This window comes from Dipodomys ordii, unplaced genomic scaffold (genome assembly GCF_000151885.1).
Source record: "Dipodomys ordii isolate 6190 unplaced genomic scaffold, Dord_2.0 Scaffold6, whole genome shotgun sequence".
NCBI lineage: Eukaryota > Metazoa > Chordata > Mammalia > Rodentia > Heteromyidae > Dipodomys > Dipodomys ordii.
This window is the reverse complement of record NW_012267222.1, coordinates 9,747,921-9,818,278: the sequence shown is the minus strand read 5'-3', so window position 1 is coordinate 9,818,278 and position 70,358 is coordinate 9,747,921. Positions and strand designations below refer to the sequence as shown.

Below are 70,358 nucleotides of genomic sequence, written 5' to 3'. Positions count from 1 at the left end.
GCTCAAGCCAGTGTAAGGGAGGGCTCTGGTCTGTCTCCAGTGGAACTTTCTATGGTGATTGAAAGGCTCTACCTGCACTTTTCAGGACAGCGTCTCCTCAGTCTCAGGGGTGGATTCCCACGAGATGATTATGTTTCAACTTGGGGTGGGAGAGAGGGAGGCCAAGGGGAGATGGAGTAGCTGAATGAAGGGGAAGGGGAAGAATGCAGTGAAGAATTCATTGTATATATCACAGACTTGAGAAAAATAAGGGGAGGGGTGGGTTGAAAGAGAGTGAAGATATTGAAGGGGACAGATCATGGAGCTTTCTATACATAAACTGCTTTGTTAAATGGCAAAAAAATTCAATCCATACCCTAAAAATGAAGAAAAGCGAGGGAAGGGGTGGGTGGGGAGGGGTGGCTGAGGTTGTTGAAAGGGGTGACATTGATCAAGACATGCCATATTCATCAACTGCTTTGTTGAATGGCAACTCCTTTGTATAACTACTTAAAGATAATAAAAATCATCAAAAAAAAAAAGAGAAGAAAGTGATCTCTCGGTTACACAGGCCAAGTGGTTGTGTGTGTGTGTGTATGTGTGTGTGTGTGTGCACGCGCACGCATACAGGCATAGGTTTAGTACCAGGACTGGGGCTTGAAGTCAGGGCCTCCTGCTGTTATTTGGCTTTTACCTCACAAGGCTGGTGCTCTACCAGTTGAGCCATACTCTAGGCTTTTTGCAGGTTAATTGGAAGTAAGAGTCACATAGATTTATTTTCTGCTCTCGGATCGCAGCCTCCTAAATATTTCAGGATTACAGGCCGGAGCCACTAGCACCCAGCTCACAAGGCAGGTTTGAAGTGCTCAGGAGTCACTTGTTGCTGGTGGCTGTCTGTGGTCATGCTGGTCAGTGCGGGCAGAGGCCATTCTCATGGCAAGTCCTAGGGACTGTGTTGTGTAGGGGGCTGGGGACCCCAGCAGCTGTAATATGGCCTGGGCTCCCCTGGGAGTGGAACTGATGGTGGAAGGCCATCACCCAGTGGCTCTTAGAGAAGGTTTCTGTATCTCCCCTTCTCCCCCCACACCTCCTTATTCCTTGCCTTGATTATTGCAGTAGCCCACCGTTCTGTTATCAGAATGCCCTGTCATTGAGTGACTCAGGGGGTCCTGAGCAAGTTGCCAGGGTGCAGACCCCAGCACCTAGCATGGGTGAAAACCAATGGGAAGAAAGGCTGCTTAGAGCCAGGAGATGGTGGCTCATGCCTTTAATCTCACCTACTCAGGAAGCTGAGATCTGAGGATCACTGTTCAAAGCCAACCTGGGTAGGGAAGTCCTTGAGATTCTTATCTCCAGTTACACACACACACACACACACACACTCACACACACACACACACACACAGGCTGCTTGGGAATTGGGGGTTGCTGAGGTTGGGAGCTTGAGGAAGAAACTGGGAGAAGGATGGAGTTGGGGTAGTGGGGTAGTACGTCATTGAGGGCATCTAGTAGGCAAGTTCTCAGCTGAGGTTGTGGTGACAGCTGTGGGCTGGGAGGTAGCTGTTGGTGGCAACTGTGAGGACTGGGACAGCTGGTGGTAAGGAGACAGCTGGTGGGGGAGCAGCAGGGTTGGGACAGCTGACAGGATAGGTGACCCTTGGCTGAGAGTTGAAAGTGTGTTGTCCAGAACATGCATATGTTTATGTGTATGCATGAGGGTCTGTGTGTATGTGTGTGTATGTATGTGTCTGTGCCTAGAGTGTGGTGTCTTATCAAATATGGGCTCCCAGTCTCACCCCCTCCTAGCTGTGTGACACTGTTCCCATTTGGGAAGGGTGGGTAGAGGTCAAGCATACTGCATGGGGCTGTTGTGAGGAAGGATTTATGTATATTTAGTCTTCAACAGGTCCTGGCACATTGTAAGCATGTAAATGATAACTGTTCTCAAATGAGTGTGTGTATGTGTGTGTGTGTGTGTGTGTGTGTGTGTGTGTGTGCATGTGTGTGTGTGCGGCCCCTTACCCCCCAATGCATGTGCAGGCCTGCCTCCTGGGTGCTAGGAAAGTTTGTTCACATTTTCTGATGAAATCCAGGCTTAGGAAGAGTTGTCACCAGAGGGAGGTGGGAAAGGGGTGACCAGCCAGCTTTGTTAGGCCTGGTTCTCTTCTCTCTCTCCTTTCCCCCCTACTCCTCCCATTATCTAGCCTCCTGTGCCAGGCTCTAGTCCAATAGGTCTCTCTCTATGTTTCCTCTCTCCTACCCTATAGTGCTCTGCTCTGCCCTGGGCCACGGGCCAGGAACATGCTTTAGTTGTCCAAATTCAGATTTCCAGCAGACTCTGAATTCATTGTTTGCCTGCCAGCATGCTGGGGGCCTGGGTCACATATAAATACCTGGACAGTACTTCAGTTCTGCCCCGCCTGCCCTGCCAGTGACTGTGGCTGTGACTGGATGGGTAGAAGCCCACTGTGGAGGAAGCTTGGTCTACATCCCACATTATCTGTGTATCATGGCCCTGGCCTACTTGGGATATGTGCCCTGTGGGGTTCCTGGGCCCCCCATCCCTGCCCCAGATGCCTGCGGGGATTCTGCTTGGATTTGGGTGTGTGTCTCTCCTGAGTTTCTGTGCATTCCTTCTCTGCATTGTTCCATTGCTCTGCTCCTCTGTCCTGAAATTGCCCTGCTACTTACCTCTTGGCAGCTCTGTGTGTGTGTGTGTGTGTGTGTGTGTGTGTGTGTGTGTGTGTGTGTGTGTGGTTGGCATGGGGCTTGAATTCAGGGCTTGGGCTCTGTCCCTGAGCTTTTGTGCTCAGGGCTAGTGCTCTACCCCTTGAGCCATCATAGCTCCACTTCCAGCTTTTTAAGGTAGTTAATTGGAGATAAGAGTCTCATGGACTTCCTTGCCTAGGCTAGCTTTGAACAGTGATCTTTGGATCTCAGCTTCCTGAGTAGCCAGGGATACACGTGTGAGCCACCAGCGCCCAGCTTGGGCAGCTCTCTTCTGTGGCTATGAGGGTGGATTTTCCTGAGTTTCTGGACAGAACCCCTCACACTGCACTGTGCCCAAGACCTGCACGTGGCTGTCTCCAGCCACCTTGCTTGGGTGCAGCGCAAAGCATTTCTGTGCACTTTGCACCATCTTGTTGGGTGGTAGGCATTGCATGCCTCTTGGCATCGCATGCCATCTTTGTATTGCACTGCTTTTTGCCAGTAGGCCTCTGCACTGCCACGGCATACATCCGCTTCTGTTTCTAGTTACAGCTCATCTGCATTTCCCTGCGGCATGTAATGGACATGGGCACCTTTGCCTGTGAAGCCACTCTGAGTACTGCACACACATCACACCTCATCTCACTGTGCGCCACCTGGCTCAGTTCATCGCTGCACCTCAACTGGCGTCCTCTAAGGCAGCTGAGGTAACACGTGGATCATTCCGCTTCCCTGGTGTTCTGTTGACAGCAGGGATGGGGGCCACAGTTTTGTACGGAATGCCTTCACCACAGAACCTCTCTGTTCCACATTGCACCCGGCTCAGGGAATCCCTACCTCCTCTGTAGCTTGGGGCCACCAGCTACGCTTTGGGAGAGGCACGGGTTTTTCTGGGCAGCACCACAGTATCCAGCATCGCATCTGTGTGCACTGCTCAGGGCCTCTGCCTTTGGGATGTGTGCGCTCTACTGGATTTCTAGACCCAGAGCTCCTGAACTAAATCTGCTGTTCCACAGCCCCTCTTCTCTGTGTGGTTACACTTCCTCCCACTTTCTACTTCCTTTCAGGACTGCATTGAGCGCTCAGGACTAGGTTGAGACACCTCAACAGTTGGGTTCTGTACCATGCCATTTGACTCTAGATCCTTTGGTGTGCCTGGACCGGGTACATTCTTTCTGAGGATTCATGCTGTTCCTGCTCTGTGTTGGTGCCAGTGTCTGGAGAGGGAGAAAGTCTAGGGGAGCTCACCACCTGCCTTCCCACCATGGGACGTGTGTTGTATTCCTGCTTTACTGGGTTGCAGCCACAGTGGCTGTGACTCTTCCACACTGCATCAGGCCCCTGTCAGCTCTATCCTCCACGCCGGGGGCTGTGTGCAGTGTGTGCTGTTCGCTCTATTCCCTCCTCCATCAAATACTGGACTTTGGGTCTGTACAGTGTGAAGCTGCTGCTCTGCTCCCTGAGCCCACCATATCCTGGCCCTCTCCAACAGTGCCTGTGCAGGCTTGTATACACCCCATGCCCCTCTGCTCTGCACTGTGGCCTTACGTGATACAACTTCGGCTCCACAGGGGATCTGCAAGCTCTCTGCCCACTGTAATTTCCTACTGCCAGACTCTAGTCATCCCTGAACCTCTGGATGACACCCAGTTTGGTCCTGTGCCTTCCGGGATACCGCCAGCTCTCCTGCTAAGTCTAGGCTTCCTGGTACATATTGGTCAAGGAGATGGTTGAGTGGCCTGCTACAGTTGGCTCCCTTTCATCCTCACTGGAGATGGAAGGACTTTGGCATGGCTCCTGCAGTGGTGCCAGCTTAGTTGTCTCTGCCTGTGGCCTTGTGCTGCCAGTCCTTCTGGGCTTAGTTGCCCATTGGCCACTCAGGGCTGTGGTGGACAGCTCAGGGAGCCCAGGCCTCCCTCTGGATGTGCCATTATGGGGTTGCGAATGGGTTCCCCTGGCCAGGGTTGGGCCTGGGCCTGGTGTTGTGGGAGATGCCAGTTCCTGAATTTGCAATCTGTTGGGAGAAGTTTTGTTTCTCCTGGGGCCACCCTTGGGAACTGGATGTTTTATTGACACACCAAAGGGAGTGAAAAAAACCTCATTGCAAACAGGCTCTGTTTACCCAGGCTTTTCAGAAAACACAGGTGGAGGCTGCAAGCACCCTGAGGTAGAGGGTCCTGCCTGTTTGGAGTGAAGAAGGTTTGGTGCATGATACTTGGTGGTGCACATACAACGTGGATGAGAGCGTGCATACACAGACAACCCCTCCCAGATCCCCACACGCACCCACCTCCCGCTTAGGCCCATGCTCCTCACAGAAGATGCGCATATACTCTATTCCCACGTGTAATCCACTCCCCTCCTGGGACACCCACACCACGTCCACCTCTCCCCCAGCACCTCTGCCACCTCCAGCTATTCTTATTTTATTGCTAAGGAGATAGCAGCTCTGAGAGGGCAAGTCACCTCTCCCAGGTCACATAGGGACTTAGGGAGCAGCGGGAATCAAAGCTGGGTCTCCTGCTTCAAGGACAGTGTCCTGTCACGCTTAGGCCACCTATGCCAGTATATACATGCTCCTCTCCCTTATGGAAACAGATCCCCTCTGGCGCTCCTCCAGAGATTGCTGTCCCCAACATCACCCCTCATCCTGTCCTGAGCTCAGCTGTACAGACAAACTATCCCCCTACCCTTTACCAAATTGTGGCTGACGGTTGTCCTGGCAACCGCCTGGGCCAGATTGGGCAGATTAGCTGAGGAATGTGGCTGGGCCAGTTTGAGCTGGGGCTGGGGGAGCACTGGGGTCCTGGGTTGATTCAGCCCATGCTCTCAGGGAGACCTCCACAGAGATGGGGATCCAAGGAGAGGCCCCGTCTCTCCCTTCTTTTCAGCCTCATTTAGACTGTGTTCCCAAGGCTTGGATTAGGCTGGGGACAGGGAGTATGTGTGTGTGTGTGTTGTACTTTTCTCTGAGTGTGAGAGGAATATATTTTTCCAGGATGGGGACTGGAGGTCCCTTTCCTTATTTCCTTGCAAGTCCTGACATTTGACTCCAGACTCCTTGGTGGCATGGTCCCCAGCTTCCTTCTGATTCTCTTGCACTTAGGCCCTAACCATGGCTTCTAGGATGTATCCCTCATCAGAGCCCAGGCACTCCCCTGCTCAGACACTTACTGTGGCCCCAAATTCAAAATGAGGCACTAAAACCCCTCCATGATTGGGCCTGAGCCTCTCCCCGCTCCATTTCCCCAGTGCTTCAGCCAGTCTGGCTCTTCACTGCCTTCTTTTGCTCTGGCTGCCCTCTGCCTCAGATGCCTCTACTGGTGGGAGCCCTGAAGGCTCAGTCCAGATGCAGCCTCCTGCAGGAACCCTCCTCATTCCACCCACCCTCCCCTACTTGTCTTTGCAGCCTCCCTCCCTTCTCCCTCCCTTTATATCCTCGCCTCTTTCTTCCCTACTATGTTTCATTTCCTCTCCTTCCCTCAGACTGGGAGGTCCCTGAGGGCAAGGGGGAGTCTTAATTATCTCTGTGCCTCTAACAATGCCAGTCTGGAAGGAAACTGCGAGCACGAAAATGGAATTAACACACAAGACCAACAGTATATCAAGGCTTTATTTTGTTAGTGCCTAGTCTCCTGGGATCAAGACAAGTGGCGTAAATCTGAGATTCAGCACACTGAAGCTGTGTGGCTTTGGGCAAGCAGCTGCATGTATCTGAGTCGGTTTCAGCTGCAAAATAGAAATAATAGTCACCAATTTGCTGAAGTTATCTGCCCACAAGACATCAGGGTGGTAGTTGGCGCCCCCTGGTGGTAGTGTTGGTGCATGCACGTCAGCGCCCATGTGGTTCACGGGGATTCCAGGATGCTACCCTGTCTCTGAACCCTAAATCAGATTTAGTTCTTCCCAAACTTGCAGCCTCCAGCAAGATTTGGACTGGAACTTGGCTTTGGGACTCCTAGCCCCTGAGCCACCTAGACTCTCTCCCCAGAGCAGACTATTCCCACCCCTGTGGGAGCTGGAGAGCAGGTAGGGGCTGAGCTCTCCTTAGGGGGTTGGATATAGCCTCAGACCCAGAGCTAGGAGGGTCATAGGTCAGGAAGAATGTTTTGGCTATTGGTCACTGTTGATGGGGTCAATCAGCCTGTGTGGTCTCCTGGGCTGTGGTCAGATATAGGGGTCATTTAGTGGACAAAGTGTCTCTCTGTTCAAGGTCATCTGGTGGCCATTTTGGGGGAAGTCATTTTAGGGTCCTCTGGGTGAGACTGAGGTCACTGTAGCCAGGAAAGTCAACTAGGAGTCACTTTGGCTGAGGTCAGTCTGTCTGGGGGTCAATCTGGGGGTTACTCTGAGAGAAGAGATGGTCTAGGGTTGTTCCAAGTGGAGCCATCAGTCTGGCTGTCAGTTGAGAAGGATTGGGAGTTGTGTCAGGCCGGATGCCTGGTTCAGGATGGACAAGAAGAAGCTAAGGAGCTGGCATCTCCAGGCCAACCAGAGTCCCGGCAAGGGTTCCTGGGATAGTGGCTTTGTTATTTTATTTCATTATGGTCCGAGGGCTTGAACTCAGGGTCTGGGTGCTGCCGTTGGGCTTTTGTGCTCATGGATAGCACTTTACCACTTGAGCCACAGTTACATTTCTGGCTTTTTTTGTTTAATTGGAGATGAGACTAACAGAATTTTCTGCTCAGGCTGGCTTCAAACCACAGTCCTCAGATCTCAGCCTCCTCATTAGCTAGGATTACACCTAAGAACCACAGGTGCTTGACTGTGGCTTTTGTTACTTTTGAAGGAAGAAGAAAGGCCTGAACCCCATCCAGGACTCTAGATCCTAGACTTTCCTTTCCAGTTGTCTCTCTGCCTTAATGATTGTCTGAGAAGCTAAAGTGAGCTCTTCCCCTCCTCCAGGAAACCCTCTCTGACCACCCTTTCTTTTGATGCCTTCTTGCTGAAGTGCATTGTGGGTCTTTTTTTCTATCATAAAACCCATCTCTCCCAGGCCATAAGGTCCAGTGCTGACTGGAACTTTTAGAATAAAGAGGCAAAGAAGGAGTGCATAGGGTCAGTGACTGTCCCCCACCCCCTTGTTGCAGCCTCATGCTCACATCTCAGCTTTTCACACTTGGGTGGGGTCCAGGGTAAGGAAAAGGAGACCCCAATAATGTTCAGCCCAGCCTCTTTGTGCCTGGCTACTGGCTGTGTTTCTAGGTATCCCTTCATGTGACCACAGGCCACAGACACAGAACTTCCTCAAAGGGAAGTCGCTCACTACCTGCCTGCAAGGGCCATTCACGTCCTGGTCCTGGTCCTGGTCCTGTTTCCTCCCTTCCCTCTCTTCTAGAGGCTGAGAAGCAGTTCCGTTTGCTCCTTTTCTTCTTTCTGGTAGGAGGTGTGGATTTTAAATAATGTGTCCTATCTATATTCAAATCTAGGCTCTGTCCCTTACCAGAGGTACAAGTGGCACCCCGTTAGAACTGCTGAGCCTGGCTGTGCTCAGCGCTGTGCTAGTGAGCCAGCACACCGAATCCTAACACCTGGACTCCTGGATGGGGAAGCTGAAGCTCAGAAAGAGGTGGCTTGTCAGGTGCTGGTGGCTCACATCTGTAATACCAGCTACTTAGGAGGTTTAAGATCTGAGGATCGTGGTTTGAAGCTAGCCTGGTCAGGAAAGCCTGAGAGGCTCTTTTCTCCAACTAACCAGCAAAAAGTCAGACTGGAGGTATAGCTCAAGCTGTGTGTAAACAAGTTGAACAAGCATGAAGCCCTGCGTTGAAACCTCTGTACAACAAATGAGAAGTGGGGGGAGAGGGGAGAGAGAAAGGAGGGGAGGTGAGAGAAAGGGAGGGAAAGAAAGAGAGCCAGCAAGAGAAAGAGACTTGTCCATGGTCATTGGAGGTAGCAAACAGCAGAGTCCAGATCTGATTTCAAGTCCACGCTTTGCCACAACCCGGCGCTTCCATCACGCTGAGTCTTGGTCATATCATCTGTCAAGTGGGAGAAGCACTAGGGGCTGGCGGGGACCCAGGACAGGACTTGGCATGATTGGGCCTGCTCCCTAGACACTTGCCCAGGCATTTGCTTGGGTCTCAGTGCCTTGTGGTGCTACTTTGTGGCTGTAGAGTGAGTGCAGGGCAGGCTTGAAGCTCCTTTCTGAACCTGTGGCTCTCAGATTTATTAGGAACAACTAATAACTCATCAATATTGGGCACCGATGAGCTAGTGAAAAATCAATAACCAATAGATGGGGAGAAAGATGGAAAGGGGTGGCACTGACCAAGATTTGTTAGACTGAAATCCCTTTGGATAACTACTTAGAGGTAATTAAAAACAACACTGCAGCTCAAAGTCAACCTTCCCCCACCAATAAAAAACCCAACAAACCTCAGCAGGAGACTCATCTATTCCAGGCCTTCCTCCTTTCTCTTCTCACTGAAGCGGTTCCTGTTGGTTCCAAATCATGTTGTATGTGTACACAGTCCGCACAACTGTACTTGGTAACGTGCAATCCTGTAAGCAGAGGGCCAACTTGGTTGGTTGTGGGTTCCCATGGACATCTGTCTGTCTGTCTGGTAGGAATTACAGGAGCACCTGACTCAGAGGATGAGCTGTACATGGATCTGCACTTACTGCCTAGCAACATGCAAGCATGAGATGGTTGCTGGCCCCTTGTTGTTTTGAAAGATATGTCAGGTTGAACAAGGGTGTTCCTATCCCTGCCAGGCCCGGTGCCCGCTCCTGCCTGGCACAGTAGAGAGGAGAAACACTGAGGAGCAGGGAGGAGATCTTGGTTCAAACCCCACTCCAACTATGTGACGCTGAGAAAGTGGTTCGGCCTCTTTGGGCCTCAGTTTGCTTATGTGTGAAATGAGGATAATTCTAAATCTGCTCCCATGTGTGGTTGTGAGGGTCTGATGATTGAGCAGTAATGCTAGCTATGTAGGTGTGTGTGTGTGTGTGTGTGTGTGTGTGCTAGCTATGTAGGTGTGTGTGTGTGTGTGTGTGTCCCCTAGAGTTATTCTGGGCCAGGGGGCAGTGTGGAGAGGTCTTGTGTGTTGGGAAGAGATAGTGAGAAGATTCCTCAGAAGAGGAGGAGGAAAAGGAGGAAGACATTTGTTCATGGAGGAAGCATTGAGGAGAAGAGAGGAGAGACGAAGCAGGAGAGTGTGAGTCTGGGTAGGAGGGACAATGGGGGAACCTGGAGGCCCCCAGAGGAATTTGCCTGGTCAGCGGCCCTGCCCCAGCCTGGGCTAACCAGGCCTTGTTCTTACAGCTGGCTGTACCTTCGAGGAGGTGAGTGACCCAGCGGTGCCCTGCGAATACAGCCAGGCCCAGTATGACGACTTCCAGTGGGAGCAAGTGAGGATCCACCCTGGCACCCGGGCCTCTGCGGACCTGCCCCACGGTGAGCACACTATCATCAGCATTCCCCTTCCCTGTCCTCTAGTGGTTCTGCTTGCTTGCTGTGTGACCTTGGACATAGTGCACAAACTCTCTGAGCCTCCTTGGTTTCTACCTCTGTCATGCCTTTCATGATCCTGCAAGTGAGTTTTCTAGGCTCTTCATTGCACTTGTCAGGTTAGTTTTACTTCCAAAGTGGTACAGATGGAGACTAGATGATCCACTTTATTTCTGACAAGGCCTGTGTCTCAGGACATAGTGTGAGAACCAAATGGGGCTTTCTGAGTGAACTCCAGGATGGACAGCCCAAAGGCCTCTCCTTTCTGCCCTATCACAGTGGTGGGTGGGGACCTTCCTGGCTCTGCTCACAGCCTGCTGAGATGGCATCTACTGGCAGGAGTGGGGGAGGGAGGCCGAGGTTTTCAGTCACAGGCAGGACTTAAAGCCAGTAGGAAACAGGTCCCTCAGGGCCTGCCTGGCTACGTGGCCTCTCCTAGCCTCCATCTGCCTCCTTCTGACCTCGCAGCTGGTGTCTGCCGTGCCTGAGAGTGATCTGTGAAGGTGCCCACTGTGCAGGGGCCCTGCAGGCTTCCAGGTCCAAGCTGTAGCTTCCTATATAGTTGACACTGACATTTCGACGTAAGAGAGCTGACTTGGGTTTAACTCCTGGAGTCCTGCCCCTGGTGGTCTCCCCTCTTCTTTCAGTCAGGCAGAGACCTACCTATCCAGTGAGAAAGGGAGAGAAGCGTAGAATTGAGTGTGAGTGTGGGGCTAGGGTGCTAGATCCAGGAGGCAGATGCGAGTATAAACAACCCCCCCTTCTCAACCTTCCCTCCCCCCACCCTTGCTCAGTCTAGAGAAGGAAGGAGGGAGATTGGTATTCATCACAGAGACAAAGGGAGTAAATGAAAGCTGAGGAGAGTTGAAGCCAGGGAGACTGGGAGAGGTAGAGGGACCAGGAGGAAGAGGCAGGAACACAGCATCACGCTGGAGTTGGAGCTGTTATGGGGAGAGGAGAGAGAGGCAGCAGCAGTGCTCCAAGCAAGAGTCCATGTTCCTCTGGAGATGGGGCCTGTCCTGGGTGGGGCTGGCTACCTGGAGTTCTCTTGTCCTCCCTGCCAGGATCTACTCATGAGACAATTCCACAGGGCTCCTGGCTCAGAGATGAATGAGCGTCTGCAGTTGGGTCCCTGGGGAGCCCTCCTGGAGCCGGGATCTGGATGTGCCTGGGTTGGCTGGCAGCCAAGTCTGGGAGGAGGTGCTGGGTAGCTGTGGGCACCCTCTTGGCTGCTGCTGGGGCCTTCTCCCCAGGCGAGGGAGGGGTTGCGGGGAGCCACAATCCCCAACCACATCCTGAGAAATCAGGCCCCATCTCTTTGCTCCTCCTTCCCCCTAGCACACAGCTCAGATCTCCAGGAAAGCGGCAGGGCTGCCTTTTGCAGGTTGGAAATCAGGCATCTTTGTGTCCCTGGAATCTATAGTCTGGGTTGGAGGCTGAAAGGGAAGCTAATCCTTTCATTCGGTGTGTCCTACATATTCATTGAGCTTGCATTCTGTGCCTGTGAGGGGGGACACAACAGAGCCCACACTACTCTGAATGATCCGGGCCGGGAGTGAAGCCCACAGGAGCAGTGGAGGGAGGGCCTGCCAGGTGTCAGGCTCTTCACTCCTGAGATGAATGACCTAGTTAGTCTCAGCCTCCAAGGACGGCACAGATATCTCAAAAACTGTCTTAGGCAGGATATAGGCTCCAGCTGAGGCCTGTGGATGGTTAAAGGACCATACCAGGGTTTGGCAAAATCGAGTTTGGGTGTTTTCTGCTGCTCCAGCAGACACTGGGAAGGGAAGAAGAGACAGCTCTGTGTCTTAGCTGGGACCAGAGAGTCCCATATTCCTGATTCTTAGTGGGTTCAAAAGCCTGGGATCGGTTATTTCTGCCTCTCTGTGCACCTGACCCTGGCCTCCCCTAAGGTCTCTGGGGTTCCTGCTTCTTCCTTCTCTCTTTCCAGGTGCCTATTTGATGGTTAATGCTTCCCAGCATGCCCCCGGGCAGCGGGCCCACGTGATCTTCCAGAGCCTGAGTGAGAATGACACCCACTGTGTACAGTTCAGCTACTTCCTGTACAGCCGGGATGGGCACAGCCCAGGCACCCTGGGTGTCTATGTGCGTGTTAATGGGGGCCCCCTGGGCAGTGCCGTCTGGAATATGACTGGATCCCATGGCCATCAGTGGCACCAGGCTGAGCTGGCTGTCAGTACCTTCTGGCCCAATGAATACCAGGTGGGCTGTGGTCAGCTTGTGGTTGGGGGTGAAGGCAGAGGGATGCCTCTTTGACATCAGACTACTATGGAATTAGCCTGTACTGGGCGTCAGGAGTCAATCTGTGGTCAAGATGTGAGTTGTACTGGGGTGAGTTCAGGTTCTGCACCAGAGGTCGTTGTTACTAGCTATGGCTGGATTCAGGGGTGAACTAGAAACCTATCTGACTGGGAGGGATGTAGCTGTTTTAAGGTCATTATCCAGGGATGGACATTGGCCTTGATCTTGTTGACACCTCACCTCTGAAGCAGCTGGTTGGGAGGGTCAGTGTGAGTTGGGCTGATTTCTGTTTTCTGGGACTCTGACCCAGCTGAAAGAGGGCTCTTGTGGGTGCCTGCCCAGTGAGATGGGTGTGACAAGGACCTTTCCCCGTCCCCCTCCTCCAGGTACTGTTTGAGGCCCTCATTTCTCCAGATCGCAGGGGCTACATGGGCCTAGATGACATCCTGCTTCTCAGCTACCCTTGCGGTGAGAGCCAATCCACTGGGGGGTGGCGGGGTGAGGGAAGAGCATGGAGGGCTCACTGCTCAGGCCCAGCTCATGCTCCAGGTCTCTTTCTGCAGCAAAGGCCCCCCACTTCTCCCGCCTGGGTGATGTGGAGGTCAACGCGGGACAGAATGCATCCTTTCAGTGCATGGCAGCAGGCCGGGCAGCTGAGGCCGAGCGCTTCTTCCTGCAGGTGAGCAGGATGCAGACCTTGGCCAAGGCTGGAGACGGGGTCGGTAGCGTCTCCGAGGCACTGGCTTCCTTTCAAGCCTCTGAGTCTTAGGAGTCCTGGTACTCCCTAGACTATGTTCTGACTTTGCGGGGTTCCCAGCAGGCCCCTTATACGGGGTTCCAGCCTTTCCCAGCCTGACCCTGCCACGTCTCTTCTCCCGCAGAGGCAGAGTGGGCTTCTGGTGCCTGCGGCCAGCGTGCGGCATATCAGCCACCGGCGCTTCCTGGCCACTTTCCCGCTGGCCGGCGTGGGCCGTGCGGAGCAGGACCTGTACCGCTGCGTGTCCCAGGCCCCGCGCGGGGCAGGTGTCTCCAACTTCGCAGAGCTCATCGTTAAGGGTCGGCGCTCTGGCACTGGCGGAGGGGCGTGGCCGGAGGCGGGGTCAGGCAGGGGCGGAGTCTGAGCCTTAAAGGGGCGTGGTCAAAGGAGGGGTGGGGCTAGCTGCATAAAACTCTAGGTAATTATCAGAATCGGTGGGTCTGGTCTAGCCGCTGAGATCTGCTCAGAGTCCTGGAGCAGGTTTAGTGGAGCGTGTGGGAACACCATGAGGGGCTTTGAAGGTGGAGATACGGTGGGATGCAGTTAGAGGCCTGGGATCTCATGGAGGCACTGGTGTCCATCGACGTCACTTCTCCCCCCATCTCCTGGCAGAGCCCCCGACTCCCATCGCACCCCCACAGCTGCTGCGAGCGGGCCCCACCTACCTCATCATCCAGCTCAACACCAATTCCATCATCGGCGATGGGCCCATCGTGCGCAAAGAGATCGAATACCGCATGACGCGCGGCCCGTGGGCCGAGGTGCATGCGGTCAACCTGCAGACCTACAAGCTGTGGCACCTGGACCCCGACACCGAGTATGAGATCAGTGTGCTGCTCACTCGCCCAGGGGACGGTGGCACCGGCCGCCCAGGACCACCACTCCTTAGCCGCACCAAGTGTGCAGGTGGGTGCAGCTGCTACCTGCTGGTGGAGGCCCACACCTGGTGTGGGTTCAGGACAGTGGAGGGGAGGAAGGGCATGTTCTGAGAGATACTGGGGTCTATGCTTATAACATTTTCCCTCCAACTCTATTATAGTAAAGCTTTCGGTTGTGGCAAACACTTAAACATGTATGAACATACACATTTATTGACTTTAAGCTTACCATAGTAAGGTACTATGTTATACCCATTCTACTGATGAGCTGATTGAGATGGAGAGATGTTGAGTGACTGGCCAGAGGACACGCAGCTAGTAAGTACAGGGATCAGATTAGAACTCCTAGCTGGAAGGCTCCAGAATTTGTGCTTTTAATACTTTATATCATCTTTAAAAATTTATTTATTTATTTATTTGTTGGTCATGGGGCTTAAACTCTGGGCCTTGGCACTGTCCCTGAGCTCTTCAGCTCAAGGCGAATGCTCTACCACTTGAGCCACAGTGCCATTCCAGTTTTCTGGTGGTTAATTGGAGATGAGTCTCATAGGCTTTCCTGCCCTGGTTGGCTTTGAACCATGATCCTCAGATCTCAGCCTCCTGAGTAGCTAGGATTACAGGCATGAGCCAACAGCACTGGGCTTATATCATCTTGATAAAGTAAACAACTAGACCCTTCTTGGCTTGGCATGGAACCTGAGGTCTGCTCTTCCTTAAGAAGGATGAAGTAATAATAGCCATTAGGATTTGTGGTTTATCTGTACCAGAGGAGACTGTTTAACAAGAAGAAAAATTGAGACTAGTGCATTGTTTTTTGTGGTTTCCGTAAGTTTTGTTTTTAATTGGCATGTTCCACTTGGAGTTGTAAGAAAAGTGCAGAGATTACTCTTCTCTTTTGGTGGACTGGGGAGCTTACACTCTCTAGGCAGGTGTTTTACTACTGAGCTACCCCTCCAGCCCTATTCTTTACACTCTTTACCCTGCTTTCTGAAATGGCATCATTTTGAAAAACTATATAGTATAGTATGCTGAATATATTGACATTGATAAAGCAGATTTCATTTAGACTGACCCAGTTTTGCTTGTGCATATTTTGTATCTCTGTGTGTTATGTTTACTTCTATACAGTTTATCATACTTGCTAGGCAGGCACTCTATTCTGGCCATTTGCCCTTCTGCTTTATTTTTTTGTCAGTTGTGGGGCAGGAACCCAGGGCCTGGGCACTGTCCCTGAGCTCTTTTGCTCAAAGCTAGCGCTCTACTACTTTGAGTTCTACTTCTGGCTTTTGAGAGGTGATAAGAGTCTCACAGAGACTCAACTGTGATCCTCAGATCTTAGTCTCCTGAGTAGCTAGGATTACAGGTGTGAGCCACTGGAGCCGGGCCTGCTTTAATTAATTATTTATTTTTGTCAGTTGTAGGTCTTGAACTCAGGGCCTGCATGTGTCCCAGAGCTCTTTTACTCAAGGCTAACACTCTACCACTTTGAACCACAGCTCCACTTCTGGTTTTCTGGTGGTTAATTTTTTTTTTTAATTTTTGGGTCGGTTGTGCAGCTTGAACTCTGGGCCTGAGTGCTGTCTCTCAGCTCTACAGCTCAAGGCTTGCGCTCTACCACTTTAGCTATAGCGCCACTTCCGGTTTTCTGGTGGTTTATTGGAGATAAGAGTTTCATGGACTTTCCTGCCTGGGCTGGCTTTGAATCACGATCCTCAGATCTCAGCCTCCTGAGTAGCTAGGATTATAGGCATGAGCCACCGGCGCTTGGCTCTGGTGGTTAATTGGAGATAAGAGTCTTGCGGACTTTCCTGCCCAGGTTGGCTTTGAACCACGATCCTCAGGTCTCAGCCTCCTGAGTAGGTAGGATTATAGGTGTGAGCCACCAGTGCCCAGCTCTTTAATTTTTTTTTTTTAGAGATGGTCTTGAGACTTTCTTTTTAAACCAGAGGATGACTGCAAACCAGTATCCTTTTAACTATACCTCCCCATAGTTGGGATCACAGACCTGCTTTACCACGTCTAAATTATTTGTTGAAATGAGGGTCTCACTAGCCTTTTGCCCAAGCTGGCCTTGAACCATGCCTCCTGAGTAGCTAGTATTACAGGTGTGAGCTACTGAGGCAGGCCTCATTGTGTTTTTGACTTGCAATTCTCTGAGAGCTATAGTATAGAACATTTTTTCATATCCTTACTGGTCATTTACATATCTTCTCATTCCTTTGTGATTGCTGAGTAGTATTCCAATGCAGGTACCACAGTTGGTTTCACTATTCATCTGTTGAAGGATATCTGGAAATTTCTGGGTTTTGGCCATATAAGTAAAGCCTAGGAGTATTATGTATAGGTTTTTGCATGAATGTTAATTTTTCATTTTTCTGAGAAAAATAACCAATTGTGCTATTGATGAATTGTATGATAATTTCATGTTTCACTTCTTTTTAAATCAGAAACTGTAGAGTGACTTTATGTATTATTTTACATGTTCACCTCAATGTATGGGCCATGTAGTTTTCTTTATCCCTGCCAGCATTGAATGTTGTCATTATTTTTAATTTGTTTAATTTATTTTTAATTCTGGGAGGTCTGGATTTTAGAACTATCTAAAATCCCTTTCTATGCCAGGCTTTGGGAGACCTTTGGGAGGTGGGTCACAGCATCCCTATGGGGATTGCCTTCTGACCGAAGGGTCTAGATCACATTACTGCACCTCTCTGAACTTTAGTTTATAAAATGGAAATAATAAGAATCTTATTATAACCCACAGTGTGTTAGTTTGAAGAATCCTGCAGCTCAGTGTACTGAGCACCTGTTCTGTGCTGGGTAAAGGGTGTTGTGAGTGACATGGGAACAAAAGCCACAAGCCAGTGAGGTCCTCACGAGATCGCTAGGAGTGCACATGCTGGCAGAGGAGACAGAGGATAGATAAATGAACAAGGGGCATGAAGTGCCCAGTACTCCAAGAAGGGTACAGGAGGGTCGAGAGGGGAATGGAGGGCTGTTCTTTGAAAAAGGCTGAAGGGACTGGCTTACTAAGAAGTTGACATTTAAACAGAGATGTGAAGGAGGTGAGGGACAGAGCCAGGTCGTGTGTGTGTGTGTGTGTGTGTGTGTGTGTGTGTGTGTGTGTGTGTATGTGTACACATATGTGTACACATGCACGTGTTCATTTGTGAGTATGCGGGAAGTGCTGAGGGAGGGAGTGCAAAGACTTGGAGGCTAGAGTATCAGGTTCTAACCAGAACTACAGATAATTGGCTTTCATAACTGAGGGAAGATTGCAGAAAGGGACCTGGAAGTGAGGCTGGGGCTGTAAGACTCGGGCAAGTGAGCTGGAAGCCATGGTGGGGTCTGGAGAGCAGGAGTGGACACAGGCTACTCGTGTTCAGAAGGTCCACCTGGGCCCTTTTGTGGACAATACACTCTAGCAGGGCAGAGGTACTGGAGGGACACTAGGGAGGAGGCCCCTGCAGTGATCTGTCTTGGAGATGGCAGCTGAGAGAAGAGTGCAAGTGACAGTCAGCAGTGGTGAAAAGTTGCTTGTGTTCTGGTTTGTTTCAAAGCTAGAGCCTCCGGCATTTGCTGATGAATTGATTGTGGATAAGGAAGTGAGAAATAGCGACAAGTCCAGGATGCTCCAAGGTGTTTTGCTTGAGCAGCTGGAAGGACAGAGCTGTCACTTACTGCCAAGGAGCAGACTATGCAGGAGGTGGTGTGACGGGTGTCATAGATCAGGAGCGTTGCACTGGAGATGTTGACTCTGAGATACCATTAGACACACAGGTGGCGCTATCCATCAGACAGGTGGATATATGACAGTGGGCTTCTGGGAAGAGTTCAGGCTGCAGGTATAAATCTCAGAGGCGTCAGTATGGAGATGGGTGGATGGCATTTAAAGCTGGGAGATTGGGGGAGATCTTTCATGCTAGTGGTTCATCACGCGGCAATTTTATTTCCTAAGAACTTTTTGCAGTGTCTGGAGACATAATGGTTGTTACAATTGGGCCTTGGTGGCTGCTGCTGGTATCTAAGGGGTGGAAGCCAGGGGACTGATATACCTCCACATGGTGCAGACAGTCCCTCATCACAAAGAATTATCTAGTGCAAAATGGCAGTGGTGTTGAAGTTGAAGATCCCTGATTTGATTTGGTCCCTAGGTTTTTAGGGAGTGAGTTTATGTATAAGAGAGAGGTGTGGAGCCTCAACCTCAGGCCCTTCCCGTGTCTTAGGCAGTCACATGCATTAAGAGCACATGAAATACAGGGTTGAACCCATGGCAAGCACTCTGTAAGTGCCAGCTGTCATTCTAAGGTGCCACTGGTCTGCCACTTAGAATATCTGTTATACCTGTTAGCATACCTGTATCCTAGCTTCTGAAAGCTTGGCTTGCAGGACTGTGTGTTTCCAGATTTCTGTTATTATAAAGGATACCACATTGAAAAATATTAGTGCTCATAGTTCTTATTTTTCTCTCTTGAATTATATATATGCATATATAAAATATATGTACATACATATTGTGTTGGTACTTGAGCTTGAACTCAGAGCCTGGGCACTGTTCCTTAGCTTTTTTAATTCAAATCTACTTCTCTACCACCTGAACCACAGTTCCACCTCTGGCTTTTTACTAGTTAATTGGAGGAGGCTGAGATCTGATTAGAAATCTGAGGCAGAAAAAGTCTGTCAGACTCTTACCTCCAGTTAACCAGCAAAAAGCCAGAAGTAGGGAATGTGGCTCAAGTGGTAGAGCACTAGCCTTGAGAAAAAAAAGGCAAGTGAGAGCACAGGCTCTCATGAGTTCAACCTCAGTATCAGCATTAAAAAAATCAGAGCATTGGGGCTTTGTAAAAAAAAAAATCTCCAGGGCATTCCCATTAGTGTGCAGCTGGTGAAACAGACCCAGAGAGGGACCTTGCCTGTGCTCAAGTGATCAAGAATCTAGGCTTAAAAAAAAAAAAGAATCTAGGCTTCATGGTGACAGATTGTGATGATTCCCTCTTTACAGATGAGTAACCTGAGATTTAGAGGTTTAGTTGCTTGTCCATATCTACACAGAGGAGTCTAGAAGCAAAGCTGGAAATTCTTGATTTACAATCCAGTGTTTTTAACAGCAGCAGCAGCAGCAGCAGCAGCAACAGTGGCCAGTATCCTGGACTGAGCCCCCACTTTATGCTAGAAACCAATAAACACTTTCCCTGGGCTGGCCAGGGTAGGAGCTGGTGCAGGGGCCAGGCAGGCACCTCATTCTGGCCCTCTTAATTACATGCTCCTCTTTGTGGACATGGCTGCCTGCTTCTAGTTCAGGCGCCTTGGCCAGCTGTGTTGTCATCTCCTCCACAACTCCCCTCCCACTCTGTTATTTACTGTGAAAACAATAATACAGCATCAGTAAAAGGCTTAAAGAAACACTCTAAATCTCACCATCCTAGTCCAGCAGCTGTTTTAATTTTTCTGCGTTGTTCAACTCTGCCCATATGTGTGCAGTGCACATTTTTACACACTTGTAGAAAATACTCCAATTTCTGCTTCATTTACTGGTGCTGTGGCATGTGCTGGGCTGTCTGTTATGACATTTGTTGTTCTGTGGAAGTCAATTGAGTGTGCCTGGCTTGTAGGACTGTGTGTTTCCAGATTTCTGTTATTATAAAGAATACCACATTGAAAAATATTAGTACTCAGAGTTCTTATTTTTCTCTCTTGAATTACTTATGTGTATATATGAATAGATATATATGCATATATATGGTACTTGAGCTTGAACTTGGAGCCTGGACACTGTTCCTTAGCCTTTTTTCCCCAATTCTACTGCTCTACCACATGAACCACAGCTCTACCTCTGGCTTTTTACTAGTCAGTTGGAAATAAGCATCTCATGGACTTTCCAGCCCAGACTGACTTTGAACCATGACCCTCAGATCTCAACCTCCTGAGTTGCTAGCTGTGAGATACTGGTGCCCAAGTTATTTTTCTCTTCAATTATATTGTTTAGTGTAGAAAATCAGAAGTAAGGTTTTTGACTGATAGACCATTGCTTTAAAATATGGGTTTGCTAATTTATACTGCTAGTATCTTGTGTTAGTGCACATGCGTTTATTAAGCACAAGAAGATGGATAGTTTGGCTCATATTGTCTCATTTGAATCTCATATTTGCTCTTCGAAAGTACATGTTACTATTTCCATCTAGCAATCCAGGAAGCAAATGTCATGTCAATGATTTCATTGTGTGTGTGTGTGTGTGTGTGTGTGTGTACACGTGTGCACGCTGCTACTGGGTCTTTTTTTTTTTTGTCGGTCGTGGGCCTTGAACTCTGGGCCTGGGCACTGTCCCTCAGCTCTTCAGCTCAAAGCAAGCGCTCTACCACTTGAGCTATAGCGCTACTTCCTGCTACTGGGTCTTAAACTCAGGGTCTTATGCTCTTGTTTGACTTTTTTTTTTTTGCTCAAAGCTTGTGCTCTTTCACTTGAGCCACAGCTTTACTTGTGGCTTTTTTGCTGGTTAATTGGACATAAGAATCAGTCACCCATTTTTCTGCCTGGGCTGGTTTCGAGCCATGAGCCTCATAGCCTCTTGAGTTAGCTAGGATTATAGGCATGAACCACCAATCCTAGCTCAATGTCAGTGTTCCAGAGCCATAGTAACCTGCCCTATGAGAGGTGGAGAGTGATGTGACCCCCAAGGTGCTTCACACCCTGCCCCTCCCCCATCCACAGCTCCTCCCACAACCCCCACAGCACAATTTTCCAGAACTTTTGTATCCTCATTAGCATGATTAAAATCAGCCTGTTTTGGGCTAATATAACAGATGCTAACCATTACCCTCCCTGCTTTAATGTGTGATCCGACCTCTGATCTCTCAGTGGCCCCTGGCTTTGTGGAATTCAGAGGGAAGGCTCTTTGCCATTCAAAGCTCTGCTTTGCCAGTGTGTGTGTTGGCAGCTGTAGAGACCGCCTGGGTACCAGATGGTTTTTGGAAGCAAGAGAGACTCATGGATTCACACCCTTCAATCAATATATCAGTCTGTAGTCAACACTGTGTTTGAACCATGAATCTGCTCAGATCTAGGGATTCTTTCCGGGACAGGGAGAGAAGGAAGTCAGCCTTCTTCTCCAAGACCCCTGGACTAGCTTGTAGATGCCGGATCACGCAGCTGTGGACAGTAAGATGCCCACACCAGGGAGTCGGGCCCTCCAAGTTAAGAGTTGCTCTCTTGGATCATCCAAGGCAGCCAGCAGGTTCCCAGTGTTTAGAAATCTGAAGCTTTCCCATAAAAATCTGAATTTCTGGCTCTTTTGAAGATGGAGAGGCTCTGGCAGCCGTAAGCCTGGAGTTCTGCACAGTGGCAGCTGCCAGGAGTGGAGGGATAGCTGCCTCCATGGAATGGGACATCTGTGTGCTCGTTTGCCAGGGACTCCCCCTAACCTGTAACACCAGTGTGCCTTCAGCCTCCCATTCTCTTCCCTAAATCCTGTGGGAGGATGAGGAAAGGGATGCTCCCGCCAAGCTCAAGGGTGGTGAAGAGTATGCTAGCATTACCAGGCTAGATATACTGTGGAAGAGCTATGGAGATTGAGAATGAATACACACAAAGCAGGCACCTGAGGCGGGAGGATGGAGAGTCTGGCTGTGTGGTAAAGCCCTGATTTACAATTGAATGCTTTTAACAGTAGTGGCAGCAGCAGCAGCAGCAGTAGCCAGTGTCATGGACTGAGCCCCCGACTCAGAAAATAAAACAAGTCATGGTTAGCTTCTGTAGACACTTCAGGGCAATGCATATGCGCTGACCTGGACCAGAACCCGAGTGCAGTAAACCAAGCAAGACTTCTGAGCAGGATGGCAAGTGAGCACACACTCCAAATACATAAGAATGGTGTCTTTAGCTAGGTGCCAGTAGCTTACATCTGTAATCTTAGCTACTCAGAAGATTGAGTTCTGAGAGGGTCGAGGTTTGAAGCCAACCCCGGCAGGAAAGTCTGTGAGACTCTTTTTTTTTTTTTCTTTTGGGTCCAGTCGTGGGGCCTGAACTCTGGGCCTGGGCGCTGTCCCTCAGCTCTTCAGCTCAAGGCTAGCACTCTACCACTTGAGCCACAGCGCCACTTCCGGCTTTTTTCTTTTTGCTTATGTGGTGCTCAGGAATCGAACCCAGGGCCTCAGGCATGCAAGGCAAGCACTCTACCACTGAGCCACCTTCCCAGCCCGTCTGTGAGACTCTTATCTCCAATTAACCACCCAAAAGCCAGAGGTAGAGCTGTGGCTGAAGTGGAAGAGCACTAACCTTGAGCAAAAAAGCTCAAGGTCAGTGCCTAGACCTTGAGTTCAAGGCCCAGTACCAGCATAACAACAAAACAAAGAACAGGATAACTTTCAGATTCCCTGGAGTCATCAGGGATTGTGGCATAGCTTGCCCCTTGTAGCTATCTTTCTCTTGATGCACAAGTGTTTTTTTTTTTGGTCCATTCGTAGGGCCTGAACTCTGGGTCTGGGCACTGTCCCTCAGCTCTTCAGCTCAAGGCTAGCACTCTACCACTTGAGCTACAGCTCCACTTCTGGCTTTTTTCTTTTTGCTTATGTGGTGCTGAGGGATCGAACCCAGGGCCTCAGGCATGCAAGGCAAGGGTTCTACCACTGAGCCACCTTCCCAGCCCCAAGTGTGTTGTTTTTTGACAGTAAATTCATCATGGGGTTGGAGGAAAAGAACAATGATTAGATTAGTTCTGGAGCCAGCCTGCTCAAGCAGGACCCAGTTTCACCACTTACTGTTTGTATGACTTTGTGCAAGTTACTTAATCTCTGTTCTGCTAATCTCATATCTGCATTACAGACAATGCTATTAACAGTATCTGTCTCATTGGAGAATTAAACAAAATAAGGAATGTTAAAGTTTTCTAGAGAAATGCTTGACCCATCCTAAGCCCTTCAAATAGTAATAATCTGTCTGTCTGTCTATCTATCTATCTATCTATCTATCTGTCTGTCTGTCTGTCTGTCTGTCTTATCTATTATCATCAAGGTGATGTATACAAGGGTTACAGGTACATAAGTAAGGTAATAAGTACATTTTTTGGGCAAACTTGTTACCTCTTCCCTCATTTTTCTCCCATTTTCACTCTCCCCAACCCCCCTCCCAAGTTGTACAGACCATTTTCAACATATTGTCTTGTGTATGTCACTGTTGCATTGGGTCCCCCCTTGTCAATAACAGCTATTTTCATCATCCTATTATAGATAGTGGTTCCCCTTTTGCTTTAGCAGCCAGGAACTCACCATTGAATTAGAATCTTGTCTTTAGAATCCTGCCTAGGACATAATAGTATGCATTTCTGTTTCTGTTTTCCAGTCATTCTTTGGCATAACTATTTGGCTTCTATGTCTCCTGGTTTCTGCATACAGTTGTATCATATGTATATCTATAAGATGTTTTTATAATAAGTGTAAGCCTTTAATAAGAACTAATTCTAAGAAAAATACAGCAACAGGTTGATTTAGACCAGCCCATTGTAGTTTAGGATGATCTTCAATTAGGAGATAAACTGCTTTTTTATTTTTATTTTTATTGTTGATAGTCCTGTGGCTTGAACTCAGGGCTGGGGCACTGTCTCTGAGCTTCTTTTTCTCAAGGCTAGCATTCTACTACTTGAGCCACAACACCACTTCAGGCTTTTTCTGTTTATGTGGTACTGAGGAATGGAACCTAGGATTTCGTGCATGCTAGGCAAGCACTCTACCACTAAAAGCCACATTCCCAGCTAAACTGTACTTTTTAGAAAATTATTTTTGAATTAGCACGTTTATAATACAAGATAGTTTCGCTGTAATTCCATAGATGTGAACAGTACGTTCTGAAAAAGTTATCCTCTCCATTATATTTCTATACCTGCCTCTAGAAAAATGCTGGACAAATGCTCCTTCCCCCTTTTCCAAACAGTGTTTACTGGGTTCATTATGTTGTCTTCATGATGATGATGATGATGATGATGGTGTGTGTGTGTGTGTGTGTGTGTGTGTGTTGATTGTTGTTGTCATTATCATCATTTCAAGCAGGTCTATATTCCACAAATGAGTGTAAACATACAGTATTTGGCTTTCTGACCTTGGCTTATCTGGCTCCACAAGACCATCTCCAGTTCCATCTATTTTCCCACAAATGGCATAATCTCCTTTTTCTTTATGGCTGGGTAATATTTCATGATATGTATACATACCATTTTTTCTTTATCCATTCATCATTTGTTGGCAACCTGGGCTGATTTCACCATTAGGCAATTGTGAATAGGTCTGCAGTAAACATGCATATACAAGTTCTCTACTGTATATTGATTTAATCTCTTCCAGATAGATGCCCAATATATGTATGGTAGGGTCATAAGGTTGGTCTATTTTTAGCTTAGTTTTTTTTTTCAAGAATCTTCATACTGATTTCCATAGTGGTTGCACAGGTTTACATTCCCACCAACAGTGTATGAGGGTTCCTTTCCCCTTTGAATCCTCATCAGAATTTGTTGTTGTTTGCTTTCTGACTGGAGTGAGGTGGAATTTTAGTGTGGTTTTGATTTACCGTTCCTTTATGGCTTAGGGATTTTGAATATTTCTTTTTGTAGCTATTAGCTAGTTGTACTTCTTCTGGGAATTGTCTGTTCAGTTAATTTGCCCACTTGTTCTTTTGAATATTTTGAATTCAGAATGTTCAAAGAGTTCAAAAAAATTAAGTAGCAAAATTGATTAGCTGGCACAGATTTTTCTCTCATTCTGTACATTGTGCTGTTAAAAAAGATTGGCCCTGGCATGGCAGTGTATGCCTGTAATCCCAGAGCTTGGTGTGTGCATGTGTGTATGTGTGTTTGTGTGTTTGGAGTGGGGCTAGGGTAGGAGAATTAGGAAATCAAGGCCAGCCTAAGCCATATGGAAAGACCTTGTCTCTGAAAAGCCACTTAGGTATAATTTTGTTGTTGATGTGTTTTACTCTGAATCTTCTGAGCAGTGTGATTGCAGGTATTTGCCGCCATGCCTGGCAACAGCTAACATTTTTGAGGGTTTATTGTACATTAGGTATATTGCCTTAAGCATTACAATGATCCCATGAAGTAGAGCCTATTGATAATTTTCCTCTTTTGCCTTCAAGGAAACTAAGGTTCAGAGAGGGTGAAGTAACACAGCAACTGCCCGCTACAATTGATAGAGCAGGATTCGCTTGTGGTCAGTTCCAGGAGTCCTGTGAACTCCTTGGAGCCTAGGAAGGAGAACTTCTGGCAGCTGATTGATTCTCTGTCCCTCCCCCCCTTCTCTTTTCCTTCCTTCCCATTTCTTCTCTCTTTCCCCAGAGCCCATGAGGGCCCCCAAAGGCCTGGCTTTTGCTGAGATCCAGGCTCGTCAGCTGACCCTGCAGTGGGAGCCATTGGGTTACAACGTGACACGGTGCCACACCTACACTGTGTCCCTTTGCTATCACTATATCCCGGGCAGTAGCCACAACCAGACCATTCGGGAATGCGTAAAGATGGAGCGGGGTGCTAGCCGCTACACCATCAAGAACCTGCAGCCCTACCGCAGTGTCCACGTGCGCCTGGTCCTCACAAACCCTGAGGGGCGCAAGGAGGGCAAGGAGGTCACCTTCCAGACGGATGAAGATGGTAAGAAAGCCAGCGATTCCCAGGCACCCAGTGCCAGGTCTGCGACTAAAAGTTACATAGAGGATTTTCGTTTAGGATTAAACCAACTACACAATAACAGAGCAATGATAGCTAATATTCATTTCCGGCAAGACTAGACTAACGTTCATTGAGCTGGGCTAGTATGGTTTCTTTACCTGTGTTTGGAAGAATTCAGCAGTGAAGCTATTTGGGTGTGGAGTTTTCTTTGGAGCAAGGCTTTTTAATAACAGTTAGATACAGGAATATTCAAATTCTCTATTCCTGTGTGGTTTGGTGTATTTTGTTTGTGTCTAAAATGATGAGACAGGAATTTTCATTTTATTTAACGTTATCCATATAAACCCGTTGATAATATTCTCCTATTTATCATGTCTGAAGGATCTAAAGTGATTTCCTTTTTTTCATTCCTGATATTGAGAATTTGTATTTTTTGTTTGCTTTTGCTGAAGATATGTAAGTTTTATTAACTTTTCCAAAGAGCCTAACTTTTGGCTTCATTAATTTTTTAATTGTTCATTTGGAAACTTATTAGATCATTAATTTGGATCCTTCCTCCATCACTTCTTCCCTCCCCTCCCCACCTCTCCCCTCCATTCCCCATCCCTCTCCCTTTCCCCTTTCCTCCTCTTCCTTTCTTTTCCCCCTCTTTCTCTCTTTCTCCCCTAGCTCTCAGCAACCCAGGATGTTCTTGTATTTGATTCTCTGAATTTTCTGCAGTTCTGGGATTACAGGTGTACACCACCACCACCTGGCTTTTCAAATTTGCATTTAAAGCTGCTAGTATCCCTTTAAGCCTTACTTTAGCTGCACCCCATAAATGTTTGTGTAATTCAGTGTTAGGGGTTAAACTCAGGGTCTTGTGCATGCTTAGCAGGAGTTCTACCACTGAGCTATATCCCCAGTCTTCCCACAAGTTTTGAAACTTCCTTTCAGTGTCATTCAGTTAAATTTTTTCTAATTTCTGTTATAATTTTTTCCTTGACTCAAAAGTTATTTAAAATTACTCTCTTCCTCTTCCTCCCCTCCCCTCCCTTTCCTCTTCCCCCTCCTCCCCTTCTTCCCCTTCTTTCCACTTCTCTCTCCCCCTCCTCCTCCCCTCCCCTTCTCCTCCTTCTCTTCCTTCTCCTCCTCTTCTTCCTTTCTTCTTCTTGTCTTGCATATGCTGTCCTTGTAGAGGTCTTCCACTCCCCTACAGTGGTTTGTCAAGGTATTTTCCTATTAGAGTCTGTTTTCTTCCTACGTGAAATCCTTGTTAAGCCTGTTGTAAAGATTATGCATTAAGTTGGGCACAGGTGGCTCACACCTGTAATCCTAGTTACTCAGGAAATTGAAATCTGAGGATCGGAAGTGATGCTGTAGCTCAAGTGGTAGAGTGCTTGCCTTGAGCTGAAGAGCTGAGGGACAGCACTCAGGCCCAGAGTTCAAGCCCCATGACCACCAAAAAAAAAAAAAATCTGAGGATCAAAGTTCAAAGCCCATCCCAGCAGGAATATCCATGAGACTCTTATTTCCAATTAACCATCAAAAAGCCAGAAGTGGACTGTGGCTCAAGTGGTAGAGCACCTGACTTGAATGAAAAAGCTAAAGGACAGTGCCCAGGGCCTGAATTTAAGCCTCAATACTGGTGTATAGGTGTGTGTAGGTAAGCATGTCCCCCCCCCCAACTTCTACACACATAAGAGTATACATTAAAATCAAACTCAAGCCATGCCTCAAAGTGTTCTCGATAAAATGTTAACAGTATTTATATTTGGATGGTGCAGTTGTAGGAGCCATTAATTTTCTTTTATGCTCATTGAGCTTTTTATCACTGGACATATTGTTTATGTAATTACACTTTTAGACAGGAAAATATCTCTACCCTTATTCCCAATGCCATAATATAATGGTTTTCATTTTTCTAGAAAAGCTCTCTCTGTTTTTTTGATAACAATCAATTAGATCCAAATAGGAGACTTCAAACATTGTCCTTGGCCAAATGCCACCTGCACAGCAGTGCAAATTCAGCTGCCCTTTTGGAGGACTCAGGAGCAAGCAAGTGACTATGAGATGTTGCACATGGGTGCCTTGAGGCTTTCTGCGTGCCATATCATTTAGGCCCAGTGAGGGAAGGAATAAGTCACCCTTGATTTATAGCTGAGGGAACCGAGTCTCAGACAAGTTGAATAGTACAGGTGATCCAGCTACGAAGTGGTAAGGCTGGGATGAGAACCGTGTTATTTAGAGCCAAAGCCCACTTTCCTCTCTCTGCCTTGGCCTCTTCCCCTCACAGTGCCTGGTGGGATTGCAGCTGAGTCCTTGACCTTCACTCCACTGGAGGACATGATTTTCCTCAAGTGGGAGGAGCCCCAGGAACCTAATGGCCTCATCACTCAGTATGAGGTGAAAGGGGACCTTGGGTGGGAGGTGGAGGTGGGAGGAGGAGGCCCAAGGGGAAGCCAGAGGTGGGTGTCTTGGTTCCTTCTACTCTGAGTACTATCACAGGGTCTGTGACCTGTGGGTTTTGGACAGGGACCCTGGGCGTGGAAAGAAGAGGTAAAGTGCCCAGAAATAGACCTGCTGGGCCTCCCTCTACCCAGTGCACCCCTAGCTTCCCTGGGACATGGCAGATGTCAGATGGTTGGATCAAGGCTGCCCATCTCTGTCCTTGTTCCCTCTCTGTCCACCCTGCCCTCAGATCAGCTATCAGAGCATCGAGTCGTCAGACCCAGCGGTGAACGTGCCAGGCCCGCGACGCACCATTTCCAAGCTTCGCAATGAGACCTACCACGTGTTCTCCAACCTACACCCGGGCACCACCTACCTGTTCTCTGTGCGAGCTCGCACTGGCAAGGGATTCGGCCAGGCAGCCCTCACTGAGATCACCACCAACATCTCAGGTGAGATTTTCTGACCCTGGCCCAGCCTCTGTAGGTGATCAATCCCAAAGCACCTGGAACACTAGGGGAAGGGAGTGGGGGCATCCTGAGGGTGGTTACATAGGACCCTTGCTGAGGTAAAGGTCAGTTTTGGGATTGATGCCAGGAATTAGGGAGGATTACTTCAGAGGGGTCAGGAGACTATGATCATTGTAATCTAGGGTTGAGGTCAGAGGTCAGTGCCCAAGGTCCAGAATCAGGGAACTTTGGGTCAGAGGCAACAAGGATGCTAAGGCCCCAGAGGGGTCTGAGGATGGAGCTGGATGGGGTGAAAGGTCTGGTCATTCTGATCTGGTGGTGAGGCTACATACCGGGTCCCTGTGTCCTTTCCCAGCTCCCAGCTTTGATTATGCCGACATGCCGTCACCCCTGGGCGAGTCCGAGAACACCATCACCGTGCTTCTGAGACCGGCCCAGGGCCGAGGTGCACCCATCAGGTGGGAAGGCCTGCACAGAGAGGCCCCTTCTCTGACCCAGAGCCTCATCCCATGCCAGCTCCCTTGCTGCCCTCAGCCTGTCAGTGGGGCTGAGTGGAAGAGGTCATCCTGGGATCCTGGACAGGTAGAAGCTGATGGTCACCCCCCACCCAAAGCCATGGGTGACTGTCATGCTCTCTAGACAGTGTCTAGCCTAGAGAAGAGACTGTCCAGGCTTTTCTAGGAGGACTTCCCTCAGATACCTGGGAGGAGTGAAACTCTGGGAGCTCTGTATCTTCTAGCTCCATCCCTGGAGATACAGGGATGGGCTTTTCAGAAGGCTCGTGCAGCTGTTCAGACAGGGCTGTCTCTAGCATTGCTGATGGTATGGCTTTCACCTTTTCTCTCAAGAGGAAGGCGAGTTTGCTCAGGCATGCTAGCTGCCTCTTCTGGGGACAGGTATGAGTGGGATGAACCCCAGGGTGGGTGTGTCTTTTATGATAAAGATGTGGTATAGCCAGGCACTGGTGGCTCACAACCCTAATCCTACCTACTCAGGAGGCTGAGATCTGAGGATCCCAGCAGATAAATCTGAGAGACTGTTGTCTTCAACTAACTAGCAAATAAATAAAACAATAAAAAGAAACAGAAGGTGGATCAAGTGGTAGGGTACCAGCCTTGAGAAAAAAAAAAGCTGAGTGAGGCGTGTCTTTTTGGGGGACTCTGAGTTCAAGCTCTAGTACAAGCACACAAACAACAATATCAAAGCCATGTGATGTGGTGTGATGTGTGGCATGGAAGTGTGAACGTGTGAGAGGCATGTGTAGGGGAGATAGGATTGTACGTGTGTGACAGCTTGAGGCATGTATGTGTACTCACTGCTGGCTAGACGCTGTGCTAGGGACTTGATGTGCACAGTCATTTTCGCCTTGTGGAACTCCATGCCTTCACTGTGCGTGTCGGGAAATTCACATAGACAACCCAAGAACTTGTCCCGAAGGTCCCATGGCTATGAGTGGCAAGGCTGGGATTTGGTCTATAGGTCTGTCTGCAAAGCCCATTTCTGGCAGCCACAGAGTCTCTCCATCCCTTGTGCCTACCCCCTTCCTCTGCAAAGGTGCATGCATGGCTTTTGGTGATGGCTTTTGATGGGGAGCATCAAGATCCCAGTCAGCCCCTAAACATGCCCTAGGTAGACCTTTGCTTCCTTCTCAGTCTCTCCTCCTCATCTGCTGAGTCTCCTCTCCATTTATTTACCATAGCAGATCTTGTCCTGAGCTGATTCCCAGAGCCACAGGGACACTCAGGAAAAAGTGGGGGCAACTGTGAGGTGTTTTGCTTTTGCTGGAACCCTGGACCCTTGTGTACCCGAGTTGGGGAGGTCTTGAAAACTGTCCTTTTTCCTTGTTCTCTTGTTGAATCCTGTGAACTTGACTAGTCAGGGTCCCTCGGGGATTGTGATGACAAGGGTGGGTGGGGGCAGAGAGGAGGGACATGGAGGAGGACAAGGCTGGATGACTGTGTGACCCAGAATGTCCCTAGCCTTCCTGGGCCTCAATTTTCTTATTCCATAAAGATGATCATTTAGAAGCAGTTAAGGTCATTTCTGGGTGACTTGGGACAGTGAGAAGTCTGACTCCAGCCTGGGGAAGGAAGCAGAGGTGGAAAAGAGCTGAGGCTGGTATTTACAATGGATTAGAAATGGGGAACAAGCTCATGTGGTGGCTTAAGCCCCAAATCACTGGAAAACTGCAGAAAAAAAGCTAGAAAAGTACTCTCACCCCCTCCCCCAATGCTGTCACAGAGAATGTCACAGACTGAGGTGTGCTGGCTCTGTCATGGGAAGTATTTAAATGTCTCACTGCTCACATAATCACCCTCATCTTTGTCCCACAGGGGAGTTGGAGGAGCTCATGGCACAAACCCATTCAGAAGAGAACTGAGATAAACAGGCCCGTAGCCTTCAGGAGTAGGGACAAGTCAGAGTGGGTGGGTGGGTAGGATGGGGGACAAGGCCTCAGATTTGCAGAAGAGAGGCTCATAAGGACTGACAGGGCACTTGAGATGTAGCTTCAAGGGTGCCCTTGTTTGCTTAGTGACCATCTTTTCTAATTGAAGTCAGTTCAGGGAAGACCAGATCCCCCAGTCCCCAGCACAGGGTCTCTCCTCCTAAGTAAACACCTGAATGAATGAATGAATGATGAGTGCATGAGTCTAGTATAACCCTGTTCAAAATTTACCAAGGTCCAGAAAGGAACCATTGGTAGCTTTGGATCAGACACCAGAGGATTGACTCACTAAGGAGGGAGGCGGGGGGCGGGGGGTGTGTGGGTCTTAAAACATGGTTTTACTGAGCAGGACCATGATTCCCTGGGGCTTGGAGAATGGCAGTGGCAATCGTGGACACACACCAGCTAACCCTGTCTGATCTTTGTATCTGCACCCTGGATTACTCCTATGTTTACAGAGGAATTAACAGAGGCCCCCCCGGGAGGTTAGATGACTTACTCAGCTAGAAAAAAAGACATAACCATGTAGGCAGTCCTTAGGGGCCCTTGATCCCGAAGTCCTAGGCACCAGAGGGATCTGCAGGTCACCTGGCCTGCTGTGGTCACTTGCACTGTCCCCTCCCTGTCCAGTGTGTACCAGGTGATTGTGGAGGAGGAGCGGCCGAGGCGGCTGCGGCGGGAGCCAGGTGGCCAGGACTGCTTCCCAGTGCCTTTGACCTTTGAGACGGCGCTGGCTCGGGGCCTGGTGCACTACTTTGGGGCCGAACTGGCAGCCAGCAGTCTTCCTGAGGCCACCCCATTCACCGTGGGTGATAATCAGACATATCGGGGCTTCTGGAACCCACCGCTCGAGCCCAGGAAGTCCTACCTCATCTACTTTCAGGCAGCCAGCCACCTGAAGGGGGTGAGGGGCCAGCTGGGCCATGGTGAGGGAGGTTGTGGGGGAGGTGGATGGAAGGCTGAGGATTCCTTAAAGCAGCTTGCCACAGACCCTCAGATTTAATTCCTGCCCTTCCCATAGCTCCACCTTCTTCCCTTGAGCTCTACCCTCCTGGTTCCAGGCTTTTCCCCATAGAGCCCTTCCTCTCTTCCTGAACCTTCTTCCCCAGGGCCCAGCAGAGTCCTCACCTTTCCTGAGGCCTGGCTTTCTATGCAGGCTCCTCTTCCCAAGAGGATCATCTCATCATCCTGCTTTTACATCTTCAGGCAAAAGCCTGGCCTTCTTCCAAGGCCACACCCCACTCTCCAGGCCCCTCCCACCTCAGATTGCACCTTCCTGGGTTTCTTTCCTTGTACCAGTCCCATACATGTAGGCTCCAGCCTCATTTATAAGGCCCCTCTATTCCTTCATGCTGTTTCTCTGCTTCTGATCTTAATCCCCCTTTCTTAAGTCACTGCTATATTTACAGGCTCCTCCTTTCTAGGTTCTAGCCCTTAGTTCTCCTGCCCTGGGTAGTGTCATGATCATTTGTACCTGACAAAGCCCTTGCTAGGCCCAAGAAACCCAGACTGAGGTTCTGTCCTTGGTGGCACTGAGATTGCCCTGTCTGTGCTTCCAGGAAACCCGGCTGAATTGCATCCGAATTGCCAGGAAGGGTAAGTTGGGTTGGTTCCTTCACTTCTCTTACCTGCACAGCTCTTGGGAGGTGGGTCTTCAGGACCTACCCTTCAGCAGGGGGAGTCACTGTGCTTGAACTTTGAAGGTGGGGGTACTGGTTCTGGTTTCTGTATCTATTCCTTTCCCTGTAGTGATAGAGACACTGGAGGAGACAGCCAGGTGCTTAGGGTGTAGGGACTATCCTCTTCTAGACATGGAATAGCGTTGGTTATGTTTTGACATGTCCTGACCATGCCATAAATACATACACTTGTCCTCCCTCATCTCACAGGAGGTCAAGAGGGGTGGGTCTGCAGGCCCCAAGTGTGCTTTCTTCCCTTCTGCTGGAAGCTAGGGGGACTGTGGCAGTGGACAGTCAGGGACCCACTCTTGCTGGGGAAACAGTTTTCACCAAACACTGAATACAGGATGCATGAGGGGCGTGGGGAAGAGACAGATCTGCTTGAAAGGCAAGGCAGTGCCTGGGAGCTGAGCTGGCCTTTGTGTACATGTTTGAGCAGCCAGGTTTGTTCTTTGGTACTCAGACCACTCTAGGCAGGGCTGTATGATGCCTGTGTCCCCTCTCATCATGTCCTGCTTTGCCCTTCCCAGCTGCCTGCAAGGAGAGCAAGCGGCCCCTGGAGGTGTCACAGAGGTCGGAGGAAATGGGCCTCATCCTGGGCATCTGTGCTGGTGGCCTTGCTGTCCTTATCCTCCTCCTGGGGGCCATCATTGTTATCATCCGCAAGGGGTGAGTGAGGCTGGTACTCTGGCTTACCTGTGGCTCCTGCCCCTCGAATGGCTGGTGGGCACAGAGGAGCATGGCGGGGGTTTGGTAGTGCAGCGATGTGGCATGTGTGTGGAGGGCTGCCAGCCTGGGGTATTTGATGTATTGGATGGACCTGAGCTGGGTACTGTGAAGCCAGAAGACTGAGCAAATGGAGTTTCCGCAAACAATATGGTTGCTGCAGGTCTAGGAGATGCCAGGTGTCAGCATCCAGGGCAGGGTGCTCTGCCTAGTGCCAAGAGCTCTGCTGGAAGCATGCACTGCCCTTCTGTGCCTGCAGGGGCTGTGCCAATAGGAAGGTACGAAGGTGACCTGACTTTGAATCCAGCCAACTTGTCTGTCCTGACCAAGTGGCTGTTGTGGTGGACCCTGTCCAGGGATATGATGCTCACTACCTTTCCAACCAAGGTGCTGAGCCATGTGTTTCCCAAGATCCCTTCCTCACTTGTTCTCTGCTTGGCCTGGGCTCTGACTATGGACAACACCACAGTCCTCCTGGGCATGTGACTGAAGCAACTGTCTTGTGCCCCAAGACTCCCAGCCCTTGTGTTGGGGTGGGATTGTTTTCTGGTGCATTTTATTCAGCTGCACTTAGAACTCAGAACTTAGGCCCTCAGAGGTTTAGAAATGCAGGGCATGGGATTCTAAGACTCTCAGAACGTGGAATTGTACACACCTAGAGCCTCTGAGGGAGAGTTACCAGGTAGTCTAGGGACATCTAGTCCAGTGGTTTTGAACCTTTTTTTTTTTTTAAACAACAGAACCTGTCTGCAAAACACCAACATAAAACAAAAAAACCCAAATAAATACAACCCCATAAAAATGCCCAAACTTTCTCTAGGGGTTTAAGTACACAGAGAGGAGTTAGAGGCAGGCGTAAGCTCTAGAGAACTTTCTGGTCTGCTGCCCCTATGCCACCACATTCCTAATCAGGTAACCCCAAGGCAGTGTGGCCTGAACATCTTAGCTTCCGAGCCCCCAAGGGGACAGTAGATCTGCCCAAGGTCACTCCAGAGGCAGAGCCAGCCTGGTCCCTCCCCACCTGGGCCCTGGTTCCGATAGCTGCTGCTGTTGCCGGGCTGGGCACACATGGGCAGGCTGGCAGTGCATTTTTGGGGTTTCCAGGAAAAGACAAGTAAGTTCTAGAGAGATGATGGAGAGCTGGCCAGGGCCAGCTTTGCCTAAAGCCAGGCACCAGCAGGAGAGTCAGGCTATGCCAAAAGAGAGGGGAGGATGGGAGTGGCCTATGCGAAGCTTCAGGCTCTGAGTTCCTTTCTGAGTCCCTGCATAAACTCATGGGACACAGCATTTTTAACGATCACAGAATGAGTAATTGCTGTGTTCCAGGAGCTCTGCACACACCATCCATTAGTGCCTTCCTTGGTTACTGGCCACCCATCATGTGCCAAGTGTGGTCTGGCACTCAGGATCCAATAGAGAATACTTCTTTCTTCAGTTCTGGCAGATCAAGCAAGTCTGATTCCCTTTTTACTAATGAAGAAACTGTAATTAAAGCAGGTAGCCATAGCTGGGTGCTTGTAGTTCACACCTAGCTTCTCAGGAGGCTGAGACCGGAGGATCATGGTTTGAAGTCTGCCAGAGCAGAAAAACCTGAGAGATTCTTATTTATTAATTAATCAGAAAAACAAAAAGCCAGCCTTGAGACACACACACACACACACACACACGCACACGCACATGCACACGCACACGCACATGCACATGCACACGCACACGCACATGCACATGCACACACACCTGGCCCTGAGCTCTCTCTCTCTCACACACAGAGCAATTTACCTACATAGCTCAGTGGAGGAGATGGGTTTTATTTGAATCCAGGAATACTAGGCAAGTGCTGGCCTTCCAGCTCAGTGTGAAGCTTTTGATCCATGCTGGGTTTCAGGTGCCCTACAAGGGGGCAGCCTGTCTCTGGTGGACTCCTCATCTAGGGGCAGTTGTGGGGAGGGCAAGCCCTAGGTTTACATGGACAACCTGTTGGATTCTCCTTCCTCCCATTCTCAGCTACTCTCCTTCCTAGGCTCTCAGGGTCTACAGGTGTGTGCCTGAGGGTGAGGGCTGTTTACAGGCAAGAGACTAGTTCTGGCTGAGTTTGTGTGTGTGGAGGGTACTCGTGTGTTTGTGAATACAAGTCTGCACATGATCCTATGTTTTAATATGTATGAATGTGTTTCCATGTGTGAGTGTGCATGGGTGTGCATCTGTGAGTGTGCATGTTTGGGTGTGGCATGCAGATGTGTCCTGCTCTCTGTATACACATACGACCAGGAATGCTATGGATCCCTCAGGCTCTTTACTCCAGCAGTAAGCTTGGGGAAGGTTCTAGATGGGCCTCTGCTCCTGGTCCCTGATGTCTGAACCTGGCTCAGGATGGGGAAGTCCTGGCCAGCCCCTTCCCTACTTTGGGAAGCCCAGGCTCCCTCCTGACTGGTGTCACTCAGCCCAGCCTTGGTTGGAACCCCCCATACAACTGCTCTTCTCTTTGCATGCTGCCAGGAGGGACCGCTACGCCTATTCCTACTACCCGTGAGTAGCTCTGCTGGCCCAGGTGCACCATGGCCATGCCTCTCACCCCGTCCTCTCTAGCTGGGCCTAGCCTAGTGTCAGCCCCACTCCCCAGCCACCTCTGCCTTGGGGTGTCTATTCCTGCTCTGTCTCCAGGCTTCACTTTCCGACTTGAGTCCGGGTCCCGAGCATTGGTTTTGTAGTCAGTCAGCTGCTCTTCTGCTTTTGCCCATTTCCCAAGTAGGGATTAGAAGAAGGCTCCAGGGTTGTAATTGCCTTTTTGTCTGTGTGTATATGGGTGTTGGTGGGGGTGGGCAGGGGCTGCTGCTGATTGGTTCTGGTGAGCTGGAGGGTGGAGGCTGAGCCTCTCTGCATTCTCAGCCCAAGACCCCCGACTGCTGGGTCTCCACTCTGCCTTGGAGTGTACAGCCCCACATACCCATCACCCTTCTTCAGGAAGCCAGTGACCATGACCAAGGCCACCGTCAACTACCGCCAGGAGAAGACACACATGATGAGTGCTGTGGACCGAAGCTTCACGGATCAGAGTACCCTGCAAGAGGATGAGCGGCTAGGCTTGTCTTTCATGGATACCCCTGGCTACAGCCCCCGAGGTGAGTGCTACCCTCCTCCCACCTCCCTCTTCCCACACCCAGCTGAAGCACCCACTGAGCGCCTGCTGCATACCAGCACTGGCCAGGAAACCCAGAGAAGAAGCTGGGGCGTGTTTGCTGTATGACTAGGGGAGCCTCAAGGAACTCAGCCAGCATCACAAGGATGCAGGATCCAGTGACAGTGGTCTCAATGAGCAGGTGCCGCTGTGGGGATTGGATAGGTCTGAGCAGCCTCACCATTTATTGAGTGCTTGCTGTGTGAGGGAAGGGGATCTAAGATATACAGGGGGATTGGAATCACACACACCTGGGCTGGCCTTTAGATCTCTGGCTTAACTGTGTGGCCTGGGACAAGTCACTTGATCTCTCTGGGTATCTGTTCCTTTGTTAGTTAACAAAGTTCTCTTTAAGGTTGGTGTGAGAACTAATAAGATAGTATATAAATTATGTCCATCTATATCTGGCGATCTGGATGGAGTAAATTTCCATTATGTGCTAGGAGTGTGTCATAGTCATAAATCACTTCATCCTATTTATGAGCTTTTTATCACTTTTTTTTTTCTGGTCCTGGATCTTGAGCTCTGGGTTTGGGCATTGTCCCTAAGCTCCCTTTTGCTCAAGGCTAGCATGCTACCTCTTGAACCACAGCCTCACCTGCCACTTCTTCTGTGATTTTTTTGGAGATAAGAGTCCCACAGACTTTCCTGCCCCAGCTGGCTTTGATCTACAATCCTCAGATCTCAGCCTCCTGAGAAGCTAGGATTACAGTCATGAGCCACCAGCTTTGCACCTTTGTATTTGATTTTGTGTCATCAAAGTTATGAAGTTACCAAAATGTAGCGTATGTGAGCGAATTAGAACATTAGCCAGGTGCTCCTCCCACTAACCTCTATTTCCATCTTAGACATAGGTAGGTCCTTGAAGTTTGTATTTATAATTTTCTTGTCTTCTGGGGATAGTTTTACTATGTGCGCATATGAAAATGCATTGTATGGTTTTATTCATTTTTCAATCTTTATTAAAAATGAAGTCATACTTTTTTACTTTTTGCTTATGTGGTGCTGAGGAATCCAACCCAGGGCCTCATGCATGCAAGGCAAGCGCTCTACCACAGAGCCACCTTCCCAGCCGAAGTCATACTTTTTTAACCTGACGTCTCATTTCTAATATTTGTCTATGTGTATGTTTTTGTTGTAGTTTCCTTACTTGTCTCAGATATGTCGTTTTCCATTGTATGACACAATTTAGTTCTTTATTCTGCCACCTGTAGCTATTCATTTGACTTCTGGTTTTGTTTTTTAAATCACAAATGAGGCTGCTGTGAGCATTCTTATGAATCTTTAGGTGCCCCTGGATATAGGATTATTAAAGTAGATTCTTTAGATGACAGAGTTTGTGCTTGTTTGATAGTGCTAAGTTGTTTCCTAAAGTGTCTTTGCCTGTTTTCATTCCTAGCAGTTATGCAAGACATTTTGTTACTCTATATCAGGATCAAAATATGCCAGTCTTTTTCCCTTTGCCAAACTAGTTTGTATAAGATGATAATTCTCTATGGTCCCAATTTGCATTTCTCTGATTACTAATGAGGTTGAACATATTTTCAAGTCATTATTGGCTATTCAGGTCTCTTCTTCCGTGAAATGCCTGTTCATGCCTTTCACCTAATTTTCTATTGGTTTTTTTCTTTTTGGTTGCTTTCTTAGTGGTTTTTAGGAGTTCTTTATATATTTAGGATAATAATCATTTGTCACATATGAATTGCAAATATCTTTTCCCAATTTGTGTTACATCTTTCTAGGTTATTTATAGTGTCTGTGAATGAGCAGAATGTTTTTATTCTAATGTAGTCAAATGCATCGGTCTTTTGTGATTTCTACCTTTTGTGTTCTCTTAAAGAATTCTCTCTCAACTGAGGCCACAAAATATTTTTTACTTTTTTTCCTCAAACTTTTAATATATTTCTCACTTAGAACTTTACTCACCTGGAATTGATCTTTTTTTTTTCCACCTAGGATTAATCAGCTGTATAGTGTCATTTCTTACAGCTCAGATTTCCCCTTCTGATTTATAGACACTCCACTGACAATCATCCATTCTTTTTACATGCATGAGGACTGGGTTCTGTTTCCTTAATCTCTTGGTGATTTCTATGCCCAAACCACACTGCTATTTATCATGGATCTGCCCGCTCTCTGCTCCTGAGTAGCTAGGATTACAGTTGTGAGCTGCTGGCCCAGGCTCAGGCTGTTTCTTAAGGGATGTTATTTTCTCATTGCAATTCACTGGATGGAAAAGTTTGAGCTGCTACCAGAGTGTAAAAGGGGGTGTCTCTTTTACCTGAGGGTGGTGGGACCCATTTCTGAGGAAACTCTGGGGATCCTCTGATGAGGATACAGGCCCAGAGAAGTCAAGGGACTTGAGTTAGAGTTGAAACTCAGGTCTTCCAAACCTAGTTTTTTTTTTCCTGGCCTTGACCCTCCCTGGAAGATCTCAGCTGTTCAGTGGTTATTCTCAGATGCTCCATACTTATGATGGATCCAGGAAGAGCATGGGAGAATCCTTGGCTGGTGCCTTTGAAGTTACAGGCCGGTTCTAACTCTTCTTCCCTCTCAGGGGCTACCAGCTATGGGTCAGCTGATGCTTGCATATGGAGCATGGGGTGGGTAGGAAGTTTGTCTCAGATTCCACAGCGGGATTCATGGATCAAGAGAGCAAGAAACTGTCTTGTGGGGGTCCAGGAAAGGAAGAGTCCTTTTGGGAACCTCTTTTTCTGCTAGCTTTGTTATAGAACATCTGTGCTGTTTTTGGTCTCCAGCTTGGATCTCAACCAGTTGGTGCCTTTTGTTGGTCCTTGGCCATTGTGAGTTCACTGTGGGGCTGCCTGTGGGGCTGCCAGCCCTTCAGGATCTTTAAGATGACCGTTCCAGTCCCTGCAGCCCTCATTTGCTCTGTTTTCCAGCTGGAGAACACTCTGGAGCTGCTAACAAAGGTTATTAGAAGCACCAGGTCTCTTGGGTTCATTGAGTTCTCTTATTCAGCAGAAGTCCTTGAAATCTTTGCACATATCTTATGTGTTTGCCATGAAAGCTGCTTTGAATCTATGTTTCAGGTCTTGGACCAAGAGTTTGTGGTGGAGAAGGACCAGGACTCTGGTCAGTCAGCCCTGACTTCCTGAGACTCAGGGACTTCCTCTGTTTCCTGGAAATGACTAATGACTAAGCAATAATGCCAACTGTTGCTATGAGCAGGTGCTCTCCATGAGCTGGTTGCCTTATGCATTGTCCTAGTATTTATACTGGATATTGGGTAGGAACTTTTAAAAAATCTTCATTGGACATGTGGAAATGGAAGTTTAGAGAGAGTAAGTGATGTCCCCAAGGACATGCAGGAGTAGGGTTTGATCTGAGGCCTGTCTGTCTCTTGAGCCTTCTCTCACTCTCTCCCTCTTATCTCCTGAGGATATTTCAGGAAACAATAAAAAAAGCATCCTCTTCAGCAGAAGGCATTTGTGAATGGTCTACATCCATTCAGCTATTGGAGATATAAAGTGAACCAAACCAAACATGTCAGAAGTCCTGCAAGGTCTTACACAGGGAAGAAGCCTGTTTGTTTTCATTTATATCAAAATTTCACACTCTTTTAAATCAAAGAACCCTTCCTTCTCCTCCTCCTCTTCTTCTTCCTCCTCCTCCTTCTCTTCCTCCTCCTCACCCTCCTTCTCCTCCTTCTCTTCTTCCTCCTTCTCCTTTTCTTCTCTTCTTCCTCCTCCTTCTCTTCCTCCTCCTCACCCTCCTTCTCCTCCTTCTCTTCTTCCTCCTTCTCCTTTTCTTCTCTTCTTCCTCCTCCTTCTCTTCCTCTTCCTCCTCCTCCTCTTCTTCCTCCTCCTCTTTTTTTTTTTTTTGGTCCGGTCCTGGGGCCTGAGCTCTGGGCCTGGGCGCTGTCCCTCAGCTCTTCAGCTCAAGGCTAGCACTCTACCACTTGAGCCACAGCACCACTTCCGGCTTTTTTTTTCCTTTTTGCTTATGTGGTGCTGGGGAATTGAACCCAGGGCCTCATGCATGCAAGGCAAGCACTCTACCACTGAGCCACCTTCCCAGTCCCCTTCCTCCTCCTCTTCTTCCTCCTCTTCCCCCTCCTTTCCCTCCTCTTCCTTGTCCTCTTCCTCCTCATCTTCCTTCTACTCCTCTCTTTCTATTCATGGACTACCTCAAAGTCATCTAGCCTGTCTGGTATTTTCTAGAACGCACTTTGGCTGCTATGACATGAAGCCAGTCTCTTTCCTTCCTTCATTTCTCCCATCTGTGAGAATAAGACTGTGGGGGCATCCGGCCACCCCAGTTTAACGGCATTTGAGCTGCCTTCCAGCTTTAAGCAACCAAGACATCTAGATAAAATACAGGAAACAATTGTTTCCAAACGTGGAACTCAGGGAGTTCAGGACTGTGACTCCTGAGAGGTGATAGAAGAATGAGGGAGGTCTTGTCCTAGCCTTGACTTTCTATCTGGAGGTCATTTCCATACCAGAGAGGGATGCAAACAGAGAGGGCACTCTTCCTGATTTGGCTTGAGGAAGCTGAGCTGTTCAGGGCCATCTGCCCTGGAGATTCTGTGTTCATTCTGCCAGTTGGTCACTGAGTTGTGAGTTGGGTACTGGGGAAGGCTTCCCCAGAAGGGGGTCTTTTGGCTGCGATCTGAAGGATGAGTACAAAGCCACTGGGTACAAAACGTAGGGGGAGAAAAGGGATGGAGGCAGGGAACAGCCTGTGTGAGACACAGGGAATGGAGGGGCACCTAGGACCCCAGAGTGTCCCATGGCCCCTGCCAGTTCAGGCCTGGCAGAGAATGGCCGTGAGAAGAGCTAAGGGCACTGTGAGTCCCTGGCCTCACCAGGACGGGAGGAGGGAAATGAGTGGGAGGAAGCATCCAAGGTCCAAGGGACAATGGAGGCTTTCTCACCCTCAGACATGATCTCTAGAACCAGGGTGCAAGGCTGAGCTGGAGAGCCAGGAAGGGGTTATATCTGGGGGCCCCAGGGCTGTGTGTGGCACTTTGAACTCCTCACCCTGGCCCCTTTGGCTGGGCCCCAGCCCAGGCTGACAATGGAAACGCTGTCACAGGGGAAACACTGCTATTCAGGTGCCCAACATTTGTCTGTGGAACGGGCCGCGGCAACTAATTTTGATTGGCTTCTCTTTGAATGTGGGAATTTCTGGGAGTTGCCAGTGTTGCAGATTGTTCCCTGGAAAGGGAGAAGGAGGGGACGTGTGGGGGCTCTGAGGCCTCATGGGGTGAGGCCTCCTGGGGTAGGGTGGGGATGTCACAGGATGACAGGGTGGCAGGGCCACAAGGCCCTCCAGAGGTCACCTGATGTGACAGGCCCATTTCACAGATGGGGAACCTGAGATATGGAAGGGAAAGTGCTTCTCCAGGGTCACACAGGAGCTCCAGGGACCTGTCTAGCTACTCTCTAAGTTGGCTGTGTCCCCTGTCCCTTGTTCTGTCCTCCTGGGTCATCTGACCCCCAGGCTAGAGCATGTGTGTCAGGAGCCCCTGTCTCTTCTAACTACAGGAGACCAGCGCAGCAGTGGGGTCACTGAGGCCAGCAGCCTCCTGGGGGGCTCACCACGGCGCCCATGTGGCCGGAAGAGCTCCCCGTACCACACAGGGCAGCTGCACCCCGCGGTGCGTGTGGCCGATCTTCTGCAACACATCAACCAGATGAAGACAGCCGAAGGCTATGGCTTCAAGCAGGAGTATGAGGTGCACGCACAGCCTGACCTCCCCGGCCTCGCCTGACTCTCTTTTCTTTGGATCTTGACCCTGGAGACCCTCAGCCCAACCCCAGTTGAACCCTTACTCTAACACTCTCTGAAGCAATCTTTTTTATTATTTATTTATTTTTTGGTGCTAGTTTTGGGGCTTGAACTCAGAGCCTGAGTGGAGTCCCTGAACTTTTGCGCTCAAGGCTAGCATTCTACTACGTGAGCCGCTGTTCTGCTTCTGACTTTTTGGTGGCTAATTGGAGATAAGAATTGCATGGGCTTTTCTCCTCAGATCCCAGTCTCCCAAGTAGCTAAGATTATAAGTGTAAGCCATTGGCACCCAGCAAAAGCAACCTTTTTTGAGTTTGACCCTGTCCCTACTCCTAATATCAACTGACCTGGTTTCTCTCTGACATTCTAATTCTGGTTTGATTTGTGAACTTAATCCTCATTTCATTCTCCGTGTTGGGCTTGATTATGATCCTATCAAAGTAGTCTCTACTTTGAATTGGGTCAAGGTCACCCACACTGACTTTGATCTGATGTTGACCCTGACTTGAATCCTAAACTGTGTGTGAATGGCTTGGGTCCTATCCTCCTTCCCTCTGGACCATAACGCTTATCCTAATCTTGTGTGCATGTGTGTGCGCACGTGCGCGTTCACTTGTGCTAATAGTGTAGCTTGAATTTAGGGTCTGTGCACAGTCCCTTAATTTTTTCACTGCAGTGGTGCTTTACCACTTAAGCCATAGTTCCACATCTTACTTTTTGGTGGTTAATTGAAGATAAGAGTCTTACAGACTTTCCTGCCCAGGCTGACTGAACTATGATCCTCAGATCTCCGAAGTAGTTAGAATTATAGGTGTGAACCACCAGTATCTGGCTTCTGTATCCTACTCATATCCTTCTCTTCAACTGAAAAATTGGCTTTGAACTGTATTCTAACCTGTATTGCTCCCTCTTCTAAGTTGTCTGAATTTTGACCTTCTATTTCCCTTTCTCTGATACTTCTTGCTCATCAGTTTCACTTTGAATCTGGGCTTGTATCATGGCCACACCTCCATCCCACCCAAGTCATTCCACTCGAGGGCAAGGGGTTCTTTGAGTGTTGGGGATCCCCATCTCCCACTGATTACCTCTTTAACTTTTGGCAGAGCTTCTTTGAAGGCTGGGATGCTACAAAGAAGAAAGACAAACTCAAGGGGAGCCGGCAGGAGTCAATGCCTGCCTGTGAGTGCTGGGGAAAGGGCTGGGTCTGGACAGCAGGTGGATGTGTGTGGGGCGGGGAACTGAGGAAGGGGAGCATTCCCAGAGCAGTGCACCACCTCTCACTCTCCTTTGCCCTGTGATATGGGAAATTATATCATCCCATTTTGCAGAGAAGGAAATTGAGATTTGGGAGATGAAGACTTCCTAGCTAATCACATGAGCAGCATATGCCTTTGTCTTCTTCTTCCTCCTCCTCCACCTCCACCACCACCTCTTCCTCCTCCACCTTCTCTTCCTCCTCCTCCTTCTCCTCTATCCCACAGCCAAGATCCTGATCTCTGGCCTGGCCTACCTCCCATGGTACCCAGAGCCTGCTGGTCAGCGCTGAGCCTGACTGCTCTGACTGGCCTCACACTCAGCCTCAGAAAGCCTTTCCTGCCAGTCCCAGCTCTGGGCTCCTTGGTACAGCCTTGTCCACCTGCTCTGTGTCCACAGATGATCGGCACCGAGTGAAACTCCATCCAATGCTGGGAGACCCCAACGCCGACTACATTAATGCCAACTACATAGACGTGAGTGCCTTGCCCCTTTGCTTTCGCTCACCTGGCCCAGCCTGCTCCAGGCTCACTTTCCAGGGAGGACAGAACTACTTTGGGAATAATGGGGGTTCAGATGACTGAGTTCTGATACCCCTAGCTCCTTCATTGAGTGCCAGGGAGCTGAGAGGAAGGGGCGACAGAGTGGTCAGCAGCCTTCAGGAAGCCTACCTTAATGAAGGGCCAGGAGCTTGGAGAGAGGACACTTATGATACTCAGTGAAGCTGGAGAGGTTAGGAAGGGCTGGATGGTAAGACCTCGAGTAGCAGGTTAAGTAAGGAACTAGAGCTTTTCCCAGAAGCACCTGGGAGTTGTTCAGCTCTTTCGTCTGTGATCAGAATATCAGTGCATATTTATTGAGCATGTGCTATGTGCCAAGTATTTTATATCCAACATTGTACTTCATGACCTTCCTTTACAGGTGAGGAAACTGGGGCTTAGAGGGGTGAAGTTACTGGTCCTTGATCACACAGATAATACTAAAAGAGTCAAGAGCTGAGCATGGTGGTACACACCTGTAATCCCAGCACTTGGGAGACTGAGGCAGGAGGATTGCAAGCTTGAGGTCAGCTTCAGCCCGATAGTAAATTCAAAGCCAGCCTGGGCTACTGAGCTATGTAAGGAGACCCTCATCTCCAAAAGAGAAAGAAAAGAAAAACTCAAACCTCAGCCTGCTTGTGTCTAGTCTTTGTTGCTAACCACTGAGGCTATCCTGCCAGCTACTGTAGCGGCTAGATCTGGCTCAATTGGAGGGAGGGACTAGAGACAGGGCAGGCAGCCAGAAGCCTGGGCTTGGCTGTAAAGGATGAATGGAAGAGGCAGGTGGGGCCCAGGGACTCTGCTCAGACTTCCTTACTCTCAGTAACAAGCTGAGTTTGGAAGAACATCGCATTGTTTATAACATATAGTATGAGCACCTGGCATCAGGGATATAGATGTGAACAAGATCGGCCAGTCCTTGTTTTTTCCTAGTCAGGGAGACAGGTATATATATGGAAAGCAATTTCAGATTAGGTGGGGGTAGAGAGCTGGGGTTGTAGCTCAGTGGTAGCGTGCTTGTCTAGCATGTCTAGGCTCTGGGTTTTATCCCTAGCACTGCAGAAAACAAAAGAGCCATTGCTTCATTTAGATTAGCTGGGAAAACATGGACCGGTGACAAACCATCAGTTAGTTCAGAGTCAGGGCTGGCTGTACAAAGCAGGTGACGTGGAGGAGGCAGGGATGGAGCTCCTCTGGGTGGCTGCTGAGGAGAGGGAGCCTGGGCAAAGGCCATGGAGGAAGGCACAGAGCACTGGGGATGAGGTCACCAGGGCCTTTGGAGACCATCTCTCTCCCTCTTCCATCTCCCTCCTGGAGCCAGATGTGCCACTCCATGCTTCCCAGAACCCCTTGCTTCCTCCTGACCTTCCATCCTGTCCCATAGCTGGGGTGAGGGCCAGGCCTAGCCTTGCAGACTTGGGCAGTTCTGGTGACAGTGGGCCTCTTGGGTCTGGTTAAGGTCTCAGATACTTCTCTTGGGCCCCGGGAGGGACACCCCACCCCCTGTCTCTACCTTGAGCCTGGGCCATTCATCTCTGCTCTACCTCCCAGCTCACATCAGTCACCCTTTCTGCCTGCTTCTGTGGTCCATCCACCTCCATCTGCCTCTGGCCTAACATCTGTCTCTTTTGCTTTGTTCTGTACCCTCACTGGAAATTTTAAGATTCGGATAAACCGTCAAGTAAGTATCTCTCTCCCTCCTCCACCTCCTCCTCCTATCTGTGTATACACTCAAACTCTCTCTTTCTCTCTCTCTCTCTCTGTCTGTCTCTGTCTCTGTCTCTCTGTCTCTCTATCTCTCTCTGTCTCTAACTTCCCTCCCTTGCCCCAAATGCCTGACACCCAACCGTCCATTTCAGCAGCCTGGCCAGGGGCTGTCTGGGGCTGACACTGCACAGTGCCCCTCCCCCAGTCAGGTCACCCTCATCCTTCACTATGGCAGGAGTAGAGTTGTGTCTGGGTGCTTTCCCAGCCAGTTCTGCACCAGCTGCCACTGTCTGTCACCTCTGCCCCCCAGCACTCCCATTCCTGATGGAATTCACTACCTCCACCTTCTGCAGGGTCCTTGGGAGGGAGGGTGTGGGAAGTTGCCCTGGGTGGCTTTGTCTCTGCTGCTTAGGGTCAAGGTCTTCCCAGCTACAGGTTTAGTCCTAAAACTACTTTCCCTAGTGTTCAAGTCTGTTTCCTAACAGTTTGCTTAACGCTCACCCCCAGCTACTTTGCCAATGTGGGAATTTATTTTTAAAAATTGTATAATCTTTAATTTTTCACCCTTTAAAAACAAAGCAAAACAAACCCCTAATTCAACTAGCAACCTGATTTCTAGTATGCATGTTACTTTCATACTGTTAAATGACTAGGATTCTCTGCTCTTTTATGGGTACCTTTTCTATTTGATCTCCCCCCCTTTTAATTATTGCTAAAATTCTGTTCATTATCAAACTCTCAAGCAGCGTGGAGAGACTAATGCATTAAGCAAAAGGTTCCCCTGTCACATTTGGCAGAGACAGCCAATTATCTTTGGTGTGCCCTTTGTTTTGAGTGCAGTGACACAGTTGGTTTGTAAAGTTCTCAAATTTAAAAGGACCGTTAGGCTCTGAAGTGTAGCTGCTTGTGCACAGCCTTAGCACCCTCTATGGGTGGTGATGAACACAGATCATCATACTTTTTTTTTTTTTTTAATCTCAGTTTCCCTGCAGCAATCTGCTCACTTGATCTTGAACCCCACCCTTGGTTTCATGTTCAAACTCATAAGAAATGTCTTGGAAGTCTTGGCTTAATGCTTCTTCAAATGCTCTCGAACAACTGTGCTGCATGTTGAGAGACATCTACATTTGACATGAGAAAAAATTGAACCTTAGAAAGAAAAGTTCAGTGACTTGTGTAAGACCACAAGCCAGTCTTGGCCCTTGACCCTCACTCCAGATTGTAGTTCTTGTCCTTTGGGAAAGTATCAGAATTCTTACCTACAATACATAGAGCAACTACCCCCACTCCACTCAATCTGCTTCCAGTGAGGCTGCAAGTATATGCCCAGGAACAAGCTCCTCATTGGGCCTACCAAGGCACCCTGGGGCATGTGGCCCAATGCAATCTAATGCTGGTCTCCATGTGTGCAAAGCAATTTACTCCTCCAACGTTGAAGCATTTAAAGCTTCGATTTGTGTTTTCTGTGTAACGTAATTGAACAATCTTGCACATAGGTATTGAAAAAGTGAGGAAGCAGAGGTGTGACTCAAGTGGCAGAGCATGAGCCTTGAGTAGAAAAAGCCAACTAAGAGCTCAAGGTCCTGAGTTCAACTTCTAGTACGGAAGTGTGTGCGTGGGTGTGGTGCATGTGCAAGCACACACACACACACACACAATATGCAGGTATTGAAGGTTACCTGCTGAAACATTTGCTTTAAATAGGATCATGTGACAAAGTAGGAAGGATGAATCCAAGCAGTGAAAGAAGACACTGGAACAAAGCAGAAACATCTGCAGTATAGATGAATTTTAGACCAGCTGGCTCATCAGGCAAATTGCTCAGTTGTTTTTTTTTTTTTTTCCCTTGCAGTGCTGGCGATTGAGTTCACAGCCTTAATGTATTCTAAACAAGCACTCAACTTCTGAGCTATATTCCCAGTCCAAATGACCAGTTTCATTAAGTTTTTGGCTCCATTATTTACTGAGGAGTGCTTAAATTCTGATGCTGGGCAGGGGCCTGGGCAGGGGCTGGGGAAGATGGACAGAAGTGACTGAATCCAATGAGGTATCTTCTCTCAGATACGATCTTACATAAACTGGATTTAGGTGGCTTGTACTGAGGGTGACAGGGTAGACTTTAGAAGCATCCATAATGGTCTGTCCCCATCCTCCACCTCCACCATTCCCTCTGACCTGCTCTCCAGCAGTTCTGCTGAGAACCTACCATGTAGTGGCCTGGAACAATAGCAGGAGGGAATTAGGTCAGATCTGCAGCCTGAGAGGCTTTTCATGATCAGTCACTGACTTTGTTTGGTCCTATCCATGGGAAGGATGTCTTGCTGTGGTCTTCCTACTGGAGGGGAAAATTGAGGATTAGAAAGGCTGAGAGATGGGTTAGCTCCTCAGTGTGCTTGAGACCCAGCAGCGTCAGCCCACCCAGGAGCTGGATGGAAATGGATACACTCTACCTGTGAATCTGGATCTGCCTTCACTGAGACCCTTGCCCAGTGGGCTTCCCTTGCCCAGTGAGGGCTGAGAAGCACCTCTCAGCACCGAGTCACACAACTGCTACTTGGCAGAGCTGCATAAGGGACCTCATTAGACGCCAAGACTCGGCTTCTTCATTTCTGTAGGAAATCCCCTGTCTCACCTGAAGTCCTTGACATCAGCACTCTATAGATCTTCAGAGACACCACTGAACTTTCGAAACAGTTGAGGCTGGGGTGGGGTACATCTGTAATCCCAGCACTTGGGTAGCGGTGACAGGAGGATCAATGAGTTCCAGACCAGTCTGACCTAGATAGTGAGATCCTGTCTCCAAAAAACCCCAAAGGATTATAGGCTCCTGCCTCTAAACCTAACTCATTGAGAGGCTGAGATTAGAAGGATCAAGGTTTGAGGCCAGCCTAGGCCAAATAAGTCCACAAGACCCCTTCTCAACACATAGCTGGGCATAATGGCATGCACCTAGCTACATGGGAGGTTGAAACTGGGAGGATTGGGGTTCCAGACCACCCTGGGGGGAAACGGGACACAGTGGCACGTGCTGTGGGGCCAGAAACTATGGAAGGCCTAAAGTAGGTAGATTGCAGCTCAGGTGCATTAGGTAGGGCAGGAAGCAGACTCTATCTCAAAAATAGCCAGTGAGAAACAGGGCTGGATTCATGGCTCAAATGGCAGAGTATCTGTGTAAAAGATGTGAGATCTTGAGTTCAAACACTAGTCCTGCCCCCTACCCCTTGCCAAAAAAAGTAGGATAAGACTTTTTGTTGTTAAGTGCTGAGTAACCTTGTGCTTGACATAGTGATTGAACATTCAATGCTTTATTTACTCTTACAACAACCCCAGGAGGTAAATACATCTGGATTTCACTTTGTATACTGTAACAATGTAGGCATAGAGGAATTAGGGGCTGCTTGTCAAAAGGAAAGAAGACAGCAAGCAAGAAAGAAGACAGACCTGGCAGTCTGGCTCCAGGTCTTCTTGGGCTCAGGAAGCTCAAAGGGTCCAGCAGAGTTGAAAAGAGTTGCACTGAGGGCCTGACCTTGAGATCAGGGCCGAGCTCGAGCTCGATGGTTTTCCCCTTGTACTTGCCTGCACTACTGCTGTTTTTGCTGCCTGAGTTGATGCCCTGGATATCTTGTAGGGTTTTTTGTTTTTTGTCCCATAAAATGAGTTCTTGTGGGGGTCGTGGGGGTCCTGGTGTGGGGCAGATTCTTTCCTTCAGTCTGAGGGCTCTGGGGATGGAGGATAAAGTAGCTTTTGGATTTTTTTTTTTAAAGAGAAAGATAATTCAGGTAAAGATTAGCACAATATGTGACAGGGTCTCAAAAGATTTCCTCATTGTCATAATGAGTGATTTATAAAGATTTAACATTTTATCAAAGCACCACCTGAAACCTTCATCTAGCCACCCCTATGCTCTAAGTAATGGAGTTAGAAGGGAAAGGATACTGTTTACTGCAGTTGCCCTAAGAGGGGCTTGGAGAGCCCATGAGTTCTGGTTACCCCACATGTGGAGACGAGGGTGGGTTAGGGAACCTGGAATTCTGGGAGCCGGGAAGGGTCATTCTGAACTTTGGCTCCAAAGAGTAGCCTTGCTGTAGGCAGAGATAACTCTCCCTGCTTTGTGAATGGGAGACCCTCTCGGTCCACAAGGAAGCTGCATCCTCCTCTCAGTCACATGGCACGATCCTGATGTCCAACTGCACTTCCCTTTATCTTGGGGACTGGAAGGGCAGGGCCACCCTGGCCAAGAAGCCCAGGCCTGGGGGTGGGCGGTTTCCTGGTGAGTGGGGGTGGGCGTTGCTTCAGGGCAGGTGGGCCAGGGTGGTCTGAGGGAGTGAGGGGCTGCATCCAGGCTCTCACCACACCCTCTTCTCCTATTCCAGGGTTACCACAGGTCAAACCACTTCATAGCCACTCAAGGTACCTGGCCCCTCTGCCCATGGGCACCCTCCTGTGTGCTGGAGTGCCTGCCGCCTGCCTGACTACCTTCCCTGGTGACCTGTTTGGCCCCTGTCTGCCTCTGTATCTGTCTGTATCTGTTTGTCTGATCCTTTCTCCCTATCTGGATCTATGGCATCTGATTGTCAGCTTTGTTCCCTCTCTGTGTTTGTGTCTCCCAAATGTGACCAGCTCCTCCCCAGCTCCCTGGTCCATCTGTCTGTCTCACCCATGGTATGTGCAGAAGGGCCAGTGAAGCCTAGTCCTCATGGGTGGGGGTGGGGTGGATTGTGCCTCTTGGCCCAGTGACTACCTGAGTCCCCCCTGGCCATGTCTCTTTCCCCCAACTGTCCACCTGTCCATTCCTCTTAAGAGACTTGCCCTATGGACACTTCCTGGGCCCCTCTCAGCCTACTGGACTCTCCAACATTACCCCCTCCCCCCACACACTTGGGGCCCTATAGGTGAGTTGGCAGTTGGTGGGGTATATATGAAGTGATCAAGAAGGCCCCGTTGGGGCCCAGAGAGCTCCCGGCCTGGGTTACTACTGGGCAGCAGGTGTTCCAGCCCTGGCAGAGGCCTTGCTGAGCGACAGGCATCCTCTGCGCCCCCAGGGCCGAAGCCCGAGATGATCTACGACTTCTGGCGCATGGTGTGGCAGGAGCACAGTTCAAGCATCGTCATGATCACTAAGCTGGTAGAGGTGGGCAGGGTAAGCTGGCTTGGGGGCCCAGCTGGGGGCGAGGTGGGCCCCAGAGATCAGCTGCAAGTCCTCTGAGCCCTGTGCTGTACGAACTACAGGTAAAGTGTGCACGGTACTGGCCTGAGGACTCAGACATGTATGGGGACATCAAGATCACGTTGATGAAGACGGAAACACTGGCTGACTATGTGGTGCGAACCTTTGCACTGGAGCGGGTGAGTCTCCCCTACACCTGTTCCCCATAGGGCCTTTCCCGGACCTACTCAGGCTCTTTGATACCAAGAGGAGTTAGAGATGATGATGAGATCAAGATGGCTGAGCCCATTCCACAGGTGGTTGCAGCCCTAGTTGGCTATGGGATGGGCGTCTACCATGTTTCTGTTTTTCAGATAGGAAAAATGAGGCTCAGAATGGTTACATCATGCACAGGAAGCCACATGGTCATGGACTGGCAGGTCCTGTCCACAGCCCCATCTGATCACTAAAATCCTTAGAGAAGGCCAGGCATCCGTGGTTTATGACTATAATCCTAGTTACTCAGGAGGCTGAGACTTGAGGATCTAAGTTTGAAGCCAGGTCAGTGGACAAATATGAGAGATTCTTATCTCCAACTAGCAAAAAAACTGGAAGTAGAGCTGTGGCTCAAGTGGTATAACACCAACCATGAATCAAACAAGAGGGGGCCCTGAGTTCAAGCCTCAGTACCAGCATATGCGTGCTCACACACTATGTGCTTACCTCTTCCACACTAACTGACTTAAATACTTGCTTGGCCCTTCTGTTCACACACCTTCAGGTGAGGGATAGTTTCCCTGCTGGACACTAAAACCAGAGTCAAAATAATCTGTCAGGTGCTCATGACTCATGTTTGTAATCCTAGCTATTCAGGAGGCTGAGGTTTGAGGATCAAGGTTTGAAGCCAGCCCAAGAGGAAAGTCTTATCTCCAGTTAACCACCTAAAAGCCAGAAGTAGAGCTGTGGCTCAAGCAGTAGAGCACTAATCTTGAGCAGAAAAGCTCAGAGACGGTGCCCAGACCCTGCATTCAAACCCCAGGACTGGCACAGGAAAAAAAAATCTCAGTATTGAAGCATCAAGCAAACTTGTGTCTAAGTTTGGCATAATGTCTGTCTGGCCAACATGGACAAAGAATGTCTAGTTTTTCCTCAGAAAAATGGGTTCTTGGGGCTGGAAGATGGCTCACTGGTGGTAGAGTGCTTGCCTTGCATGCATGAGGCCCTGGGTTTGATCCTCAGCACCACATAAGCAGAAAAAGTCAGAAGTGGCACTGTGGCTCAAGTGGTAGTGTGCTAGCTTTGAGTTGGAGAGCTGAGGGACAGTGCCCAGGCCCAGAGTTCAGGCCCCATGACCACAAAAACAAAAGGGTTCTCCTGTTTGGGCCTTGGCTTCTCATCTATATCATAGACATTTACCTGTCTTTCCTGTAAATGTACAGTGAGGTGCTCACTCTACATGTGGGCCCACAACAAGTGTCTGACAGATACTTAGAGACTGTTACTACTGCTTTCTCCACAGAGAGGCTACTCTGCCCGGCATGAGGTTCGCCAGTTCCATTTCACGGCATGGCCCGAGCACGGTGTCCCCTACCATGCCACCGGGCTCCTGGCTTTTATCCGGCGTGTAAAGGCCTCCACCCCGCCTGATGCTGGGCCCATTGTCATCCACTGCAGGTCAGAGCCCCAAGGAGAAAAGGGACTGGGGAAGCATCAAGGTCATTAAGACCAGTAACAAAGCTTAGCTAGGTTCAGCCTGCCTGGACACAGGGGACAGGAGAAAATGACCTCCCCAAAGCCCTTTGCTCTTTGAGTTCTCTGAGGTTGGCATCCACAAATGCCTGCTGTGCCCTGCCTGTAGAGCCCCTTACCCTGAGGAGCTACTAGAGTCCATGGGGGACCTGGGTGTTGGTGAAGGCCAGACACAATCAAGTCCAGCCTGTTCTCATTCACCAAGGGCTGGTGGCACACCTGCCATGTGCTCCATTTGGCCAGGGGCTGCGAAGGACTTTCCTTTTTCTTCCCCATGCTCACCAAACCTGGCTTGGTCCCTTTGCCTTCACCTCTGCCACTTCCTATATCCCCTCTTCCATTCCCATCTCTTGCCTGGATTAGCTTCTATGACCCCAACTGCCTTTCTCCTGTGTGCTTTCTCCAAGTCTTCTTCCTGGAGAAGTTAACCCTCTACACTTGGGCTTCTGCAGATCCTTAGGACCCACAAGACTATGGCCTCTCTGCTTAGAGTGTTTGGAGGGCCCCAGATTCCATGTGGTAGCATCGTTCTTCTCCATGCCCTGCCAGCTTCTTTTTAAGATACCATAATTGAAAAAAAGAAAGGCTTATTGATGATACTGCAATATGTACCTATATCACAAATAATAAGTGTATGGCTAACCAAATTTTTACACAACCGAATTTGAACACAGGTATAGCTCAATGCAAGAGACCTCAATAGAACCTGTCACCTAGTTCCAGAAGGTTCTCCCCTCCCAGGAACAATTTGAACACAGGTATAGCTCAATGCAAGAGACCTCAATAGAACCTGTCACCTAGTTCCAGAAGGTTCTCCCCTCCCAGGAACAATCACTCTCCTGGCTTCTAAGGCACCGATAATCTTACATGCGTTTTGAATGTCATATAAAAAGAATCAATCATACAGCCGTGCCCTTTGCTGCTGGACTTCTTTCCCTCCACCTTGTATTTGTAAGGCTTATCCACCTTGTGTTCTGTTCTAATCCCTGAATGCCGGACAGCAGTGTATCTGTCTATTCAAATGGCTGTGTGTGGTATCAGCCCCCACTAGCCAAGTCTGAGATACTTAGTTGTCATACCTCCTCACCACCACTCCGATGCCACCGTTTTCAAACCTGGTGTCTGCTGCTTTATACCCTTACCTCTGCCCAAGCGAATGCTGGGCATGTGTGTGTCCCTATGATAAATCTAACAGTGCCAAGTTGGACAGGCTCCTTGTGAGGTTGAGGAGACATCTATGCACACAGCGATCATATAGCAGGGAGGGGTTGGATGAAAGTCTGCCAGATTGCTCTGGAAGCTCAACTGGAGGACAATTGCCTGGAAGTATCTGAGGCTCTATTGCATGTGTGGATAGGTGTGAGTGTGCAGGTTTGGGGACATCCAGGAGAGGAGATGGAGCTCTGGCCATCACCTTGTCCTTTTCTCCCAGTCTAAGCTGCTGAGGAGGACCAGCATCTCCTCTGTGCTCCTTCCTCTTCTCCCTCTCTTCATCCTCCAGGCTTCCCCAGCTCTGTCTTCTATTTTTTTTCTCTCGAATCCTTCCAGCCATCTGCTTCCTGGATCATCCTGGCTACATCATCTCTCTGTGTCCCTGTGCCCTTTACCATGTAGATATGGCATCCATCCCTCCTCTCTTCTCCTCCCTGGTCCTAACTCCCTTCCCAAAGCTCTGATGTGGCTCGGGGTCTCTCTCCCCAGCGCGGGCACTGGACGCACAGGTTGCTACATCGTCCTGGATGTGATGCTGGATATGGCTGAGTGTGAGGGCGTTGTGGACATTTACAACTGCGTGAAGACCCTCTGCTCCCGGCGCGTCAACATGATCCAGACTGAGGTGAGTGCCCGTGATGCCCCACCTCTGCCTCGAGGGCTTGGGTCTGCAGTGAGTTGCTCAGGGTGGATGTGGGTGGGGTGCGTCTGAGGGGTGTCCTTGTGCTCTGTCCTGCCCACGAATCCTTTGTAACAGTGGACTTCCAGCCTCTTAGAGCCTTCCTGAGCTTAGCCCCGCTGTGGTGTCTTGGATAGGTCAAATGACAATATGCTCTGTAGTCAAGACATACCAGGGTTTTATCCCCACTAGATTTGGGCCCTTGGGCTATCTTTTCACCTCCCAAAGCATCTCCCAGGTGTGCTATGGTTGTGAAGTAAGAGACAAACTAACAGGACTGAGAAATTGCCTCAAGTGGTGTTGAAAGCCCAACTTTGAACTTGCTTATCTCCCGCTCCCCTGGGATCTCCAGCTCCTAGTCCTTCATCATCCATCCCCACCTCCTCATCTCCTCTTCCAGGAACAGTACATCTTCATCCATGATGCAATCCTGGAGGCCTGCCTGTGTGGGGAGACCACCATCCCTGTCAATGAGTTCAAGGCGACCTACAGAGAGATGATCCGCATTGATCCTCAGAGTAATTCTTCCCAGCTACGGGAAGAGTTTCAGGTGGGGACTGAGTGTGGTGTGGTGGGGTGGTGGTGGTGGTGGTGGTGGTGGTGGTAGTGTGGTATGGTGGTGTGGTGGTGGTGGTGGTGGTGGTGTGTGTGTGTGAGCTCTTCATTTTTATGGTCACCAAAGGCCAAACAAGAGGGAGAAGCCCATGGCACAGCTAGAGGGAAGGAGTTGGATTGCAAGGAAAGACTGAGACAGAAGAGGAGGCGGTACATCAAAGCACTTCATTCAAACCTTTCAAGGGTTTGGTTTCTCTGAGGCCAGATAAACCTGGGGTCCAATCCTGGCTTCTCTAGTTATGCGACGTGAATAGCCTTGAGCAAGTCATTTACGGAGGCAAATGAGCCTCATTTTTGTTACCCAGAAAAAAGACACAGTTAATATTGCTTTATAGTGTTTGTATTTAACAAGATCCTCCTGGTCTTAAGTAAAAAAAACTATCTAGCTCAATGGCTGCAGTTGCTACGAAGTGTGAGAGTGGTGCAGCTTCATTTGTGGCTTGATCCAGAGCACCGGCTTGAATCAGGACATACATTCTATCCAGACAGATCCCTGAACTGGGCAGGCCAGCACCTCTGCCTGTTGCCCGGAGCAAGCTCTGAGGAAGAAGCAGGGTTCTAGAGCTTGTTCCTGGCCAAGCACCGATACGCTAGTAACGGTCCTCCCGTCTTGCTGTGGATTGAGCCCTGGGTGTGCCACGCTCTGCCCTGTGCTGACATTGTCTCACTTTATCCTGCTGGCAGCCTCATGAAGTAGATGTGTTGCTTTCCCATCTTACAGTTGAGGACAACTGAGGTCGAGAGATAAAGTAGCTTGTCTAAAGTTACTGGGCTGGTGGGGAGGCAGATCTTAGGTTTCAGAGCTCAGTCCAGGCCCTGTATGGGCTGGAGATAGGGAGCTTGGGTTCCTTAGTTTCTCCGTCTACTCATGGAGTTAATAACCTAGCCCAGTGTCCTTGTGAGGTTATAAGTTGGCCCTGCAAGCCACAGGTGTGCCTCCCTGACCCCATTCCACTCCTCGTAGACGCTGAACTCCGTCACACCACCGCTGGATGTGGAGGAATGTAGCATCGCCCTGCTGCCCCGGAACCGTGACAAGAACCGCAGCATGGACGTTCTGCCACCTGACCGCTGCCTGCCCTTCCTCATCTCCACCGACGGGGACCCCAACAATTACATCAATGCGGCTCTGACTGATGTGAGGACTGGGGGTGGAGGCACAGGATGGGGCTGTGGGACTCCCCTTCACAGCAGCATCTAGAAGCCTCTAGGAGTCAAGAGAGTAGAGCCCAGAGCTCTGATGGGGGGGACTCTTCATTCATTCTGGGAACCAGGCCCATGGGGGTGAGCCTTCCATTCCCACCAATACCCTACTTGAGGCATTACTCAGTGTTCTCACTCAGGCTCACTGGGGTCTGGGTTGTGGGGTTTGGGTAGGGTTGTCTCCAGGATCAGCCTGAGTAGAAGGAATGACTAAGGGGGCTCTGGCTGGGGAGGCCTTGAGGCTTGAGGGTAGGGTTTGAGACCTGGTGTTTACAGAGCCTGTGGAGATCGAGCTAGACCCTAGTTTGGAATGGTCACTTGTCCCTGGTCCTCCCTGACTGTGGTTAAGAGCTCAGGAGCCATTTGCTACTCTCTTTCTTGGCTCCCAGACTGGGGCCTTTAGCTCCTTTACTGGGTGTTGGAAGCATGGCTGGAGATGGTGCTGGAGTTTTAGGGTTCCAGAACACTGCAGTCTGCGGGTGAAGATTCTGTGAATGTCATCCCCATTCCTTTCTGTAGTTGGAGCCCATCAGGAGAGATAGGTAGAAGAGACAGACAGCTGGAGATCCAGCTGGCACAGGAAATGTAAGCTAATGTGGCTACAGATATATGACCAAGGGAGCTAGGCACTGTGGGCTCATGCTTATAATCATAGCTACTCAGGAAGCTGAGATCAGGAGGGTTGTGGTTCAAAGCCAGCCTGGGCAGAAAAGTCCAACAGTCCATCAGCAAGTAGCCAACAAAAAGCCAGATTGGAGGTATGGCTTGCAAGCAAGCCAAGGGAAATATGAGACCCTATATTAGGGAAATAAAAGAGATGTGGCTAAGGGGAGTGGCTCTGTGTTCATCCCTCAGTCAGATGACTTCCTCTCCCAGATGCACCTGGACCCTCACACTTTCGGGTTATTGTCCTCCTCTGGGCAGACATTATGTGTGGATAGGGCAGGGATGGTGACAATGCTTCTGAGAGGAAGGGGTAGAGCCAAGCAGCTCACCCAGGAGAGGAGAGAATGAAATGAGGGGTGCAGCTAGCAGCAACAGTGTCATGGGACCCTCCCCTCCTCCCCCATGGAGATGAGAGATGGGGGAGATGGAGAAGAGCCTTCTGTGGACTGGTTTAGTCCAACAGCCCCTCAGCAGGAGAATACTAAGCAGGTGTATGCTTACTGGCTTGCCTGGGGGGGGTATATGGCCTACTGAGAGGCTCTGGAGTATTAGAATATGGCTTCACTTCTGCTCCCTTTGTGGCCTTGGTGTGCCCATCTACTCCCTGGGGACTGACGAGGTGGCTCTGTGAGCCTTCTGAGCCTCTGGCTGGGAGTTGGGAGGGTCATATTGGGCTCTCTGGCCTACGTGGGTGTGGCCTGCTAGGTGGAGAAGCTATTGGCTCAGTCCTGCCCCTCCTGTGTTCTCCAGGCACCTGAGCCCAGCCATGTAAGGTCAGCCCAGGAGACATGAGATCTGCCTCTTGGACTGTAGTGGGACCAGTCAGGTTCCGCTTGGATGGCCAGTCTTTCCTGGGCTGCCCCAGCTTGAGTTCAGAAGTTGGCTAGTCCTGACTTTTTTTTTTTTTTTTTTGTTGGTCATGAGTCTTGAACTCTGGGCCTGGGCACTGTCCATCAGCTCTTCAGCTCAAGGCTAGTACTCTACCACTTGAACCACAATGCCACTTCCAGTTTTCTGGTGGTTAATTGGAGACAAAAGTCCCATGAACTTTCCTGCTTGGGCTAGCTTTGAACTAAGATCCTCAGATCTCAGCCTCTTGAGTAGCTAGGATTACAGGTGTGAGCCACTAGCACCTGGCTTAGGCCTGACTTCGAGCACTGCTGGTTCAGGAACCATCAGAGTCCTAGGAACAACTGGGGAGACCTTGTGTCTCTGTTTTATCACATGCAGGATTGTGAAGTCCAGGGCATGATTTGCTGAAGCCCCAGGTCAGGACCAAGACCCAGAGTAAGCCAGACAAGGGCCAGAGTCCCAGAAGCTGAGGCAATCCCCAGGTCAGGAGAATGGAGTTGTAAGAGAAGAGCTCAGGAGAGTGAGAGGCAAGACATAGTGGGGTCAGGCAGGACCCAAGGGGAGACTTGGGGCCAGACTAACATGATAGGCAGGACAAGGGGAGGAACAGGGGAACGGAGTCAATGCCTATTACCGTCTAGAGTGCTTGAGTGGGTCTTACACTCATCCATGGAGTTGCAAGTGGTCTAGAGATTTGTTTATTCAGAAATACTTATTGAACTACTACAAGGTGTTAGGCAGAGGTCACATCTCGAGATGTTTATGCTCCTGAACTTTGCATTTGGAGTGGCAGGGGAGGTGCAATCAATAATAAATATGGGATACAAATGTTATGCAATGCAAATTTCTATAGTGAACAACCAGTCAGGAGGTTTAATGAGAGTCTGGGGCTGCTTTTGATGAGGTGGTAAGGGAGAGCCTGTTTCAGGAGTTTAAGCAAAGACTAGAATGAAGTGAGGGACCAGAGCCATGCTGACATTTGGAAAATTAGGTCTGAGCAGCAGAGATACAAGTAGATACAAAGGTCTCGAGGCAGGGAGCAAGTTTGGCTGCATTTTTGAAGATCTTTTGCTGTGCAGTTTGCAGAGGCCATGGGCTGGAACTAGGGGCCTGGGAGCCCAGCTCATCTCAGGCCTCTGAGAAGTGGGCTATTGACGGTAATCTGGTCCTGAGGACACAATTGTCTAGCTCTGCGTGGGCTGAGTGGAGAGAAAGCCTGCAACAGAGCCTCTGCCGTGGCAGGGTTGCACACAGGGGTTGAGTGCCACTTTCCTTGTAGAGCTACACACGGAGCGCGGCGTTCATCGTGACCCTGCACCCGCTGCAGAGTACCACCCCTGACTTCTGGAGGCTGGTCTACGACTATGGGTGCACCTCCATCGTCATGCTCAACCAGCTGAACCAGTCCAACTCTGCTTGGGTAAGGCCCCACTGCCAGGGCCTCAGTGTGTTCCAGGATCCTGGGCCCCAAGTCACATGGTGGAGCCCTTCCTTGCCACCTATCCATTGTGTGCCATTAGACGAGCCATACTCCCTCCCAGAGACCCGGTTTCCTCATTTGTAAAACAAAGGTATCAAAGCACACTTATTGGAATTCATTCAATGGCTGAAGTCAGCTTTGTACTTTGGGTCTTAATTACAATCTGCAATGACCTGGGGGTGGAGTCTTTGAGAAAGTGATGGAAATTAAGACCCGCATGGATAAAGAACCTTCTCCAAGGTCCCGTAGCTAGGAAGCGACTGTGTGGCCCATGCTGGCTGCCTTATTCAGTTTCTGTTTTCTTATTAGTTCTATTAAGCTGCTCAATTGGGCAGGCCTTTGACATAGAGTGAAAGTCAAGCCTCCTGTTTCCTGACTGTTTGACCTAGGGTAATATGTTTATTGACCTGTTTGAGCCTCAGTTTCCCTCTTTGAAACATGGAGAAAAACACTGGGCATATTTGTTGGGATGCTGTGCTATGCCTGGCAGGTCATCAGCACTCAGGTCATGGCAGGGATGAAGATGATCAGGGTGACAGTTGCTATGAGGCTGGCTAGTCTCTGTCTCAGCAGTGGCCTAGGGGCAGCCCCTACTACTCCTCTTTTCCTTTTGGGGGGTCCCAGAGATGGAGTTTTTGGAAGTGCAGATGGCCAGCCTTCCAACCCTGTGTGATTGAATGCCTTATATCTCTGGACCCCTTAGTGCCTCTGCTCTGTGCTCCAGGAGGCTAGAGGGTTTTCTGTAAAATGAGAATGGCCTCTTGTGACTGGAGTTGCATTAACTGGGTTTTTTGTTTGTTAGTGTCAGTGCAATGGGACTTGAAGTTTGAGCCTTTAGCTCTTGCTGGGTTTTTCCACTAATACCTGGCATACTACCACTTGAGTCACACCTTCATCTTCAGCTTTTTGCTAGTTAACTGGAGATAAGAGTCTTTTGGATTTATATGCCTGGGCTAGATATTTAAACCATGATTGTCAAGGCTCAGCCTCCTGAGTAGCTAAGATTATAGGTATAAGCCACCGGTGCCTGGCTATGTGGGCTCTTTATGAACCAGGCTCTTGGTACATGACCTGGATTGTAGAGAATGGGCATCTACACCTGAATGGGGGTCTTCAGTGAATACTAGCTGTGGCAGGAACCCACTTTTACTAGGGCAGGGACAAAGACCCAGAGGAAGCTCATCCAGATATCACTTCTTGCTCATGCATTCAGCCACTTTTCCCCAGGGACTGTCCCTGCCAGACTCCGCAGTGGGCAGTGGGGTGGACACAGGGAGAAGACCCAGCCCCTTCTAGATCACCAAGCCTGAGAGCAAGTATTCCAGTAATGATGTGGTAATGAGAGCACAGAGAGAAAAGGACTATGACTGGACACAGAGAAACCTGGGGGAAAAGGAATCAAGGAGTCTTCTGGAGGAAGCAAGATCTGAGCTGAAATGTGGGAAGGAAAACGAGGAGGTAGGAGGAAGTGTAAAAAGTACGAGTAATGTCTGACCATAGGGGGTTGCAGGGCCACAGGCACAACGAGGAAGGCAGAGTCCTTTCCTCCTGGGGCTGTGGTCGGAGGAAAGCTGATAGAGCATGTACCCTCATGTACCCCTCACACGGTCCTCCTAGTAACCCCAAGAAATGGGTCCAGTGCTGGTTGCCGTTTTACAGAGAAGGAAATTGAGGCTCAGAAGGTAAATGAACGTATCCTAGTTTCACACATGGAGAAATGGGATCCAGGCACGGAGGAGACTAGAAGGTGAGGCTTCAGAAGGACCGGCCCTTAGGACCTGGGTGTGTACATGCGGGCTATGCCTCCTCGGTCCCCCTCATGTCTCTGGCCTAGTCTGCAGGGACAGGTAGGCAGGACGCTGCCCCTGGTCCAGAAGCAGGGAGCTGACATGTGACACCTCATTCTGGGCTGGTGCTGAGGTCAGAGGCAGTGAGAGAGAAGGCAGGAGCCGGCTTGGGGTGAATGGGGTGACCGAGACCTGTCCTTGGAAGTTGTGCGCACACGCTGCATGTGTGGGCATGGATGTGTTATAATGGAGAGTCTAGCCATGTGCACTGGACTGTGAAGGCTGATAGGAAAGCATCAGCATTGAGCACTCCAGGAAGGTGTGCCCTGCAGTCAGCTGAGTGGTGGTGGGTAGCTGTGGTGGCATCCTGGTGGAGGAGTAGCTGTGAGGGTGAGCCCCACCCAGCTCTCCCCAGCTCTCCTCTCTATGCCTATGCCGCCAGCCCTGCCTGCAATACTGGCCAGAGCCAGGCCGGCAGCAGTACGGCCTCATGGAAGTGGAGTTTGTGTCAGGCACTGCGGATGAAGACTTGGTGGCCCGAGTTTTCCGGGTACAGAATATCTCTCGGGTGAGTGGTCTGAGTTTCCCAAGGGTGAGGACCTGGGTGACGGCTGGGTTGCTGTTAGGGATCCCCTTGAGGTCATCAGGGGCCCCTGTGGCCCCAGTGCTCATGTTCCCTTGGCTGGCTGCCCATGCCCCCAGCTGCAGGAGGGCCACCTGCTGGTGCGGCACTTCCAGTTCCTGCGCTGGTCTGCCTACCGGGACACACCCGACTCCAGGAAGGCCTTTCTGCACCTGCTGGCTGAGGTGGACAAGTGGCAGGCGGAGAGCGGGGACGGGCGCACCGTGGTCCACTGTCTGTGAGTGCTTGCCTGCCTTTCCTGGAGGAACCCTGGGAACACTGGGTATAGATTCCACCTGGGGCAACTGCACAGCCCTGCCATGTGGTGCCTGACTTCATCTGCTTGATTAGAGATGTGTACCTGAGAAGATCATAGCATGCTTTTTATGCCGATGGAATTGCAGGCTGTTCATGCATTGCAAGTGAAAATATCATTCATCCATCCACTCATCCATCCATCCATCCATCCATCTCATTCATCCCCATCGCTCAATTATCCACTCAGATATTCAGCCCATTCATTTATTCATTCACTCATTCACACATCCATCTATCCATCCATCCAGCCAGCCATCCATTCATCCACTCACTTATCTACTCATTTGTTCATCGATTCACTCATTCATAGGCTTGCCTCAGAGATAAATCCATGAATTCACTCATGTCTGGGTACAGCTACTCCCTTGACCCCCACCTTTTCACATTTCTGGTATTCACGGAGCCTCCCAGGGCTTGGCAGGGCATACTAGGGAGCTGAGTTGGTGCTGGACTGGCCAGTTCTAGTTTGAGGGAGAAGGGGGTTGAAGGCTGGTTGGTCCCATCCTGTGTGGTGAATGAAGAGTCCCAGAGGTAGGGGCGAGGCTTGGAGTGGAGGGAGAGCATTTGGTGGGTGGGTTGGCTCTGGTGTGGTGCACCTGGGTGTCTACACTGCCAGGCTGTGTGTTTGCTGCATGACTGCCCTTTCGGAGTGTCTAGCTTCTTTTCTCTAGGAATCTACAGGCTTTTCTTTCATAAGGTTGTGTCTTCTGAGATGACTTGAGGCTTTCATGATAGTTTTAGCCTCTGAGCTGTGGCTAACCTTCTGGTTGGTTGCTGTCCTCCAGGCCTTACCCCTCACTTTTGGCCTTCAGGATTTTGCCTATGCCTTTTGGTCTGGGGCCCTGTCCTTCACCCTTTGGATTTTACTTCTCCCAAACCTTTCCTGTGTCTCCTAGGAATGGGGGTGGCCGTAGTGGTACCTTCTGCGCCTGCGCGACAGTCCTGGAGATGATTCGCTGCCACAGCCTGGTGGATGTTTTCTTTGCTGCCAAAACGCTTCGGAACTACAAGCCCAATATGGTGGAGACCATGGTGAGGGGCATTTCCAGGGACCCTGCCACTTCTGTCTCCCACCCTGGCCAGGTTCCTGGGTATCTGCTCCCCTCACCCACCTTGACCCCGCCTTGGGGCCTTGGCTCTGGTCCTGAGGTGTCAGACATTGCTCTCACTCCCTCAGGGCAGCTCACCGTTCACCTAGGTCTTCTCTCTCCAGTCCCAGGAAGCGGCCAAGCTCATGACCCCTTCTTTTCCTCTTCCCAGGATCAGTACCACTTTTGTTACGATGTGGCCCTGGAGTACCTGGAGGGGCTGGAGTCAAGATAGCGGCCCCTGGTCTAGAACACCCGCTGTGCACTCAGGGCCAGGCCTGACATCCCAGACTAGCCAGGAGGACCTGCGCTCCCAACTCTGCTTAGCCATAGCCCGATGGGGAAAGTGCTGGAGTTGACTGCTGGGTCATCCTGGTGTCCCCATGGACTGGCTGTGGGCCAGGGAGGAGATTGGCAAGACTGCAGTCCAGCGCTACCTGCAGGCCTGTGCTGAGAGGCTTGGCACCACCTGCCACAGTGACAGGAGAAGAAAAGCCAGCTTGTTCCACTTGGTTCCAGCCCAGCCCTTGGCAGAGAAGAGTGAGGTCCTGCAAAGAGTGTCTCAGGCCAAAGTATCTACCCTGCAGGGTCTGGGGTGTGGCATCTTGAGTCCCTTGTGGTTGAGCTTCCCTGAGAGTGCTGAGCAGGCTGGGCTCTCCTTGATTTTCCAGTGGGACACACTGACCACCCTCTTCAGGGGAATTGCAGTGCCCGCCCTGTAATTCCTGGGGTATTGGCTCACCACCTTCCCCACTTCTGCTTTCCTGACATGTGCTCTGAGCTTCCTGGGACAGGATCTGTCCATCCCTGCCATAACCTGTGTGGGCTCCTTTCTGGCCTGGCCCTGAGTCTGCAGAATGAAGCCACCTCAGCTCTTCCTTTCCTTACCTTCAGGACTCTTATCACTTGGTTCTGCCAGTGTGGGCCGGTGATGGTCTGCAAGGTTGAACCACAGTTCCTGGGGTTGAGGTCCCTATGGGTTGTGGTCAGGCTGCTCACTGGGGAGAGGGCAGTGCCGGGGCAGAGCTGGTCACAACCTGTAGAGTTCAGAGGAAGGAGGGGTACTGGGAGATGGAGGATCAGTGCTTTTTATTTTTATTTTTTGGTTGTTTATTTTGTTATTTTTTTGATGGGTGGGTGGGAAGGTCTCTTTAAAATGAGGCAGGCCACACCCCCATTCCGTGCCTCAATTTCCCCATCTGTAAACTGTAGATATGACTACTGACCTACCTCTCAGGGGGCTGTGGGGAGGCATAAGGTAATGTTTGTAAAGCGCTTTGTAAATAAACGTGCTCTCTGAATGCCACCCCGTGGCCCTGTGTGTGTCTGACCAGCTTGATGGAGACCTGCTTGCCCACCACAGCTTCCCAGTGCACTCAGGGACAGAGGCATGGGTTCTAGGCTAGCCTTGGTTTTTCTTTCTATAGAAGAGTGGAAGTGTGGAAGGTCATTCCAAGGAGTTCTGGACATTGTTGCCTCCATGCAGGCCTCTGAAACAGTTCCTTAGGCTGTAGCCTTTATCTTGACAATCCCAAGGTCTGAAGCTGCCTCTCACTGCTCTGGGGTGGGTTGAATTAGGCACAGCATGAAAGGCTTAGGATTTGGTGTTAAGCAAAACCCGTGTTAGTCAGCTGAAGACCCTAGGTGAGTCAGCTGCTATCTCTGGTCGTCTTACCTGTAAGATGGACTACATTTGGATCAGATGAGGCTGTGATTAAGAATCTCACACAGTGCATGGCCTGCTGGAAGGGTGTTCAGTATACAAATAGCAGAGACTGGTAGAGGAGACATACTTCTGAGGAAGGCCATCATCAGCTGGAATAGAAGGAGGAGTGAGCTGGCTGGAAGGGTCCTGAGTCTTTCTTTTTCACAAGCTTGCTGTGTGTCCTGGGGTAAGACAATTCCTGTTTCTTTATATGAAAACTAGTTCTATGGCATACTGATGCTGTTCCCATAACTGACTTTCTTTGGGTCAAGGGGTATGACCCCTTCTAATGACCTCATAGTTCAACCTCCTTTAATATGAGTTAAAGTGTATTGGGCCATTCTGGTCCCATTTGACTAAGGTACACACTCCTTCCCCCTCATTCTGAACTGACCTCTGAGCCTTACTGAAAAGGCCTAAATGTATGTCTCAGATCCTGGCTGAGCAATAGAGTTTGACTTGCTTTGGCTAGCAGAATGACAGAAGTGACCACCTGTGGATTCTGGGTCCCAGACCTCCAGAGGCCTAGCAGGTTTTGCTTTTGTCCTTCTGGAACTCTGTCCTGTGAGGAAGTCCATGTAGACTACTTGACATTTTGTGGGTACCTGGAAGAGATCAGGACATCCCACCATCAGTCAAAATCAACTGTCAGACCCGAGAATAAGAGCATCTTGGACCTTCCAGCCCAACCCACCTGTCAGGTGAGTAGAGCCACATGATTGATTACTAGAAACTGACTAACCTCAAGAGTTGAGACATAATAACCTGTTCTTTCTTAAGCTATTAAGTTTTGGGATTCTTTGTTATATACCCAAAGCTAACTGCTATAAAAATGTTCTGGGTGGTAGGGATATAGTTTTCCTCTTTGCTCCTTGAAGGGTTGAGCTCCTTAGGTGGAGTGTTCTGTGTTCATCTTGTTGCATCCACTGTCCAGCAAAGGGCTTGTCTTCGATCTGGTGCTTAGGAAATGTTGGTATTTGGAGGGAAGGCAGGAGAGACAGTGTGAGTCTGCCTGCCTGACTTCACATGACCTTTGGGAGCACTGGGACTGAGCTGAGCAGTAACAGCTCCAGAATCATCAAGTCAGGGTCCACTCCAGCTACACAATCCCAGAAGGTGACTTTGTAAGTCCCTCAAAACACCTCACAATGAATATCATGATACTATTTAAAAGCGTGAGCATATTTCCTAATCAGGTAATTAGCCTTCAGTAAAGGATGCCAATCAGTATTTATGATGATTTGATTTCCAATCTTTTGGAGGTACTGGGGATTGAATTCTAGGCCTTGTGCTTGCTAGGCAAGTGCTCTTCCTCCTGAGCAGCACCCCAGCCCTTTTTGCTTTTAGTTGATTAGATAAGGTCTTGTGTTCTTGCCTAACCCTGTCTTGGATGACAGTCTTTCGATCTTCCTACTTTTGCCTCCTGTGTGCCTGGGTCCACAGGTTTGCGCCTCCAGATCTGTCTTGTTCATTGAGGTAGAATCTTGCTATCTCTTGCCTAAGTAGGTCCTTCTAATCTCTATCTCCTGACTAGCTGGGATAGCAGGCATGTGCTACCATGCCCAGGCTTGACTTGACGGTGCAAAAGCCAACCACATTTATTAGAAACTACTACTCAAATTTTGAATCTTGCTCTTTCCCCAGACTAGCAATCTGTGGCATAATCATCTCTCTTAATTCTGGATGAGAAGTATAGCTCTTGGTCCTGCCATGTGACCAGAAGGGAAATATCCATCCTCTTCAGGGCACTATGTTGCCTAACAACGATGTTTGGTAGGTGAGGTGGAGTGAATGCACTTTGACTTTGGACATTTTCAGTATAGGATGGGTTTATCAAAAGGCCCAACACCATTGTGCATAGAAGGAGCACTGGTGTGAAGTCCCTGGATGACAGACTGGTGCCCATTGTCTTTCATTTAGTGTCCATTGCTGGTTTCCATGCCTAACACCCTTTATCCATACAGTAACTCTAAAGCAGGCATTTCTGGCCCTTCTTAGAGATGAGCAATTGGAGGAATACAATGAGTTTACTTACCTGAGGTCACCTAGCAGATTACAAATCCTGGGCCTCCTCTGCTCTGCTCTGGGGCCAGCCTGGTGGTGTCAAGGTCCCTGATGTGGGATCACAAGGGGAACTTGGAGGGTTTTCAGATGTTGGGATGGGTGGTGACTTCTAGGATGGGAAAGCCCATCCTAGAGAGCATGAGGAGAGTAATGATCTGCAGTTCTGTCCAGGGCCCTGGGCTATGCAGATGTGGGCAGAAACCTCCAGTCTACCCCAGGCCTGGCGCATAGGCTTTGTGTAAACACAGATGGGTGGAAGAAGAGATTGCCTGCAACTGCTGGGAACTAAATTGTTTCTTTATGTCATAATAAATCAGGCTGCAGGGTGGCCAAGGCAATCATTACTTCCTACTACCTCTCTGCTGTCCCCTGATGGTAACATGCTGTGTATGTTACCTAGGCCACCTGTGAGCTATCTCTGTCACTGGGCTCTACTGACTTCCCCCTGCTGATCTGTGATGGGAGCTGAAGGCAGTGGTTCATGGCAGGCTGTAGAACCATCAGTGTGTGAGCATAGGACAATACATGGGGCAGGGGGCTCTGTGTGGATAGTTATCTGTCAGTCTCCAATGGAGCCTGAGAGGTGGATACTATTTCACCCTCTTTTTATAGATGAGGAGGCTGAGGCTCAGAGAGCTTGATCCTGAGGCCAGAAACATGGATCATCACATACAAATAGAAATGACTTTGTGTGTGTGTGGGGGGGCAGTATTGGAGTTTAACTGGGGACCTTATGTTTCCTAGAGAGCCACTCAACCCCTGAGCCCAAGTATATTTTTGATAAAAAAAAATAGGCCATACCTTCATTGTTTGCTGCTGGGGTGCTCCAGGTCTCTCTTCTGACTGTGTCGTCTTTCCCCCATATCTTAGCCTACTCTTCTCCTTTCCTTTCTCCTAGCTCTACCTGGACATCCTTTGCTAGTCTGACACCCTTTGCATAGTTCAGACCTCAAGCCTTTGTGATTTATGTTATGAACACACTGAATATCCCCTCTATACTTCCTCTCCTCCCCCATGTCCCTGCCCTCCTGGCCATTGCTTCCTCTCTCCCTGTTCCCCAGGGCCCTCCCTACTTTCTCACAGGGGTGATTGGTTGATTGCTTCCTCCCCTATGAGCCTGAGTAGTAGCGAGGCTGGGGGTACGTGGATCCCATCTCGCTGTGTCTCTATGAACAGAGCATGGGGCTTGGCACACATCAGTGAGTGTTCATTGAATGACGGAGAGTTGCAGAGTTGGGACTCCCTCACAGATCTGGCAGAATACAGTTCCCATTCTCTTGAGTGCATGGTTTTCAGTCTTCTGGACAAACAGTGGATGAACAGTCACTTATGCCATGAGACTGGGTGACAATGCTAGCTGGACCGTTGCTGTGCTGAACAGCCTTCAGCAACAGCCATTCTCTCTGGGGCTGTGCCTCTTGATTTGTCCAATAAGGAGGTAGAAAAAGTTCTTTTGAGGGCCCTAGTAGGGTGGCATTGGATTCAGCATCCTCATGACAGAAGGGCTAGCTAGCACTGTCCAGGCTTCTGTACTGTTCTATGCACCTGCCTTCCGAGCCTGGTGAAATCTTGGGCTCCAAGATCCTGTAGCTTGGTTTGGCCTGATGGGCTTGTATACGTCCTGTGGCAAGTCCTTGATTATACCTGCTGCAGATATTATTCCTAATATCCCCAGGAATCCTTAGAGATAGACGTTACCTAAATCACTCATCAGATGAGAAAACAAGTGGAAAGAAGTCAGGAGAATCACTTATGGCCACATGGGCAGAAAAGAACCAAATAGGATTAGCTACTTGACTCCAATATTATTGTTCTTCTACTTATCAGAGAAATTCTGGAAGATCCAAGCTTGAGCTGCATTGCCTGCTGGGACTATCTCTTGTCTACACATCAGTAGGTCCCACCGAGACACTTCCTAGGCCAGGCTCAGCCACAGATATCATGTGCAGGCTAAACTGAGACCCACAACCAGGCAGCCGCTTGGATTCATTGCTTGGCACCTTGTCAGACTACGGAGAATGCTGCTGGATAAATGACTGAAGGTTCTTGAGTTTGCAGATGGTGGGGTGGCCTGACTCAGCAGGCTCCAAGGAGCTGAGAAGGCCTTTTCAAGAAAGATGAAATGTGTCTCCACTCACTTCCCACTTATTCCCGGGGGAGGGGAGGGGAAGGGAGGCGGAGGGGGGGGGAAGGAGGAATCTGTCCAGGAATCTTATTTTCTATTCATTTGAAAGTAGAACAATGTGACTTTTCTTGAGCTGTGTTTAGAATGTAACTGCATTTTCTTTTGTAGGAGAGCTGAGGCTAGTGTTCACTCTCTGGGCTCTGTGCTTCTCCTTCAAAAGGCATAGACACTCTGCTCCTGGCCTTTCCCTCCAGTGAACTCTTTGTTCCCTTCCATGTCTGCCAAGCTAAGCTTCTTATACACCCTTCTCTGCTCTGCTGTGTGATAATGGAACCCGAATTCGGTGAAGTTTGTGAGCTGAAGCAATGCTAGGCTTGGTCAGCTGAGGGTGTTACAGGGTTACAGAGGTGATGGTCTTCCTTCCTTCTTTTGTTTCCTCAGTTAGTTCAGGAGCTGAGGCCTAGTGCCCAGTAGATTATGTAGACCGGCTTTAGATGTACCCCCAGACCCAGCTGGAAGTGATTTCTGCAAACCAGGCCCACTCATACTCTTGGATCCTGCTTACCATCCCAAGGGCTATAGCGACCAGAGGCTGTTATTGTCATTCCTTCATAGGAAAGGTCTGTAGCAGGGAGGACTGTCTCTTGAGTCCTTGCTTCATTTGTTATTCACTTTACTGCAGCACAGACATAGGTACCTTTTTGTCAGAGGTACATGCTACCTCTGACACTCTTAGAGTCCGTGTTCTGTTGCTTTTGATAATCAACTGCCCTTTGCTAGATTTAACTCCTTATCTCAATATTTCTATGTACATGTTATGAGTATGAACTCTGTGTCCTGATTGGGTCCCCAAATCAGGTCCCCTGATGGACCCAGACTTGAGTCCAGGTGGGCCAGCTAACAGACTCTCACAGATGGGGTATTGATTGGTTTTATTGTCTCCTTGGACTTGAGTGCAGGGTCTTGCTCCTGTCAATGGAAAATGGGATGCTCGTAATTTGCTGCACAGTGGCACCATAATTAAGCCATTGTCTTGGATGGATTTTGATTTAATATCAACTGAAGCAACATCTTGAAGGTCCAGTAACCCCTGCATTTGACCATTGCCTTTGTAATGAGATTGTAGTGTGGGATGTATATTTGGGTTCACTGTAACGCTTGCTAGAAAGAAAACGATAAGGTGA

The 70,358-nt window shown here is 49.5% G+C and overlaps 1 protein-coding gene across 1 annotated transcript; it reads left to right on the top strand.

The window, feature by feature from the left end:
* The first annotated feature begins 9,961 nt into the window (after window positions 1–9,961).
* Window positions 9,962–64,573, top strand: Ptpru (protein tyrosine phosphatase, receptor type, U). The gene is made up of 30 exons (XM_013034934.1): window positions 9,962–10,087; window positions 12,093–12,364; window positions 12,790–12,871; window positions 12,967–13,082; window positions 13,285–13,459; window positions 13,773–14,066; window positions 25,354–25,662; window positions 27,956–28,065; window positions 28,361–28,562; window positions 28,936–29,038; window positions 31,657–31,930; window positions 32,586–32,622; window positions 33,236–33,374; window positions 35,928–35,957; window positions 36,393–36,550; window positions 42,120–42,310; window positions 43,467–43,542; window positions 44,017–44,093; window positions 50,237–50,273; window positions 50,906–50,994; window positions 51,093–51,209; window positions 52,529–52,683; window positions 54,460–54,595; window positions 55,050–55,199; window positions 56,229–56,402; window positions 59,265–59,405; window positions 61,695–61,820; window positions 61,955–62,112; window positions 63,089–63,224; window positions 63,453–64,573. The coding sequence occupies exons 2-30, from the start codon at window positions 12,104–12,106 to the stop codon at window positions 63,513–63,515; spliced, it is 4,116 nt and encodes a 1,371-aa protein (XP_012890388.1). The 5' UTR covers window positions 9,962–10,087; window positions 12,093–12,103; the 3' UTR covers window positions 63,516–64,573.
* The last annotated feature ends 5,785 nt before the right edge of the window (window positions 64,574–70,358 follow it).

Bases quoted from the DNA above. Each gene is read 5' to 3' on its own strand.
- Ptpru (XM_013034934.1), top strand. From the start codon at position 12,104: ATGGTTAATGCTTCCCAGCATGCCCCCGGGCAGCGGGCCCACGTGATC. The intron at 12,872-12,966 runs GTGAGAGCCAAT...CTCTTTCTGCAG, and splicing joins GCTTCTCAGCTACCCTTGCG to CAAAGGCCCCCCACTTCTCC. The intron at 13,460-13,772 runs GTCGGCGCTCTG...ATCTCCTGGCAG, and splicing joins CGCAGAGCTCATCGTTAAGG to AGCCCCCGACTCCCATCGCA.